Genomic DNA, 72,089 nt, shown 5'->3' with positions numbered 1-72,089 from the left:
AATGTTTACTTCACAATATAATGTGATGAATTCTCCAACGGGCAGGATGTCTACCTAGCATTGTATTATACTTCGTCAGTTCATGAAGTTGTTATGGATCCTAATCCATACTTGTTTATCATTGTTTTGAATTGATTTTTTAACTTCATTTTAATTCCCTGAAACGTTTCCTTTAGATACATTCCAAGATATAGTCCACATTTAGCATCTGTACCAGCAAAAACATGAACCACAGACTGACAGAAGTTCATTCCACATTTAATAAACACAAGAACAAACAATATTCTGTTGCCTACCATCCCGTTGACCAAAATGTTGAGCTCAAAAAACAGCACAAAAGCTGATAACTTGGTTATTATTGGATTGACCTTTGCGGGGATTTACTATACACAAACTAGCCACTGTGTCTCGTACACTGCAGCAGTGACTGCACTTCAGAAAGATTTCATTGGCTATAAAATGCTCTGGGAAGTTCTCTGGTCAGAGAAGATGCTGGGAAAATGTATATTTATTCTCTTCTGTGCATTACATTCCAGACTCCCAGGCTACACCTGAAACTAATTCCGGTCCAAAACTTCATTGTCTGGATACAACAAATGTTGTGTTCTCATAGGTACCTTCACGCTAAGTTCCTGTCCTACACTCAATGCAAAACATTTGTCCTTCATTACGAACCTCTTCATAACCTAATCGTGACCATGACATCTCACCCTACATTGCAGCCTACAATTAAATCTCTTGAATCTGGTGACTTCTGTCTGCTCTTTGCACTGGTGGCAGAACCCTATGATATTATAGTTACCTGCTGTGGAACATCCTCCCGACTTCTTATTTTAATACTTCACCCTTTCCTTTTCAAAGCCTCTGCAAAATCTATCATGCCTCAATCATGCTTGCTGTCATCTCCATTAACTTGCTGCTTACCCCTCCATGTCTTCTCCCTGTTTCACAAAGCGCCTTGACAGGTTTATGATGCTAAAAGAGATGCACAACAGCAACTGGTTACAGCACCCAAAAGTTAGACCTAAATTGTCCCCTAAGTCTCAAGTCTGGCTGTTTGGAACCACACATCTACCGATTGCCATCTTGACACAGCCCAGAAAATAATACAAAATCACTTTTTGTCTGTACAAACAAAGGTCTAATTCTTTGTTGAGGCCTTACAATGCAAGATTTGCTTGTAGATTTTAAGGAAATATGTTAAAAATAGTTGCCTATAAACTGCAACAAACAGGCTTTTAAAACATATACGGAACCATAAGATGTCGGAAAGCAAGTCCGAGGGCCTGCTTTCTTCAAAACAAAATCTAGCTGCTGCCAGATATAATTGACAGCATCAATCCACTCAGCCATCCTGATTTCTGACATGCACCTCTCCTTTCTTATCACAACAGGTCTCTTTTTCAAGGACACCAATCCCTCCCCATCCCAAACCTGCCGAGAATAAAATGATGAAAAATTTAATCTAATTTGTACAGTTTCCAGTGTATATACAGATCTTGCAAGGAGCTACATCTCACCTCAGTACCGGTGGCAGCTCAGTCAAAATGCATGACTTACCAATAAATCAATGATATCAATATGACACTTTGCAGGAACAATGTGCAGTAAACTGACTCACAGATCAAAGTCACGGGTAATTACCAGTGCTAAGTCCCAAACATTGACCTTGTTTAGGGATCTGATTTGATTATATCAGTGACACATTAGTTCTTGCTTCAAGGGTGAGTATTTTTTCAAATGCGATTGTAAGTCTGGTCCCCCGTCGGGGTGCCTCTCGATCCCGCAATCGATCAAGGAACACTCGCCGTCTGGCTGGGCCCTTGAAACTTTATTTTCTTCAATTGGCTGGGTACAGATCATCCAGAATCACAGAAGTTGAGCACTTCTGTGCTTCTTGGAGGAGCTGCACATCATAGGTTAATACAAAGACATTTTATACTTTTCTTAAAGCAGAATACATGGCGTGATCGCATTGTGTTTTCAATTAATTTCCAATCAATACATGATGTTGCCTCATTGACAGTTCCCTAAACCAGTAATATTAACTGGGAAACAATTTGTGTCACAATGCTTAGGTTACTGAATTGTCCCACCATATAGCGCCATAACGTTTGCTACCCAAGGTCAGCTAGAATGGTTAGTGCTGCATTAAATTATCATTACAACATTATTTATGCTGCAGCCCGAGCAGAATGTGAAGTTCCCAGGCTAAATGAACAGATCTCGCAGAATTCTCAGTTCCCAGGCTAGAAGCCATTTTGTTGCCAACTTGCACAGCAGCCATCTTATGCCTGCACCCAAATTACAGACTCACAAGGTCAGACCAGAGCCAAAAGTAGATAAATCATTCTTGAAGCTTGAAATTGCAGAAACAATATCTGTTCTTGTTAATTCAAAGTTAGATAATGCAGTCAAAAGCAGAAAAAAAAGTTCTGGTTTATCACAGTTCAATTTCTGATTCAACAGTTTCGTGAGGGTGAAAAACAGCATGGATTTTTTTCACAGAATTCCTACAGTGTGGAAGCAAGCCATATGGCCCTTCCAGTTCAGACTGTCCCCTGATTAGGACCCAACCAGATCAAACCCCCTACCTTATCCCTGTCACCCTGCATTTCCCTTGACCAGTCCACCTAACCTGAACATCTTTGGGATGTGGGAGGAAACCAAAGCACCCAGAGAAAATCTGGAAATCAATTGTTAGTTTTGTGTTTGACCGTTCTTCAAAAGTACTTTATTAACTGTGAAGCACTTTGAAACAGCAATTGTGAAAAGGACTATATAAGCACGAGTCTTTATTTTTTCCAAGGAGGAATAGTACATTGAAAAGTATGTCATGTAAAAAGAATGTACGCACAAGTGCAGTTTCAGATATTTTGCAGAAAATTTCTTCGCTAATAATCCAACAACAATATTTTGAATGGACGTTGGATATGCCACAATGTTTGAGTGGTGGATTGGGTCCGACTGTGTTGACCCTCATGGATCCAACATGGACTCATGGTGGATGGCCTCATCCTGTGCCATAAACAGCTCTACAATTCCCATAAACTGATTTTGTCCCATACAAACGGTGTACTTTAGCTTATGTGGGGATGCATATCTGAAGTTACAACAGCAGAACGGGATATTAGACTCTCTGTACAAGCAAATTATTTTAACCATCTGACCCAAATCCTGTCAACCTTCTGTTTCTTCATCCAGCTTTCCAAACTCATCTTAAATTCTAACTCAGTTTCTGCCTCAACTCTTAAATGCTGCTAGTGAGTTCCACATTCTTACAACCCTCTGAGTGAAACAGATCCCTCTGCCTTCTGCTCGAAATCTTGTATTTGTGGCCCCATGTCCTTGACTCATTTACTGTCATCCACATCTGTCTCATTTTATCATGTTTTTAAACACTACCATATTATCAGCATGGAAATATGCAGCTTTCCAGGAACTTTTTTTAAAAATTCTTTCTCCGTTATTTCCATTTCCTAATATCAGTCAGTATCCTGATGAATCTGTTGTACTCTTTCTAAAATTTCAATATTCTTTTATGGAATTTATGGAATTTTGCACTTAGAACTAAACCAGATTAAACGTTGTTTATAATTAGAGATTACACAGTGTTTGTGTGGACAATGGGCACTGTGCCTTCACACAGTGTTTGTTTAACTAGAGTGCACTATTTTCCTGAAGTGCTTGTGCAGTGGTATCCAGTTCATACTTGATTCCTGCTAATCCGTCCCATAATTTGTCTTTTACTCGTTTGAACCTGTGTACATGGAATGACACAATAAAGAAACTGCCTGGTGTCTCATAGATTACACTACCTACTTTGTGGAAGCAGGCTACTTGGCCCATCGAGTCCACACTGACCCGCCAAGGAGGATCCCAGCCAGAGCCACCCCTGCACACTGTGGGCAATTTATCTTGACCAATCCATCTCACCTGCATATCTTTGGAGTGTGGGAGGAAACTGAAGCACCCGGAGAAATCCCACACAATCACACAGAAAATGTACAAACTCCCCTGACAGGCAGTCTCCTGAGGCTGGACTTGACCCTGTGACCCTGGAACAGTGAGGCAACAGTGCCACCCACTGAGCCACTGTGCCACCTCCTCCATTGTAAGTTCCCACATCCCGTGACGAGTGGCATAATTGGAAGTGCTTATGGACATGTGAGTTTTTAAGAAAGTTTGTACAAGGACAGCAGTGTAGCTTCAAACGAGAATGCCTGTACTGCTGAGAAACCACAGACAAGCAAGTGTGTACTCATATCGACAGAAACAACAGGACTTATTAATGGTGAGCTATGTGTAAGGAATTGACAGGAATATTGTCAGCAGCAAAGAGGAGACAGTAAACACTAACTTCAGTCATGCCTCATGGCTTATGGAATAAGCAGCTGTGCAGAAAGATTGCCAGGCATAATAATGATTATGGAATAATAAATATATTTTTCACTCTGAATTGGAGTTTAACTTTGATAAATGTGAGATGCTGCATTTTGTAAAAGCACATCAGGACAGGACTTATATGCTGCATGGTAAAGTCCTGTTGCTGACCAAAGGGACCTTTGAACGCAGGTTCAAATTTCCTTGAAAGTGGAGACACAGGTAGACAGGTTAGCGAAGAATGCATTTGGTGTACTTGCCATTGTTGGCCAGTGCATTGAGTACAGTAGTTGGGAGGTCATGTTGCAGGACATTGGTTCAGCCACTATTGGAATATTGTGTGCAATTCTGGTGTCTTTGCTGCAGTAAAGATGCTGTTAAACTTGAAAGGGTTCAGAAAAGATTTACAGGGATGTTGCCAGTTTGTTGGAAGGTTTGAGCGAAAGGGAGAGGCCGAATAGACTGGGACAATTTTCTCTGGCGTGTCAGACCCTTAAGGTGACATTGTAGAGGTTTATGAAATCATGAGGGGCATGATAGGGAAAATAGGCAGCATCTTTTCCCAGGGTTGGGAGAGGCCAAAACTGGGGGGCAGAGTTTTAAAGTGAGAGGGCCAAGATTTAAAAGTGATCAAGGGGCAAAATTTTCATCCAGAGGGTGCTGCATGCATGGAATGAGAGGGATATGGGCCAAATTATGGAAAATGGGACTGGATTTATTCAGGAAATCTGGTGGGCATGGATCGGTTGGACTGAATGGTCTGTTTCTGTGCTGTATTTCTCTAGGACTCTGTCATAGATCTGTGAGTCTAATGATGGTACAACATATTTAGCAGGAAGAAAGAAGAATTTTGATGAGAAATACTTGCCACTGGCTGTAACATTCTCGCCTCCTCTCTCTTTTTTAGTGGTTGTGGATACATTCCGAGCAATTCAGCTCATATTCTCAAACACTTGTTCTTCCAAATTATAATCATCTTTCTCCACCACAATTGTTCTTTCTTTCTTTCTCTCTCCCTCACTCACTCACTCTGTCTCTCTATTTCTCTCTCAAACTGTGGGATATTTGCTAGTTCCTAATATATTCTGAGTGAAAAAAAAGCTCTTATGGAAATGCATATCTGCTGAGAGATATCAGCTCATCGAGTCTGTGCCAGTCAAAGCCAAGCACCTAACCATACGAAACACATTTTTCAGTACTTGACCCTTCTTCTTAGAGTCATATAGTCAGACAGTCACAGAGCAATACAGCAAGGAAACGTGCTCAACAGCCCAACTTATCCATGCTAACCATGGTGCCCAGTCAGCTCGTTCCAATTGCCCGCACTTGGTCCATATCCCTCCAAACCCTTCCCATACATGTACCTTTCATTTCCTAAATGTTGCTATTGTACCTGTCTCAACTAATTTCGCTGGCAGCTCATTCCATATACACACCACTCTCAGTGTGAAAAAGCTGCCCCTCAAGCATTTCTTAAATCTTCTCCCTCTCACCTTAAGCCTGTGCCCTCGAGTTTTCAGTTCCCCATTCCCAAGATAAAGACTATATGCATTCATCCCATCTATGCCCCTCATGATTTTATATACCTCAATAAATTTACCCCTTATTCTCCTACATTCCAAGAAGTATGTTGTCTAACTTCCCCCAATATCTCAGCCTTACTAATCCTGGGAACCTCCTCATAAATCTTCTATGCACACTTTCCAGTTTAACTTTGTTCTTCCTCTAACAGGGTGACATAATATTCCAAATCGAGGTCTCACCAATGACTTATACAATTGGAACATAACATCCCAACTCCAATGTTCAATGCCCCGACCGATGAAGGCCAGCATGCTACATGCCTTTTTCACCACCCTGTGCACCGTAACACTGCGTTCAATGAACTATGTACTTGTATTCCTAGTTCCCTCTATTCCACAATACTCCTCAGGATCTTACCATTCACTGTAATGGTGCGACCTCGATTTGACATTTCAAAGTGCAGGACCTCACCCTTATCTGTATTTTAATTGATTTTGCCAGACCTCACACACTCTGGCATTGCAAGTATACATTTAATACATTGCAATGATTTTGGGGCAACATGCCCAGCGACCGAGACTGTCACAACACATCCTGCAAAAGAACTCATTGATGCAACATCTCTTTGATGATGTGGTCAACCAGACCAAACAAATGTACAACTTGTCGGGAATACTCCAAGTCTTCTGTCTCACAAAAGGCAGAGATGAGAGCTACTTTTTCCTTTGCCACAGGAAGGTTATTGATCATGAAATAGTAAGGACAAGTAGCTTCATGGATGCAAAGTGGTTGCATAATGAGGAGCAGAGAATAATGACACAGAACCAGGAGTCCTAGCCCAAGCATATGGGGTAGGCCATTTCGGACTGAGATGAGGAGAAATGTGTTTGCGCAGAGAGTGGTGACTCAGTGGAATTCTCTGCCAAAGAAAACAGCTAAATACAAATCATGGGAATAATTCAGGAAAGATTTTGATATTGTTCTTGGAGTTAAAATGTTGTAATGGTATCAGCGAGAAAGTAGGACCAGTGACTGAGTCAGATGATGAGCAGTATTGAATGGCAGAGAATGTTCCATTGACCTACTACTGATCATATTTTTAACTTTCTGTATTTCAATGCTCAATGGCTGTTTCTGGGACTGGGGTGGAGGTGAGAGGTGGTGGCGGGGGTGCAGAAAGGCTTGGAGTAGATTTCGCCAGAGGTCAGTATTGGGACCCTTGCTTTTACTGATATTGTTAATCTGGGTTTTGATATGCACTGGGCAATTTCCAAGTTGACACAAACGTTGGAAGCGTGAGAAACTGTGGGGAGGTCAGTATGTAACTCCAAAATTACTTGGAGAATTCAGTGGAGAGGGCAGAGAATTGGCAGAAGAGGTTCAATATCAAGAGGAGTGAGGAGGTGCACTTTGACAGTTGGAACTTTGAACAGCAATATAAAATAGTGGATCCAATTGGAAAGGGGAAACAGGAGTAGAGGGACCGAGGTGGACATGTACATAGTTCAGTGACAGCTGCAGAACAGGTGGAGGGAACAATTGATAGAATTGTTAGAATTTTGAGGAACTGTCAGGAGGTCAGGATGGAATTTCAAAATTACTTGGAGAATTCAGTGGAGAGGACAGAGAATTGGCAGAAGAGGTTCAATGTCGAGAGGAGTGAGGTGATGCACTTTGGCCGATGGAAGTTTGAACAGCAATATCAAACAGGGCGTCCAATTGGAAAGGGGAAGCAGGTGGAGAGGGACCAAGGTGTCCAAGTACAGAGGCCAGTGATGGCTGCAGAACAGGTGGAGAGAGCCATTGATGCAACATTGAGTGCTCTCGGCTTCATTGACAGGATGTGGATGACAAGAACAAGGTGATAATGCAGTATTTGTTCATGGCCTGTGAAAGCTCATTTGGGGTATTGTGTGCAGATCTGGTCACCACCCTATCGTAAAGATATGAATACATTAGAGAGAGCGCAGGAGAGGAGAATGGTTATAGGAACAAGAAATGTCATTTATGAGAGAAGATTAAAGATGTTGGGGCAGATCTCCTTGGAGAGAAGATTGCTGAGAGTACAACAGATCGAGGTTTTTACAATTATGAGTGGGCTGGAGCAAGTGAATAGAGAAAGGAGCGAGAATGAGTGGGAGTAGATTTCGAGTGATTGTTGGGTTTATTTGTGGTATCTGTGTGTCACTGACTGGCCAGCATTTATTACCTGTCCCTGACTGCCATTGAGAATGTGGTGGTAAGCTGCTTCTTGAACCGTTGCAGTCAGTTTGATGTGGCTTGACCCACCATGCCATCAGGGAGCGAATTTCAGGATTTTGACACAGCAACAGCGAAGGAACGGCGATATATTTCAAAATGAGAACGGTGAGTGGCTTGGAGAGGACATTGGAGGTGATAGTGTTCCCACGCTTCTGCTGTCCATGTCATTCCACATGGGAGTGGTTGTGGATATGGAAGGTGCGCTCTGAGGATCTTTGGTGAATTTCTGCAGTGCATCTTGCAGATCGTACAAACTGCCGTGATGGAGGGAGTGGATGTGTTTTGTTGGGCTGACAATCAAGTAGGCTGCTTTGTTCTGAGTGGTGCCAAGCTTCCTGAGCATTGTTGGAGCTGCAGTCATCCAGGCAAGTGGGCAATATTCCATCACACTCTTCACTTGTGTCTTGTAGATGATGGACAGGTTCTGGGGAGTCAGGAGGAGAGTTCATCACTGCAGCACTCCAATCCTCTGATCTGATCTTGTAGCCATTCTGTGTACGTAGTGAGTCCCGTTTCACTTGTGACTAATGGTAACCCCGAGGATGTCGATTTTTGGAGACTCAGTGATAGCAAAACTGTTGAATGTTCAGGGTTGTGGTGAGATTTCCTGTTCTTGTTGATGATCAGAACTTGGAATCTGTGTGGCACAAATATTACTTGCCATTTGCCAGCGCAGACCGTGGATATTGTCCCGATCTTGTTGCATTTGAACATGGACTACTTCAGTCTGTGAGGAGCCATGAATGGTGCTGAACGTTGTGTTGTAATCAGTGAGCATTACCACTTCTGACATTGAGATGGAGGGAAAGTCATTGATGAAGCCGTTTAAGATGGTTGTGCCTTGGACACTACCCTAAGGAACTGCTACAGATGTCCTGGAGCGAAGTTGTCTGATCTCCATTAACCGTAACCATCTTTCCCACATCTAGCCTGTCAAGCCTCACCAGGATTTTAGATGTTTCTCTGAGATTCCCCCCTCATTCTTCTAAATTCCAGCGAGTACCAGCCCAGTCGATCCTACCTTTCTTCATTTGACAGTCCTTCCAATAGGTGAATCAGCCTGGTGAATCTTTGCTGGACTCTCTCATTAGCAAAAATGACCTTCTGAGACTAAGAGACCAACACTTCACACAATACTCAAGGTGTAGCCTCACCAAGGCCCTATATATCTGTAGCACAACATCGCTACTCCTATATAACTCTACCCAGAGGATATTTTGCCCCTGATATCAATCGGTACCCATTTTGCCGAAGCTTCTTAATGCCATGCTTGGTCAGATGCAGCTTTGATGACAGGGGCTGTCACTGTCACCTCCTTTCTGGCATTCAGGCCTTTCTTCCATGTTTGAATGGAGACTTGAATGAGATCAGGAGATGAGTCGCCTTGGCGGAACCGAAACTGGGCATCAGTGAGCAGCTTATTGCTGAGGAAGTGCTGTTTCATAACACACTGATGGTACCATCCATTTGCGTTACTGATGATCGCGAGTCGATTCGATAAGGCAGGTAATCTGCAGTGTTGGATTTATCCTGCTTTTATGCACAGGAATTACCTGTGCAATTTTCCACATTGTCAGGTACATGCCAGGGTTGTAACTGCAATGGAGCAGCTTGGCTAGGGGAGCAGCAAGCCGTGGAGGACAATTCTTCAGTACTGAACAAAAACAAAGTTGCTGGAAAAGCTGAGAAGGTCTGGCAGCAACAGTGAAGGAGAAAACAGAGTTAATGTTTTGGGTCTAGTGGCCCATCAGTCCTGTTGCTGGACTGTTGTCAAGGGCTGTAAACTTTGCAGCATTTATTATCTCCAACTGTTTACTGATATCACGTGGTATGAATAGAATTGTCTGAAATCCAGTGCCTGTAATGCTAAGGAATGTGCAGGAAAAGCCTGGGTAAAACTGTTCGGTAGAAGTAACCTGAAGTCAACATCGCAGTGAAGCAAAGTGGGAAGACTGCCTGTGGTGACCATCGCACTGAAGCAACCTGGGAAAAGAGGCCGAGAGTGAACATCACAATGGAATTGTCTGGAAAAGGTGAAATGCAGTCAGTGTCTCAGTACGGCCCATTGGAAAGTGTGACCTGCAGTCTGCAGTGAAACTACCTGGAAAGTGTTGCTTGCAATCAGTGTTGCAGTGTAACAGACTGGGAAGAGGGGCTGCAGTGAGCATCACAAAGCAGCAATCTGGGAAGTGTGTTCTGCAGCGAGCAACTGAGGGAAACAGTGTATGAAGAGTTACCTGAATTCAGCATCGAAAAAAGTCCAGGAAGACTCTTCTGAAGTTGTCGTCTCATTGAAACAGTTTGGGAAGTGTAGTGTGCTGGGAGCATCTAGTGAAACAACCTGGGAAAAGTGGCCTGAAGTCAGCATCACTGTGTAAATGTGTCCAAGGAGTGGCCTACATTCAGAATGCCTGTGAAGCTGCCTGGGAAGAGTGGTCTGCGATCAGTATCGAAGTGGGAGAGAACTGAGAAGACTGCCCTGCAGTGAGCATCACAGCGATGCAGTTGATAAAGAGCAGTCTGAATTCAGCATCACAGTGCAGCCGACTGAGAAAAGTGGTCTGCAGTGAGCAACTCAGGAAAAGGTTCCTGAAGAATGATTTGAAGTTTGCATTACAGTAAATGAAGGCCTGTCTAAAGTAAGCATCTCAACGAAGCAGTCCAGCAAACATCATCACGATTAACCAAACTGGGGGTGAGTGGCATCGAGTCTAATCGCTGCGGAAAATGTTTGGGAAGAGTGACCTGCAGTTTCCATCATCAGGAATCTAATGGGATGAGTGGTGGCTAAGGAGTGGCCTGAATCAATATCATAGTGACACAGGCAAGTCATAGAACATAGAACATGACAGCACAGTACAGGCCCTTCGGCCCTCGATTGTCTGCCGACCCATCATACCAATCTCAAGCCCATCTAACCTACACTATTCCATGTACGTCCATATGCTTATCCAATGATGACTTAAATGTAGCAAAAGTTGGCGAATCTACTACCGTTGCAGGCAAAGTGTTCCATTCCCTTCCTACTCTCTGAGTAAAGAAACTACCTCTGAAATCCGTCCTATATCTTTCACCCCTCAACTTAAAGCTGTGCCCCCTCGTGCTCGCCGTCACCATCCTAGGAAAAAGGCTCTCCCTATCCACCCTATCTAACCCTCTGATTAATTTATATGTTTCAATTAAGTCACCTCTCAACCTTCTTCTCCCTAATGAAAACAGCCTCAAGTCCCTCAGCCTTTCCTCGTAAGACCTTCCCTCCATATCAGGCAACATCCTAGTAAATCTCCTCTGCACCCTTTCCAAAGCTTCCCTATCCTTCTTATAATGCGGTGACCAGAACTGTACACAACACTCCAAGTGCGGCCACACCAGAGTTTTGTACAGCTGCCGCATACTCGATCCCTCTATTAATAAAAGCTAAAACGCTGTACGCCTTCTTAACCGCCCTGTCAACCTGGGTGGCAACTTTCAAGGATCTGTGTAGATGGACACCGAGATCTCCCTGCTCATCTACACAACTAAGAATCTTACGACTGTTCTGAGGAATGGTCACTGGACCCGAGACATTAACTCTGTTTTTGCTTTCATCAATGCTGCCAGACCTGCTGAACTTTTCCAACCACTTTGTTTTTGTTCCTTGCAACTTCAATCACTGACAATACTGTTTTTGGCTTCTAATCTGTAAGGGTCGTAAACGGACCAGGTAGGAAAGGTCACACATAGCTGGATTTGTTTTAATCTAATATAAAGTATTCTCCAAAGAGGTCACCCACAGCAGGAGAGCTCAGGTCTTGGTTTGCTCCTCTTTGCTCCATGTGGCAGACCGGAGACAGTTCCACTCCCCTGGGTCAGCATGTGTGCAGGATGTGTCTCCAGCTACAGCTCCTGGAAGCTCGAGTTTCAGAGCTGGAGCGGCGACTGGGGACACTGTGGGGCATTCGCGAGCCACAGAGTAACATGGATAGTGTGTATAGAGAGGTGATCACACCACAGGCTCAGACTCTCAGGTAGGAAGGGAATGGGTAACCAACAGACAAAGCAGGAGAGACAGGCAGTGAGTGCAGGAATCTCCTGTGACGATTTCCCTGCAAAACAGACATTCCATTTTGGATACTGTTGAGGTGAATGACCTCTCAGGAGAGAGCAGCAGCAGCCAAACTCCTAGCACTGCGGTTGGCTCTGCTGCAGAGGGGAGGGATTAAAGGTGTACCACGGCGGCAGCTATAGGGGACTCCAATGTAATGGAAATAGACAGGCATTTCTGTGTCCGTGAACAAAATGCCAGAATAGTATGTTGCCTCCCTGGTGCGAGGGTCAAGGATGGCACGGAGCGGGTACAGGACGTTCTGGAGGGGGAGGGTGAACAGCCTGTGGTTGTGGCACACATCAGTTCAAATGGCATCAGTGAGAAAAAAGGATGAGATCCCAAAAGCAGAATACAGAGAGCTAGGAAGAAAGTTTAGAAAACAGACCTGAGAGGTTGTGGTCTCAGGTTTACGACCAGTGCAACGTACAGGTCAGAGTAGAAATTGCAGGCTATATTGGATGCATACATGGCTGAAAAGATGGTGTCAGGAAGAGAGTTTCAGATTCCTGGGGCATTGGGACAGGTTCTGAGGGAGGTGGGACCAGTACAAATTGGATGGGTTACAGCTGGGCAGGACTGGAATTGACTTCCGAGGGGAGAGTTTGCTGGAGCAGTTGGGTAGGGTTTACACTAATATGCCAGGGGGATGAGAACTGATGGAATGCGCCAGTGAAGGAGGGAGCAAAAGGTAGAAAAGGAAATAAGGAAGGTGATAGTCAGAGAAACCAAGTACAAAATTCAAATAGATTTATTGAGAAAAATAAGAGCAAGCCAAACAATGTGAAAAAGACAAGCTTAACGGCTTTGTGTCTTAATGTGCAGAGCATTTGTGATAATGTGGATGAACCAGTCATTCAGATAGATGTAAATGGGTTCTGATGAAGGCTCTAGGCCAAAAACATCAGCTTCCTGATCCAGTGATGCTGCTTAGTCTGCTGTGTTCATCCAGCTCTACACCTTGTTACCACGATATAATTGGGATTACTGAGACATGGCTGCATGGTGACTCGGGATGGGAACTGAATGTCCCAGGGCATTTAATATTAAGGAAGGACAGGCAAAAAGGAAAAGGTGTTGGAGCGACATTACTGCTTAAGGAGGACATTAACACATCAGTGAGAAAGGATATTAGCTCTGACAATGCGGAGTCTGTATGGGTAGATTTGAGAAATACCAAGGGGCAAAAAACATCAGTGAGTCTCATATATGGACCCCCAAACTGCAGTGGTGATGTTGGGAATGGCATGAACAAGGAAATTAGAGATGCATGTGATAAGATTGGTGATCATGTGTGATTTTATTCTGCACATATATTTGATCAATCAATTTTGCCACAATACCGTGGAGGAGCAATTCCTGGAGTGTATACAGGATGGTTTTCCTCACCAATATGTGCAGGAACTGCCTGGAGAGCAGGCCACCTTCACTTGGGTACGATGTAATGAGAAGGGAATGATTGCCAATCTAGCTGTGCGAGGCCCCTTGTGGATGAGCGACCATGATAAAAGTTTTTATCAAGATGGAGTGTTACGTAGTCGGTTGGGAGACTGTGGTGCTGAACCTTAATAAAGGAAACTACGAAGACATGAGGTGTGAGTTGGCCTTGATAGACTGAGGGAGTTAGTTAAAGGAATGACAGTGGATAGGTAATGGCAAACATTCAAGGAATGCATGTGGGAACTGCAACAACTGTTTATTCCTGGCTGTGGCAAAAGCAAAACAGGCCAGAGGGCCAAAGGCAGAAGCATACAGATTGTCTAAGAAAAATAATATGTCTGAAGATTGGGAGCAGTTTAGAATTCAGCAAAGAAGGACTGAGGGAGTGAATAGGAATTGGGAAATTACAGCGCAAAAGTAAGCTTGCAAGGAACAAAAAGACTGACCACTACAAGTTTCTCCATGAAAGTGAAGAGAAAGAGACTGGTAAAGACAAATGTCGGCCCCTACAGACAGAAACAGGGGCAGGTATAGCAGGGGACAAAGAAATGGCTGAGCAGCTGAATAGATACTTTGTCTGTGTCTTTGCAAATCAGAAACCAGAATTGTTGGAGAATGCAAGATTTAGTGAGAGGGAAGAATTGAGGGAGATCAGTATTAGTAGAGACATGGTGCTGGGAAAATTGATGGGATTGAAGGGAAATCCCAAGGGCCTAATAATCTACATCCCAGAATACTCAAGGAAATGACACTAGAAATAATGGATATATTGGCGGTCATCTTCCAGGATTCAATATACTCTGGAACAGTCCCTGCAGATTGGAGGGTGGCTAATGTCACTCCAATATTCAAACAGGGAGGTTGAGAGAAAACAGGGAATTATAGACCAGGAAATCTGACATCTGTAGTGGGGAATATTCCGGAATCTATTTTCAAGGATTTTATAGCGAATCATTGAGAAAGCAGCGGCAGGATCAGACACAGTCAGCATGGATTTATGAAGAGAAAACCATGCTACAAAAATCCATTGGAATTCTATGAAGATATAATGAGGAGCGTTGACATAAGCGAGCAGTCACGTAGTGTATTTGGACTTTCAGAAAGTGTTTGACAAAGTCCCGCATTGGTGATTATTGTGTAAGGTTACAGTGCATGAGATTGGTGCAGGTGTATTGAGATGGATAGAAGACTGGTTGTCAGACAGGAAACAAAGAGAAGGAATTAATGGGTCCTTTTCAAATTAGCAGGCAGTGACTAGCAGAGTGCTGCAGGCATCTGTGCCATGACCGACTATTCACATCATGTGTTAATGTTTTGGATGAGGGAACAATATGTGACATCTTAAAGATTGCACAATATACCAAGTTGGGTGGGAGGGTGAACCGTGACGAGGATGCATCGATCGTTCAGCATGATCTGGACAGATTGTGGGAGTGGGAGAATCAATGACAGATGTGGCGAAATTTGCATGACTGAGGTTACTCACTTTGGAAGGAAAACATGAAGGCAGATTACTGTGCAAATGGCTGGAGAGTGGGAGAGGGGAGTGTGCAGTGGGATCTGGGTGTCCTTGGTCACCCACTGAAGGTAAACATGCAGGTGCAGCAGGCAGTAAAGAAGGTAAATGGTACGTTCATTGTGAGAGGTTTCGAGTCCAGGAGCAGGTACGTGTTGTTTTACTTTCCAGGACCTTGGTGAGGCCACATGTAGAATATTGTGTCCAGTTTTGGTCTCCTTTTCTGTGGAAGGACGCTCTTGCTCGCAAGGGAGTACAATGAAGGTTTACCAGGCTGATTCTGGGGCTGGCAGGGCTGCCACATGAGGAGTGACTGAGTGTGTTAGTATTGTTTTCAATGGAGTTCAGATGAAGGAGGGCAGGGTTTCATTGTGACTTCAATAATTCTAACAGTATGAGATAGGGTACATACCGGGAAGATGTTCGTGATGGTGGGTGTGTCCAGAACCAGGAGTTGCAGTGTGAGGATATGGGGTAGACCATTTAGAAAGGAGATGAGGAGACATTTCTGCACCCAAAGAGTGGTGAGCCTGTGGAATTCATGAGGACAGGCAATAATTGATGCCAAAATACTGAATGTATTGAAGAGGCTGAATACAGCACTTGGGGTGAATGGGGTAAAAGGTTACGGGGAGAAAGCAGGATTATACAATTGATTTAGACAATCAGCCATGACTGTGATGAATGGGGGAGAAGGGACAAAGGGATGAATGGCCTCTTCCTGCTCCCATCTTCGATGCTTCTGTGATGGCTAACAGGGAGTCTGAGTGTGGGCATGAGCAGATGGCAAAGGTTGATGATTGGGAGTTGATGTGAGTTCGGGAACAAGCAGCCGAGATTTTGATCATGCCTAGTTTATACTGTGTGGAATGTGTGATGCTGAGCTGTGCAATAATCAAGGCTGGGGAAAGCAATGGAATGGATGAAGGTTTCAGTGATGAGAGTGACATGAAGTCAAGAAAATGTAAACGATAACTCTGACTGATCACCAGAGATTCACCTTCACTTAAAATAAGAGCCATCTGCAAATGATACATTCTGAACACATTTACAAGAATAAACACAGCAGCAGGAATGGAAGGAATTCGGATTGAAGCCTTATTTCTCAATGTGAATGTCATTAGATTTAATAGTGAATCAATACATCTGGAATTGCATCGTCCACAGAATTTACCTTTGTAAAAGTGATTTTCTTTCCCTGAGTGGATGGAACAAACTCAGAACCAGTGTATGTGTCGGAGAAGCTGTCAATCCAGCTCTTCCTCCTGTCCTGCAGGAGGTGCTTCGACTTTCTTCCTGCCATCTTTATCGTTGGTCTCCCAAAGGTCAGTTCCTGAGCTTTGCTGACTTTTCTCTGCTTTCTTGGTCTCATCTTGTGAAATTCAACACTCAATAGTTTCAGTACAAAACTGGGATTGTTCATTTTCACAGCTTAACATCAACTGATTTAGATTCGGTGCAGAAAAGCCAGAGATCAGCCAAGATCTCTTTGATTGGTGCATCAGCTGCAAAGGGCTGAATGGCCTCCTGCCGCTCCTAATTCTTATCTATTTATTTCCATTGGGGTCTCTGTGAAACACTTCTTGCCCTTGTTCTGCTGCTCCATAACGTTATTGATTCCTCCTTTTCACTGACCTTATTTTGTCCAACAGCCATCTCTTCTCTTTGACCCTGAATTACTTGGCATCCGACAACTGCTGCCAATGTTCTTCTGATTCTCCAAATTTCTGTCGCCTCTTGCCAATTGATAACATCCGTTGGCATTTATTTCCTGCACCAGGATAATATTTTTGTGACTATCCACTCTCAGTAGCTTTGAGTTGTAGATGGTTCAGTTATTTATGTAAATATAGCTTCCAGCGGGTTCCTGAGCTTCTCTCTGAACTTGGAAAGGGAAGCCAAATAGACAATGGTATTCGTACAGCAATTCAAATTCCGCAGCATATATGCAACTTTTTCAAATCTATATTCACCATGACTGTCTAAAGGATCATCAACATCAAAATAATACAAAATATACCAAAACCACAGAAAAACAAACCAGCCAGATATGGCAAAGAGTAAAATCACAGACTGCCTTCTGCTCTCCATCTCTGGGTCCCTGGAACTTTCTCCCTCACTTTGACCCTTCAGACTTTTACGGACTCGACTGGCCACTAAAATATGTCTGACTGTCAGGGCATTGAGGAACAGAATTAAACCAAATGGGAAAATGGGTGTGAGAATCTTTTCAAAGTTCTTAAATCCTTTCCAGACAGGGTCATCATAATATGCATCTGAATTCGAGCAGCCCCATGGTATGCCGTCAATAATCTTCCGAGGTTCAAATCTAAAGTAGATGGGAATGTTTTTTAAACAGAGCAGAATGCCGGTTGTTGCAAGAACCACAGTTGCAGTTTTTTCAGTGCAGTATTTGGTTTTCAGTTTCTCACAACAAATGGCGACATATCGATCGAAGGTGAACATGATGGTGAACCACACAGAGCAGTCTATGGCTACACGGCACAGGGCATAGTGAACACTACACACAGGGGTGATGTCCAAGAATGATGGTGGGAAAAAATCATCTTTGATTCGGCTGAGTATGATTTCAATGATAACGACCAATAGATCCACCACTGCCATGGCCTGAAGGTAACGAGAGCTGCAGGCTGAGAGTCCACATTTTCCTCGAAACAGGATCGCAACAGTCACTAAATTGACTGAAAGAGAGAGAGAGACGAGATAAAGAAATGAAAAACATTCTCCATCACTGAGGCTTTGTGCTCCGGATTCGACTTTATCAATACAAATGTGTGAAAGGAACTGGTTGGAGGAACAATAATCAAAAACTACACAGCACAGAACCTCACACACAGTGTGGAGATGGAGCAACACAGCAGTTCCGGCAACCTCAGATGAACACGAATGTCGACATTTTGGATTGGGACACTTCCCACACTTCAAATTCTGCTTTCCCTCGCATCTTACTTTGAAATCTGAAACCAACGACTGATCATGTGAAATACTTTCCTTCACTGTGTGCACAAAATAGCTTTGTCGTGTGTCTCGAACATTTTCACAAACTTCTGTTTCTGTCTTTCTTCAAATCAAAGTCGTCCCTGCCACCACCATCCTCCCCCAGCTGACTCCGCAGTTTACCCTTCAACAGCACCTCTGTTGTTAAGGACATCTTCTCCCTGTTAAATTTGCTACTATCTAAATGTACCTGCTTCTCTCACTCTCTTGACTTCAGGCAGCCAATGCTCTGCTGGAACATGCTCAGTTGGCCAACTTGTTTTTCAATCCACACGATTTTTTGGAAATGATTAGTTTTCAAAGCTCCTCCTCACAAAGATTTTCAAACCCTTAAATAATTGAAACACAAAATCCCATTTCATTCAGCTTAATCATTGTTTAATTCCAGACATTTTTTGACATAATATCAATTAGAAATTCTGTTCTCTTCATGGATCAGTCATACACTGCGTGTAATAAAAAAGTGATGAGAGCTTGAAACACCAGGAGCAGCAGAATGAAACTACAGAGATATGTGCGGGATATTTGCCCTGTTATGCTGTTGCAGGTAACATTATTGCTCACTGGGTAACAGCAGAAATTGGGTCAGACACTCAGTAGTTATATACACTCACCAGGAAAGCCAATGATGCCGAGAACTAGGTAGAATATTTTCCTCACCGTTCGAATCAAACTGTGCATTTTCAGTTTGCTTTGTGTTGTTCCTTGCTTCTGCAGATCATCCCTTTCAGTTTGACTCTGTGATGCCTGATTTGCAGGGTCTAAATTTTATGCTCATCAATATCTCTGCTGGGATATTTGTATTGCACAATATTTGAAAGTGTTTTTCTTGAAGATTTAGAACAAACAGATGACGACAGCTAAATGAAACCTCTGATGCTGAAAGATGTTCACATGGGGAAAGGATTGGATAAACACACACTCACTCACCAAACAACTTTCCTGACCACATGAAGAAACTAAACAGAACTGGAAGCCTTGTTCATGGAAATGGTCCTGGAAATGCTTCTCGTTTCACCCTGAGATCTCATGTATATGAACTCCCCAAATGACCATTCAATGATTGAATTCCTACCAACAGACAACACATCTTGGCCTGTTTGATGGAGTTCAGGAGCATCACTGCTCTCTTTAGTTTTGGAGAGCCAGCTGAGTGCTTCACAGAATCAAAGTCAGCAACACAGAATTCGCCCAATTTCACGGTCTTGTTCAGATCTGTGCCAGACTAGATCAGCCACTCTCACTCCTTATCATCTCTCCATCACGACCTCACCCTCTTCTCTTTACTTTTCTTCTTCATTTCCACCCTGTTGTACATAGGTTCGCCGCACTGTCAGGAGCTTCATTTCAGATCCATAACCTGTTGTGTGATGTTGTGCCACTTATGAGTTTCAGTTGGATGTTAGCGTTAGTGCCTGAACACTCAACATTGGATTCAGTTTTAACAGAACTGCAATGAAATTGCTTAATGTCCTATTTGGATGTATCGTCAGTATCAGGCTGGGATTTGAGTTAGGTCTCATGTTCACAATGTGGTTACAGTGAATATTGGACATGGTTTAGAAATGTGTCAATGTTTGATTAACTGTTGGGTTAATGAAAGGATCAGTGGCATGTTCGGGTTAGTCTTAGATATGGGGCAACCCTGGGAGTTGGTGTGGTCAAGTCTCGAATGGCTGGGTCATGGTTAATGAAAACTGTTCGGCAATGGATCCTGCCACGGCAGGTGGTGGAATTTCAGTTCAATAAATGTCTGGAAATAAGAATCTAATGATGATCATAAATCCATTGCCGACTGTCGGGGAGGAAAGCAAACTGATTCATTAATTTCCTTTAGGGAAGGAAACCGCCATCCTTACCTGGTGTGGCCTGCATGTGACTCCAGACCCACAGTCATGTAGTTAACTCTTAACTGCCCTCTGATCAGTTAGAGATGAGCAATAAATGCTGCCAATCGATTCCCCTAAGCCATGACTGAATTAAGGAGTGAATAAATCCAGCACCCATTTATACAAAAGAAAGACAGTTCAGTAAACACATTTAAGGGATTAATTTAACAAAACAGTTTGCCAAATCATGGACACAGACCCTTTGGTCCAACTCGTCCACGTCGGCTGTGCTCCCAACCTAAACACATCCCACTTGCTTGCGTTTGGCCCATAAATCACCAAATATTTCCTGTTTAGATACTTACCCAGAAGTCTTTTATATATTGCGACTGTACCCACTTCCAGTACTTACTCTGGCCGTTCCTTCAACACGCTGTCTTAAAAAGTTTCCCCTCATGGCCTCTTTAAACCTTTCTCCTCTCACCCTAAAAATATGCCTACTCATTTTGAACTCCACCATCGAAGGGAAAAGACCTTTACTTGTCACCTTTCATATGTCCCATATGATTTTATAATCCTTTATCCAGTCACCTTTCAACCTACTACTCTCCATTGAGAAAAGTTTCATCCTTTCCAGCCCATTATTACAACCGAAACATTCCATTCCCAGCAACAACCTGGTAAATATTTTCTGAATCCTCTCCAAATTAATAGTATCCTTCCAAAAGCAGGGCGAACGGAACTGCCCACAGAATAGGCCTCACCAATGTCCGGTACAAACTCGACATGAATTCCTAATTCGCCCACTCAATGGTCTGAGTACTAAAGGCAAGCATGCTGAATGCCTTCTCAGTCATCCTACTGAGGCATAATGCTAGTTTCAAAGAATTATGTCCCTGAACCCATCAGTATTTCTCTTCTACAACACCATCCAGGGTCTCCACTAAATTCTGCCTGTGTTTCTTTTACCAGAATACAGTACCTCACTCTTATCCAAATTAAAATCCATCTGCTGCTTCTGAGATCCTTGAATTAATTGATCCAGGTCTCGTTGTAATCTTAGATGACCTTCTTCACTGCCCAATGTACCATCAATTTTGGAATTATCTGCAAATGTATTTCCCATAGCTTATATATTCCCATCCTAATTCAATCTTTTTGAGAAGATTTGTAGCTCGGGTAGTGGATTGGGTTGTAGACATGCTCAGTGAGCCAAACGGTGAAACGTCGGTGTCCTGTGCCACTGGTTATTGAAATGCCTCTGTTTACTGGGCTGGTAGGTAATCCATCCAGTTTTGATTCTCAGTGGTTTGTACGCAGGACCTGATTCAATGTGTTTGTTGAAGGAGTTCCAGTAAGAAAACAAGGCCTCCAGGAATTCCCTGCAGTGTCTCTGTTTGACCTCTGTGATTAGTGATGTGTTGTCCCAGTTGATTTTGTGCCTCTCATTGTCTCTGTACAGTGAACAAGTGAGAATTGGTTGTATTGTATTTTAAAAAGCATATTGACAGTAAATCATTGCATTGTGCATTCAAAATCTCAGCTCCAATCGACTCAATAATGTTTTCCTGCGTTATCCAAATATTTAAATGTTTCCTCAACGACTATCATTTCTTGTTTTCTGTTTGCTTCATTTTTGCATCGGGCTGTGAGGTTGGAGATTATCCCAATAAATTGCAGAACTGTTAAAGTTTGTGGAAAGGTGAAATAGTTTATAGGAGAGCCATAATGAGTCAGCAGACATACCAACTGAACTGCAAATGTGAACTGCAACGTGAATTTGGATGTGAACATAGGAGATCTGGTCAGGAAATTTGCAGATGCCACCAAAATTGGAGCTGCAGTGGACAGTGAAGAAGGTTTCCTCAGAGTACAACGGGACCTTGCTCAGATGAGCTTAACGGCCGAGGAGTGGCAGGTGGAGTTTAGTTTAGATAAATGCGAGGCGCGGCATTTTGAAAAGACAAATCAGGGCAGGACTTTTACACTTCAAGTTAAGGTCTTGGAGAGTGTTTCTGAATAGAGACACCTTTGTGTACAGGTTCATCGTTCTTGGAAAGTGGAGTCACAGGTGAACAGGGTAGTCAAGAAGATGTTTCCTATGCTTGTCTTTATTGGTCAGTGCATTGACCACAGGAGTTGGGAGGCCATGTTCCATCTGTACAGGATATTGGTTCAGCCAACTTTGGAATACTGTGTGCAATCTGGTCTACCTGTTGTGAAACTTGGAAGAATTTGGTGATGATTTACAAGAATGTTTCCAGGGTTAGAGGGGTTGAGCTGGAGGGAGAGGCTGAACAGAATGGTGCATTTTTTCCCCCTGGAACGTCAGAGGCTGAGGGGTGACATTGAAGAGGTTTAAAAAATTATGAGGGGTATGGATTGGGTAAATGGACAAGGTATTGATCCAAGGCTGGGGGAATCCAATACTAGAGGGCATAGGTTTAAAGTGAGAGGGGAACGATCTAAAAGGGACCGAAGGGGCAACTTTTTTCAATCAGAGCGTGATGTGTGCATGGATGAGCTGCCAGAGGAAGTGGTGGGGGCTGGTATAATTCCAACATTTAAAAGGCAATTGGCTGTGTATATGATTGAAAAGAGGGACAAGCCAATTGCTTACCAATGGGACTAGATTAAATTAGGATATCTAGTCGGAGTGAATGGGTGGAACTGAAGGGTCAGTTTCCGTGCTGTGTATCTCTATGACACTCTGACTCTAACTCCAACCTAACTGCTAACTGCCCTTTAGTCCTCTATCATTCATCAAAGGAAGTAAGAATAAATTTTATTCCATTTACAATCAGTTGGTGAGAGTGAATATAATGAACTGCAACATCTTATTGGGACTCGTATGCTCGTAATATTATTGGAGTATTTCGAGTTTTTTTTTCATGTTAAAGCACTCAGATATCATTTTTCAATTCGAGTAGTAAGGCCTACATACTATACTGAGGGGAGTATTCATATCATCAGAACAAATTACATAATCCATGATCCCATGAATTCTACAAGCCAGTGATGAATTCGATGTTTCATGATATTGCCCATCCTAGAGTCAATTTCAGTTCTGCATTCTACACCGTCTCCCTCTTGCATCTTGAAGAAGCTGCGTGACCTGTTCATTGTTTTCCCATTTGACACCTTGCCAGGCCTTGTGAAAACATCAATAATTTATTGTCCCGTTATTGGAGAAATCAGAATCACTGACAAGGTATGATATTCCATTTCAAACGGTGTGAAAGTTGGCATGACGGTCTCTCTGCTAAGTTGTAAATTTCCCGAGCTCAGTTGGATATTTGTGAAGACAAATCAAAATAGAAATTAAGTCTCCTTTTGGTTTTTGCAATGTTCTAATTGAATCCTAGATGATATCGTTTCACAGAAAATTTGCCTCAGTATTATATTTCAGGGGTGCAGTCATAACAGTGCGGTGCATGAGAATAGATTATTTAAATTTAAGGTGATTTGAACAACTAACTGATACATGCTCAGTCATTACCTTGTTGTTGTGACGCTTTGTACACTCCGGGAAAGATACTTTCCTGAAACATTCAGCTTATTACATTTCCTGCTGTTCTTGCAGATAGAGAACCACTGATAAGCCCAGTCACGCTTATTCATTTTGTAATTGCCCTGACGCATGCTGCTGTGAGCTTCCAGCTTTAATATAAATTGTTAGAGAGGACAGCATTTGAGTTAGACCCAGGAGGCGAAAGAGAGTTGCTGATGGAGTTACAGGGCGGAGCACTCAACCTGTTGGAATTTGACATGTGGGTAATTCTGTTATCTTCCAGGTGCTCAGCTTTTCCCATGAAGGTCGTGAAGTTTAAGGTGCTTCAACAAATTACAGAAACCCAACCAACAGATTGTCACCATCCCACCTACCTTCTCCAGCCCCACCCCTCCTCTCTTTGTTTATTTCAGAGCTCCCTTCCCTGTCCCCCATTTATGAAGAAGAGTCCCGAATCAAAACGTCAACTTTCCTGCTCCTTTGATGCTGCCTGGCCTGCTGTGTTCCTCAGGCTCCACACCATGTTATCTCTGACTCCAGCATCGGCAGTTCTTGCTATCTCTGAAAGGTGATCAAACTGTGCATCACTGTTGGAGAGGGTCAACGTTTAAAATGTAGTCGAGCTCTCAATCAGGCCAGACTTCTTTTTGCATTGGAATTTGTCATCTTATTGAGTCTGTTGTTGTCTGGGGAAGAGGAGATTTTGAATCATGCTCCTGCTGCGGAACTTGAAAGAGGTGAATCTCTCATGATGTGGAAACATGTTCTCCATACTGTGGCAACCACATTAATACTTGTTGCTCAGATATATCAAAGGCATATCTTGTGCAATCAAGCGGAGAGAGTGTGGTGTGATGTTGAAGTTAATTGGCTGCTCATGAAAAAAATCCCAGGGTGACGCTCTATTGAAATCGATCCAGATATCGTCAATGCACCTCAGGGGGTTTCATTGACACATTAATCTGGGATTGGAGACTTGACTCAACATTGGTCACTGTCAGTCCTTATGAGGAAAAGAAATGTTTGCTTCGCAATGTGCTCGAGTAAAGGAAAAATGATCACCACTTAATTTGGCCTTCCTGTCGTTTCTGAGCCAAGTCAATGTGGTTGTGTTTGGACTCACCGATAAACCAGTGTTAAACCAGTGTTAAACCAGCGTCAGTCGCACAGTGGGAAGCGATAGCCTCGTGGCATTATCACGGGATTGTTGATCAGGAGGCTTAGATAATGTTCTGGGGACCTTGATTTAAATCCTGCCATGGCAAATGGTGGAATTTGTGTTCAATAAAATTTCAGAAATTAGTAATCTCATGATGACCGTAAATCCATTCTCAAGTATCAATGATTTACTAATGCCCTTAAGGGAAGGAAACTGGTCTGGCCTACATGTGACCCGAGACCCACAGTAAAGTGGTTGACTCTGAACCTTCCTCGGGGCAAGGAGGGATGGGGCAATAAATGATGCCTGGTCAGTGATGGTGTCATCGCATGGAAGAATATGAAAGAAACATGCTGGTCTTGCCAGTGAAAACCAGAAGCCATGAAAGAATCGAGGAAAACCTCTCTCCAGCATGAAGAACTTTGCTTCCTGGGTTGAATATGCCTTCGATTCTCCCCTGTTGCTGTGGTCATGCTGTGGTATCAGATCCAGAGCCATCAGCTGCATTCGGCACAAACAACATTAGAATTTGCTCGTTGTTGTATCTTGAGCTATCATGGAATTGAGCAGAATTTGCTCAGAATTGAGTTGAGTGTATTGGTTCCTTGTCCCACTCGGTTCATGCAGTCACGTGTCTGGTATTTTGCCCAAGTGATATTGATGAGTCCAAGATGCACATGACTGTTGCATACTGTTCCAGAAAGTTGTCGACATCTGTCCATATAAATTGTTCTATCATTTGTAGAGTCAATGGCAAATTTCAAACAAAAGGAATCTCTGGGTGAGATGAAATTCACGAATTTATGAATGTCATTATTCCTGAAGCCTGTGAATACTTATTGTCTGCGCATGTACATCATTATCATTGAAGAAATATGGGGAAGTAAAAGAATACTCTGATAGATGGGACATAACGATAAAGATGATGTAAATTTTCATTAAGTCAGCCACAACCCAGTTAAATGTGAGGTGGAGTACTTGATGGGGTCAAAAAAGGGTATGTGAGAAGATGATGAATGTTAGAACCCTTCAAAGGAGTGAAGATCAGAGGAATTTTGGCTTGCATGTTTATCAGCCCCTTCAAGTAAGAAAGCAGGTAGATACAGTGGTTAAGAAGCCATTTGGGATAATTTTCTCTGTTAGCAGAGTTCAGCATTTAAAAGCGAGATGTTTGAGAAGTATAACATCATGACAGGCATATGTAGGGTAGGTAGGAAGGACCTTCCCTCTGGTAGAGGGACCAGCCATCAGGCAATCGATTTACGCTAAGTGCCACGAGGTTGAAAATGGATGTGAGGAAAAGTGTGTTTTCTTTTCCCCCGAGGTGGTGGGCATTTGCTGCCCATAACAGCGACAGAGACAGAGATCTTCAGCCCAGTGAAGAGGTATTTATTAGTGCAGTCGTGATGCCGAGGCATACGAGGCTCTGGGCCAAGTGATGAATAGTTAGGTTTAGGCTCGATTAGACAGAAGGCTTTCTTTCTCTGTGCTATAGAAGTCTATGACCTGTTACCAAATTGAATGACATCGCATCCTTTTTAGACAGCGTGTCCACCCCTGTTCTTATTTGTTTTATTTTCATGTCATCAGCTTCATGGAAACACAATCTGAACTGCTAACTTGGTTCAGATGAAAGTATGATGTCTATTCCAGTGTCTTGGTTTAATATTCCAATTCCACATATTAAATACCTTGTTGATGGTGCCAAATCATTCATTAGTCCTCATTTGTATCCTGTTCCTTGGCACATCTCCTCACTGCTACAGTGTGTTGTAATTGATGGGCGGGTTAGTAAATTTGCAGGCAACATGAAGATCGGTAAAGTTGCAGACTCTGCAGATTGTTGTCGAAAGATTCAGTAGGATACAGATCGGTTGCAGACATGGGAAAGGAAATGACAGATGAAGTTTAATCCTGTAAGTGTGAGATGCTGCAGTGGATGAGTTGGAATGTTCAGGAAAAATATACAGTTAATGGCAAGACCCTGGACAGTGGTGACGTACAGAGGGACCTTGACGTTCAAGTCTGCATCTCTCTGAAAGCGGCCACGCAAGCAGATAAGTTGGTAACGGAGACATTTGGTGTACTTGCCTTTATTGGTCGGGGATTTGAGTGCAAAAGACAGGATCTCATGTTGCAGCTTTTTAGATTTCGGTCAGGCTACACTCAGAGCATTGCATTCAATTCTGGTTGCCACATTGCAGAAAGGATGTGGAGGCTTGAGAAAGGATGCAGTAGAGGTTTATAAAGAACTAGAGATCACATGGTGTGAAGCGGGATGAACACAACAGGCCACGTAGCAACGGAGGAGCAGGAAAGTTTGACGTTTCGGGTCGAGACTCTTCTTCAGATCAGGATACTGCCTGTTTTAGAGATATGAGCCAAAAGAGGAGGCTGGAAAAAAACTCAGATTGTTTTCTGTGCAGTAGCAGAGGCTGATGGGAGACTTGACAGAATTTTACGAAATCTTGAGATCTACACATAGGGTTGACAGTCAGAATCCTTCCCTCTAGAGTTGCAATTCTAAGACCGGTGGTGAGTGCGAGAGCATTCATTTCAGATGAGAGGGGGAAAGTTCAAAGGAGATGTGAGGGGCAAGTTTGTAACAGAGATTGGAATGCATTTGGAATGCACTTCCAGGGGGTGGTGAGGGCAGATACATGAGGGTGTTTCAGAGACTATTAACTTTGTACATGAATATGTATGGAATTTTGGGATATCGATGTTGGCATGCAGAAGGGATCAGTTTAATTTGGTGTCATGTTTAGCACAACATTGTGTACCAACGGGTCTGTTACTGTGCTGTACAGTGCTATGTTCTCTGATTCGAGGTCATTCATTTCATCTTCAACTACAGAGTAACAGTATTGTTTCTGTGACAAACGTTCTTTCCAACCGATACCAAATTTCGCTTGACACTGTACAATTATATTTCAAATCCTGAATATTAAGTGTTGCAGATGACAGGGTAAATATGGATTGTACAGTTTTAAGAAGTTTTGTCTGACCTGGTGTTCTATTGATTATCCTGGAAAGAGTGGTATGCTGCCTCAGTGCTGCCTCACCTCGCCATGGAGCCATGTTTGCTTCCACCCGCAGGCAAGTTTGTGTATTCTCACTGCCTCTGCATGCGTTTCCTTCATGTGCTCTGCTTTCCTCCCACAGTCCAAAGGTGTGCAGGTGAAATGGGTTATCCATGGGAAATGTGGGATTACAGTCACAGGATAATGATGAAGCTGTGACAGATACTCTCTGGGCGTTTGGTGTAGAGTCGATGTGCCTTCATAGCTGGTTTAAACACTGCAGACCTTGTGTCATAAGATATATTTCTGCATGATCTTCCTTGATATACAATATCACCACTGCCTTTACATTTGAACAATATGTAACTTTATTCATTTGTTTGTCTGTTTGTAACTCACATTGTGAGGTAGAAAGTAGAGAGCCTGAGCATTCAGAGGGATTGACTTCAGTTCTAAAGACCATTTCCCCTCATTCCTGGAGTACGTAATGGACAATACAGTTGGAGGAATTCTGCTATTTCCAATATTGTTGCAGTTCATACCAAAACCAGAACCAGCTTCACAGTTCGTTCATCTACTTGTTTCAGCCAAACAATAACTGACAGTAAATCACTTTTCATTTTGCCACATTGGAAACACACAGATTCTTTGTCACAATGAATTTCTTGTAATCATGGCCTTACAGGGGCAAAGAGATACCAAATTAGTTAATAACCCCCAGAGATTGACATCCACGACCCAAATACTTTCCACCCCCAACCCTTTTCAGAATCTCATTCTAATCGGTGCATGTTTCAATATATTTTTAACAGATTACAACAAGGGCACAGACTTTGTTTGCCCTTGCCACCTCTCAATCTGGCTATTGCATTGTAGACAGGGACATCAAGAGAGTGTTTCATTCTGAAATCCTGGAGGCATTAGAAACTCAGAAATCCTGCTCAAAACTACTGTGTTCAACATGGATACTCCCTAGCTTTGCTCCGGCCAATTGAAGCAACCCCCTGTCTGTCTTCGCTCTTTCATTCATTGTACTCACAGTTCCAGTAATCCTGGGTTAACATCTCCATCCTTTGTACCAATTGCTACATTGTTCACATGGGTGGCAGAAAGATGAAATGTTGAGGCTCCTCAAAAAAGCCCAAGGATAGCCTTCACAGCAAAAGCAGAGTCAGCCCCATCGTCACGATCACTGCATGATTCCACGCCCAGACTGAATGAATTAAAATAACCTTTTTTCATTCATTATTGGGTTGAGGGCATCACTGCCGAGGAAGCATCCCTAATTACCCAGAGGGAAGGTAAAATTCAGACACATTGCTGCGGGTCTGGAGCTTTGAGTCAGCCAGACCACATCAGGATGGGAATTCCTTTTCCTCAAGCTCATGAGTGAACCAGATGGGTTTCCCCAACAATCAGCAATGAATTCACAGTCAACATTTGACTCTTAATTCCAGTTATTTATTGAATTCAATTTCCACCATCTGCCATGGCAGGATTCAAACACATGTCCCCAGAACATTATCTGGGTCTAGTCCAGTGTTAATGCCACAAAGCCATTGCCTCCAAATGCCAATGCAGCTCAGGTTCACAACCTCTTCCCACCGCTGCCTCACGGATTACTGATCAGTGTTTGCTCCAACTTGCTCTGACTCCACTTGGGACTCACAGCTATTCCCCACAGTACCCCTCATGCTTTGCACACTCTATCCACCAGCATTTCTATTTGCTGATCATAAATTTCATGTACAGATGGCAATCTTAGAACACAGCTCTTTGTATTGCTTGCATTTGAGTTTTTTTTTGTCTCTGAATGATTCTACAGCCATACAGTGAGTACTTGACGATCACTTTTATTCTCACGTTCAGGAGACCAGATGCCAATCTCTCCCTTGATGCTGATGTTGTACACCCAGATCAACATGACAATCGAAAAACATTTATCCCAGTGTCCACCGAATTTCAGATAAGATGGGAGCTAGCTAAGACGTAAAGCTCTCCCTGCTTTCCCTACTCATATCACATTTCAAAATATAACCTTTGCATTTTTTGAGGACTTGCCTTGACAGTGTAGGAACAGGGAGCTGAATTTTCAGTTCTGCGAGTATGACATTTGTTTTATTTTCTTCATGCTTGGATATCATTTGAACGTTGAGTTGAAAACAGCATTGGAAGGAAACTATGAGATTTCAGGATAATGCCGAGCAGGCAACTGTTTTGGTATCTGGTTTGATACCTGCGGGTTTTTTGAGAACAACAGAGGGAAGGAGCCAGAAGAAATGTTTTCATGCAAGGGACTAGAGTATATGGCAGTTGAATGCCATTGTCTAAAAACAGGAGCGCTGAGATGCTTAAAATCCACTGAGGAGAAAACTTCAAATTGTATTGTTGAAGATGAAGACAACTTAGTGTCAACAAATTGTTCCTTACGGCCCTTGTTAAGTAAGATTCAGTTGAGTTTGAAATAGTTTTCATGATCAGGGAAAGACACTTCGTGAATAAAATTGCAACCAGTGGTAGGACAGGAATTTCTTGAAAGGAAATGAATTGCACACGTGCCGGATACCAAGAATATTGAACACGGTGATAGAGGGAACACTTCACTGACTTCAGAGAGTCTGTAACACTGTTAATTTTGACAAATGGTTTCTGATATTCATAATACAATCGGTCCAGTAAACCTTAACTAACAATATATGCCTCGGGTTTTGTTTTATATTCGTAACAAACATCTTTGTTCTTTCATGAAAGGTACATGAGCAATCTCTTTCTGATATATTCAAAGAGTGGCCAAAATACAAAACAAGTAGCAAAAATAAACTATATAGCCCACCAAAAGGAATTCACTCCAGTGCCTGAATTGGGGACAGCAGTGCTATCATGTCAGATCATTAAACCTGCACACAGTGCCAGGAGGGCAGAGTATGAGAGTGAAACTGTCACAGGGTTATACAGCAGGGAAACAGACCCTTTGTAATCACTTGCCCCTGCTGACCAGATATCCAAAACTGATCTAGTCCGATTTGCCAGCATCGGCCCATGTCACCTAAACACTTTCTATTCCTCTACCTATTCAGGTAACCCCTATAACCACAGAAGGTGCAAGACCTGCCCCTTCATCTCCTCCCTGCTCACCACTCCAAAGGCCTAAGCCATCTTTCCAGGTAAAGCAGTCTGGAGATCCTGGAAATCTTGTGGAAAGGATTTGCTGCACACAAAGTGCTCCATTCTGCATTGGAGAAAGCAAATGCAGACTGGGTGACTGCTTTCGAAAAACACCTCTAGTCTGTGCACAAGCATGGTCCTGACCTTCCTATAGCCGGTTATTTAAACATAACATCCCACTCGCATGCCAAAATGTCGTTCCTCAGCATGCTGCAGTATTCCCGTGAATCACTGTGCAAACTGGAGGAACAACATCACAATTCAGACGAGACACTTTCCAGCCTTCTGGACGTAATGTTGAGTTCAACACCTTTAAATTGTGAACCATTTCTTCCTTTACTTTCAGCTTGTTATCATGTCCTCTCCACCCCACTCCCATCCCAGTTACTGTCCTTTCAAGTCTGGCAGGAGACACACCATTGTACTGCCATTCTCACATTTTGATCACTTCATCTGAGCAATTAACATATTTTCTCGACCAGCACCCTCCACCCACAACCCTCACCCCCCTGCAAACTATATCATAAATGCTGCCCTCTCCACACTTCACTTCAGCTCAGATGAGTCATCTAGACTCAAAACTTTAGCTCGCTCTGTCTACATGAATGTTGTCAAACCTGCTGTGATCTCCAGAATTTGTTGTATTCAGTATCTATCCCAATAACTTTTAAATGTTGTAACTGTAACTGCCTCTACTATTTCCTCGGATAGCTGGTTCCCTACATGTTCCACCTTCTGTGTGAAAATGTTGTCACCCCAATGACTTTTAGATCTTACACCTCTTAACTTAAACCAATGCCCTCTTGACTTGGAATAGCCTACCACAGGGAAAAAATACCTTTGTTATTCACCCTGTCTTTCATGATTTGAAAACTTCCATCATGTCACCCCTCAGCATCCTACTCTCAAGGGAAAGAAGTTTTGGATTATTCAGTCCCTCCTTACAGCTCAATCCCTCCAAACCTGACAACATCCATGTGAATATTTTGTGAACCCTTCCAAGTCCAAACAAAGTCTCACACTCTGTTTCATTTCATTTCCTTGTTGCCTCTTCAAACAAACTCAATCCCATGAGTGACACATGATTTTCCGTGCACAAACTCAAATTTACGACATCTAATCAGTCTGTGGCTTTCCAACTGCATGCAACTGCTTTCTATCAGAAACACCTCCGACAATCTCCCCACCATTGGATTCAGGATCACATGTCCATAGTTCTCTGGCTTTTCCCTTGCAGTCTTTCCAAAACAATGACACAACATTAGCCATCTCCAGTCTTCTGAAACCTCACCCATGGTTGTTGGTGATGCAAATATCTCAGCAAGATTGAAATGATTGCTTTGGGGATGTTCATCCAGGAGTCCTGTTTCCCCTTCTCTCGCATTGTTATAATTACTGCACCCGCATTGCAAGTCTTAAACCATTTCTCCCCTCACTTCCCACAGACTACTGGAATAAACCTCATTGCTTTCCAGGACTTATCCACACTTATGCGTTTTAACACTCCCAGCAGTTCCACCTCTACGATACAGACACCTTTCGAGACATTACTATTAATTTCTCATTGTTCCCTAGCTTAGAACATAGAACAGAGAACAGTACTGCACAGTACAGGCCCTTCGGCCCACGATGTTGTGCTGATCTTTTACCTTAATCCTAAGGTCTATCTAACGTCCACCCCTGCCTTTTCCTATCATACATATACCTGTCTAATTGCAGCTTAAATGCCCCAAATGCGGCTGACTTCACTACCCTCTCTGGCAATGCATTCCATGCCTCACCATCTGATGTCTCCCCGATATCTACCTCCACTCACTTTAAAACTATGTTCCCTCGTAATAGCAAGCTGCATCCTTCAGTGCTCTGTCTACAGTAAATACTGAAGGGAATGTTCAGTGAACAACACACCCATCTCCCATGTCTCAACACATAGACGGGTTCTTTGATCTTAAAGAGGGACCATTTACTTTTGTGTCATTAATGTATTTTAGAATCTGTTTAGAACCCCGGAAACCTATTTACGAAAGGCATTTCATGTCTGGTTTTAGCCCTGCTGATTTCCCTCTTAAGTGTCGCCATACAGCCCTTGCTCTCCTCCTGCAATTCACTTGATCCCAGCAACTCGTAACTGACATATGCATCTTTCTTCCTGAGACAGACCCTCAGTTTCTCTACACGTTGTTATCTCGGATTCTCCAGCATCTGCAGTTCCTATTATCTTTGATATAGTTTTAACCTGACTGCGAAGCCACTTCTAGGGATGCCGAACCTGAAGAAGTTACCTTCCTCTGTCTGGACAAACCTCAGGGGATCTCTCTCCCACTGCAAGTTTCTTGTAATCTCTTCGGCTTTGAAACTGCTTGGCCATGTCCTGAAGCCAACTCGGTACTACAGCCACATCACCTTTCTTAGTACTTACCTATGGAACCAGGCATTTCTGATGAAGGAGCTAGCTTTCTGGTGGCTAGCTTTCTGCCAGTTTGTCCAATGTAGTGTTGGATAAAACACTATATTGGACAAACTGGCAGAAAAGCTAGCCACCAGAATACATGAACATCAACTAGCCTCAAAACGACATGACCCACTATCGTTCATATCCTTACATACAGATGAGGAAGGACACCACTTTGATTGGGACAACACATCCATCCCAGGAGAAGCCAAACAGAGACACGCACAAAAATTCCTAGAAGCATGGCGTTCCAACCGGAACTGCATCAACAAGCACATTGATTTGGAGCAAATCTACCATCCCCTGAGAAAACGAACCGGAAATGACATCACCACCGCAGGAAATGACATCACCAACGCAACAAAACCTAACCAGACAAATAGAAAGTGGGACATAACACCAGCGCTTCGTCGGAGGCTCACTGATGATGTTACCTAGAATGGTGACGAAACGTCTGAAAACTATCGATCCCCCTGCTCATGAAAGCCAAAACACCATATGCTTTCTTAACAACCTCATCCACTTGGGTGGCAACTTTGAGGGATAACTTTGTTATCTCAGAATCTCTAGCATCTACTGTTCCTACTACCTCAGTTTCTCCAGTCATCCAGCATTCCCTGTTTGTACCAACCTTGCCATTCACATTAACAGGAACATGCCATCTTTGAACTCCTCTTGCCTCTTAATCTACGAATCGCCTCCCACAGTCAACTCTTGAAAGTTCCTGTCTAATTTTGTCAAAATTGGCCTTATTTCAAACCTCCACTTCAAACCTTAACTTTAAGATCAGGATATCCTGTTCAATAACCATTTTAAAACGAATAAAATTATGATCACTTGCTCCAAAATGCTTCCCCATTGGCAGCTCAATCACCTGCTTGACCTGTTTCCCAAGAAAATCAAATTTTGCACCTTCTCTCAGAGATACATCCTCGTATTGAGGAAGATCATTTCCCCTGTGCCTATCCAAGGAAATTTAACAAATTTAACAAGTTCCTCTCCATCCAAGCCCTAAACAACCACGGCAGTCTCAGTTAAACTGCAACTCTATTCTTCTTACAGATTTAGGAGATCTCCAAACATCTTTGCTTGTCAATTTCTTGCTGACAATTGAGCTACATTCTTTAGGCACAACTCTGCACAGGAGGCAGATCAGCCCTTTCGCCCAGGTATCACTCTATGGTGCAGAAAAAGTTCAACTTTAACTCAGACAAGGTGAGTGGCTGAAGTAAGAGGCAGATGGAGTACAATGAGGCAAACTGTGAAGTTATGCATTCAGTAGGAGAATGAGAAAGCCAACATGTTATTTAAATGTTGTGGAAGTAAGGGTTTCAGGGGTGACTGGAGTTCAGGAAGTAATCAGTGACCAACTTAATGTGAATTACAATAAAGTGTTATATTTGATAGCAGTAAAGAGTTAAATGGAGGAAGTGCAAGAGAAGTTTTCCAAATTCCGCAAATTGATTGGACTACTGTAGGTTCGTAGAGTTGTGGAGAGACACAGTAAAGAAACAGACCCTTCAGTCTAATTCGTCCATGCCGACCAGATATCCAAAATGAGTCTCGTCCCATTTCCCAACACTTGGCCCATATCCCTCTGAACCCTTCCAGTTCATATCCCCATCCAGATGCCTATCAGATGCTGGAATTGTAGCAGCCACCATCACTTCCTCTGGCAGACCACTCCATACGTACGCCATCCTCTGATGACAATGTTGTCCCCTTTCCCCTCTCACCTTAAACTATACCCTCCCGTTTCGGACCCCCCCACCCCTGGAGGAAAAACCTTGTCTGTTTACCCTATCCATTCCCCTCATGATTTTATAAACCTCTCTGAGATCCATCCCTCAGCCTCTGATAATCCAGGGAAAATAACCCCAGTCTATTCCGTCACTCCCTATCGATCAAACCTTCCAACCCCGGCAACATACCTGTAAATATTTTCAGAACCCTTTCAAGTTTCACAACATCCTACAGCAGGGAGCCCTCTGTAACCTGAATAAAGGGGCTGTCTTATGAGAAGAGGTTGTGTATGATGGGTTTTTAATTGTTGGAATACAGAAGACTGAGAGACAATCTTAATGATACCTATTTGATTCCGATGGGAATAAACAAACTCTATGGGCTGATTGGCCCATTTCTGCTCCCATGTCCCAGCGTCTAATGGTTCTTGCTCTGTCACAGGAGAATAAACTATTTAATTGGTGAAAGGCTGAGAAGTGATTTGGGGTTATTTTATGCCTGAGGTTCAAACAGTATGTTGTGAGCAAGAGTGAATGGCAGAGGACAGAAGACACAGAGGAAGAATCATAGAATCCCTACAGTGTGGAAACAGGTCCTTTGGTCCACACTGACCCTTGGAGCATCCCAGTTAGACTCACTCCCCTGAGCTACACACCCATGATCACTATGGGCAATCCACCCTGACCTGCACATCCATCAGCAATATGGGTAATTTAGCGCACACAATCCACCCCAACCTGCACATCTTCGCACTGTGGGAGGAAACCGGAGCACACTCCACACAAGTAGTCACCCCAGGGTGGAGTCAAACCCAGGTCCCTGGCACTGTGAGGCAGCAGTGCTAACCACTGAGCCACCGTGCTGCCCAACAAGGTCTCCTACAGTGAGAGTCAGGGCAGAGTGATATTAGGAGACACACGATTATATTACAGCAAGATAACAACTGAATTGTGTGTGGGATTTTTGACTGAACCTGTTGTTGAAAATAAATGTAAGGTCTCTAGTTTGCAGACAGGTCTTACATCTATTTTTCTCTCTCTGTTTGCGAGATATGGCTGAGACAATGTGTGATTCTGGGGGAAGTAAAAATGCAGTAAAGTTAAAGAGTGGGGAGATCTTCAAGTACAAAAACCAAGGATGAAAAAACACAACTAATACATTTAAACACAATTAAATGCGTTCTTGAGGTCAGTGCTATATTGTTAATCAGTACATGAGAACTGCTGGGCATCATGGTGATCAAGAACAAAGACATGCATACTATGTGTTTACACCTTGTGGATCTGAGTTGAGGAGCTGGAATCTGAGCTGCAGGCTTCTCACCACATCAGAGAGAGAGAAAAAATGTTACCCAGACATTTTGCTCCAGGAGACAGTCACACCCATCAGGTTAAGTCATTCGAATGCAGACTGTGATCAGGGAGAGGAGGGCGTGACACCAGGTGCGGCAGCTACGACGAAACAGCAAGTAGCATTTGAGGCGCCTCGGCCCTAGCTATTGACCAGTAGGTAGGAGCTTCTTGCAAACTTTGTGGACAAGCACATGGATCATGAATGAACATTTACAAAATGTGAACGAACAAACTGACCAGGGCACAATAGTTCAATTCAATTGAAGAAGTGGAGAGAGAAATATCAGCACACTCGTGGTAAGAGAGGGCATGATTATAAATACTGTTTCTGATAAAAACGCAGATCGTGCAAGACAATGATTTTCAGATTACTAACTTCATGATGGGTAAAGCGGCGCAGGATAAATTAAGTTTAAGATGATAAACATTCGACTGAAAAACTGGTGTGCAATGACAGGATTCCTGGAGACCTGATACCCAGGCTTCTGAAGGAAAGCATATGGCAGCATTGCACGACAGCTGCAGCTGGATCCTCAGCTTCCTGACCCATAGACTGCAAACAGTGAAGATCAGCACCAACTCCTCCTACACAAGCCTGTACTGCTCGCAAAACAAAGCTTTTCACTCTACAAAGGTACATGTGACTACAATAAATCAAATCAAATCAAATCAAATAATAATACGCAGAATGTGATTGAAAGGGGCAGAATGTGATTGAAAGGGGCGGAATGCATACAGAAACACACAAACCGGAAATTGGGTCAAAAAGCGGAATTTGTTTCCTGAAAATAACCCGTATTAATAGCTCCGTAGTTAAACATGCCTCACTTTGAAACAAAGTCAATGAATTAACAGCACAAATAGGTGTGAATCGTTGTGACATTCTGAAGACATATTGACAAGTAAATCAAAGCTGGGAACTAATTATTCAAGGATTCATGATGTTTCAAAAGGGCAGGAGGGAAGGAAAGGTTTGATGGTGTAGCTTTGTTAATGTGGAATTGCATAAGTAGGATGCCGAGATGTAATCTTGAATTGAAATAGCTGTCATGCATTTTGGCAGAGACAGTAAACAACCAGGGGAATATGACAGTGATGTGAAATGTGAATAGCCCTGTAACTGAGCTGTACCGTTGGATACAGAGTGCAACAAAAAATGATGGGTACAGGTAAACATCTTATTAATCATGGAAAAATGTTAATTTTTGTGCAGAGATAGCAGGAATAGTAAGGGAGTTGGCTGGTAGGATAGATAAAAATATAGTAGGATAGTCGCATTTCTGAAGCAAAGTCTCAGCCAGAAACATCAGCCCATTTCTGAAGAAGGTTCTCCGCCCAAAATGTCAGCCTTCCTGCTCCTCTGATGCTGCTTGGCCTGCTGCGTTCATCCACCTCTGCACCTTGTTATCTCTTAATTTGTGTGCAGTTTGGAATAGTCATATCGACAGGAAGGAAATGTCAAATAGGACATTTTAATGGATTTCCTAGAACTCTATGTCATTGAATCAATCACAAATCGGGCAATCTTGGTAATCAGTAGTGATGCAAGTTTAATAAGTGATCTCGGGGCAAATGATGGCGGAACATGGTAGAATTTAGTTTGACAGTGTGGATCTTAGATCAGAATGAACTGTGTAAAACTGAAACAGAATAATGACAAAGCAATGGGGAAGAGCTTGTTACGTAGACAGGCAAAGCGATTTAGTAGCAACATTTCAGCATTTGCACATGAATCACATAAGAAGAGAAAAGAAATTCTCAGTGAGGAAAATATGCACGAGGGATGGGAGAAGCCAACCTGCTTAGTCAGAGATTTGAAGGACAGTCACAAATGAAAAGAATAAAGTCAAGCACACAATGTGCTAAAATCTGATCAAAACCTGAATTTCCCTCCTCACATGGAATTGCCGATATATTCCAGCCCTGCCCTTCATCCTAACTGGAACATATTGTCTCTGGAATCTCGTTATCGCATTTTTGAGGGCTCACATTTTCCAGCCATCCCTTTACCTGTGAACATACTCTGCCAGTCAACTTTTGAATGTTCTTGTTTGAAACCGTCAAAATTGGCTTTCCTCCAATTTAGAGCCATAACTTTTAGATCTCACCTCTCCTTTTCCGTTACAATTTGAAATATCATGGAATTATGATCACTGGCCCCGAAATGCTCCCCAGTGAGATTGGAAGGGAGTAAAATCAGATTGTCCATTTAGATCAATTTCCTGGAACAATACGGAGTGGAATCAAACGGGATCAGGCTCTTCTGGTTCTGTTAATCAGTAATGAGGCAGGCTTTAAAATTATCTAAGACTAAAAAGGAGTGTGATATCATAGAATTTATGGGAGCAGAAGTGTTTGAAATGGCCGAGCAAATGGATTTAGCAGCAAATGTTTTGCATTTGTCTTCACGATCGAAGGCACTAGCATTCAAAATATATTAATTAACTGAGGGGGAAAATGATGAGAGGAAGGAAACACAACAGCGAACTCAAGAGAAAAAAAGTGCTGCAGAACCAAAAGTGGCTAAAGTCTAACGGCATTCCAGGGTTGCTAAATGGTGGAGTTTCAGAGATAGAGGATGCACTGGCTATAATAGTATAAGAAGCTTTAGAATCTGGAATAGTCCCAGATCATTGAAAATCTGTCAATGTAAGAGCTGTGTATATATAAAGAAGGAAGAGACAAAGTATTATAGGCCATGTTGCTTAAAGAAAAAGAACAAAGCACAACGAAAATTACAGCACAGGAACAAGCCCTTCGGCCCTCCAAACCTGTACTGATACAGATCCTATATCTAAACCTGTTGCCTATTTTCCAAGAATCCATATCCTTCTGCTCCTTGCCCATTCATGTATCTGTCTAGATTCATCTTAAATGATGCTATCGTCACACCCTCTACCACCCCCGCTGGCAATGCATTCCAGGCACCCACCCCCTCTGTGTAAAGAACTTTCCACACATATCTCCCTGAAACTTTTCCACTCTTACCATGAAATCCTGAGCCCTATTACTTGAGTTGATTATTGAGAAATTGTGTTTGTCTGCTCTGAAGAATGTAATAGTAGAATACTTAAAAATGAGCTGGCCGATTCAGTATGGTTTCATGATGGGCAAATCTTAGCTGACAAATATGTTAGAATTCTTGGCGTGGGGAGGATGGGTGTGGTGTACAAATAAAAGGTAACCAGTTGATTTCATTTTTCCATCAAAACTGTGTTCAATAATGTACTAAATAAGTCTGACTCCATGGTGTATGAGATAGTACGTTAGGTTTGATGGGGAATCAGAGAAATAACAGAAGATGGAAAGTCGGGAGAATTGGACATATTTTTGATGGTGGCCTATAACAACTGGTTTTCCTCAAGGATCCGTAATGGAGACAGAATATCACACTATGTATACTCATGATTCGGGTGAGGAAAGTGAGTACACGATGACCAACTTTGTTGGTAATGTAAAGATCGATGGAAGACAATGGTGAGGGTCTTTGTTAAAACATCAGAGCCTGAAGGGGCTAAACATAAACATTAACCATGTAAGCCCATGAAGGCCAAACTCCTAACCCATCCATGGATGTGGAGAGAGAACAGGTTTTGTGGTGTTGCAGTCCAAACCACTTTGTAATAATTTTGGGTATTTTGGGGAGTGTGGATTGCTTACTACTACTCCCAATTTCCTTGCTTTCTATAATTCTATGTTGTCAAATGTGAATTTGTCCAATCATAGATCGGATCGGACTAATGTAAATTGAAAAATCCTTTTTGAAGTGATGTGTAATGTGGCCAATTTAAGTGGCACAGACTGCTTATTTAAAAATATGTTTTCCCTGCAAAGATGAAATGATATTTTCGATGACAATTTAAAATGCCATTGACATTAAATTTAATTCATGCTGAGTAATTTCAGACACAGTTGTCAAGACAGTTTTCTCGTGGGAGATATGATGTTCTGATTCAACAACCAGAGAGACAAGCCCTGTACACAAAAGCTACTCCAATAGCCTTCTGACTGCATAAGTATTTGCAGTGCACTCCTCTGTCTCTGTGAGACTGCCAGGGAGAGGTCAGACTGACCCCACTATAACAGTGTCACTGAAACCTGAGAGAGCAGACTGAGCCCCCTGTGTCCATATCACTGACCCTGTAGGTAAGATATTAAGCCCATTGAACCTGCTTTACAGCTCCTGCACAGTGAGTCCTCTTGCCCAGTTATGACAGAACTCCAGGCAGTTCCAATTTGGCTTGTAAAGACTGAATCTTTTTTTATCCTCACATTTCTCTTTGATGTTTATGGACTGAAATAAGTAATAATTGTCCTGAAGCCAGTGTTTTAATGGATTTCCAAGTGTTTTTCCAAGCAGGTAAACTGTCTATTATGGGATGTATTGTTGGGCAGCAGTTTGGAACAAGCAGGAATTGAAGTGGCTGCAGATGAGCTGGAGCTGAATGGCTGTGTACAGATATTGCTGGGTGGCAACATCAAATGGATTGGTCTGTGCACGGCCTTTTATCAGGTACCAGCCGTGCGACTGTTTATCTTCCTCCACTCACGCTCTGTCGTTGCTTCGAACATCCTTGAACACATCCCACAGCATGTGACCCACCACAGCTTCAGCAACACCCCAGCTCTGCAGGAAATAGCGAAGGCCGTCCGACAGGTCAAGAACAACAAGTCTGCTGGAGGACATGGGATGGAATTGCAGAGGCAAAGAGCTCCTGCAGAAGCTACATTCTCTTGTCTGCCTTATCTGGAAGGGGGAGAGCATCCTGGGAGAGGTCAGAGGTGCCACATTTGTGAGCACTTTCAAAAGAGGGAACAAGTCCAATTGTGGTAACTACGGGGGAATCACTGGCACAAGGCCATTGAAAGTGGATGGGGAATAGCATCTGGGAAGGCGTTGAGCACCTTGAGACTTGTCACAGGACAAATGCAGATACCAGGCAAAACAGTGTAAGCTTTGTGCCACCAAACCAATGCCCCACCCACCTCTTCCCATGAACACCTTTGGCCTCAGATGTAACAGTGAGTGTGGAAGCCACATCTGACTGTACAGCCACCTATGGACTCACTGTGAGAGAGTGAAGGGAAGTCATCCTTGTCAGTGAGGCACTGCCAATGAATGAATGACTGCTCTTCAGGTAACTGAACTCCTCAGGACTATGAAGAAGACAGAGAATATTTCAAAGATGCGAGCACAGGAACTGTCTCTCTGGTCTCTGCAGTAAGTTTGAAACAACAAACAACAATAATTTCGTGACACAACACCTGGAGGACGGCTTGCAGTTTTAGTCTCTTTCCCTGAGGGAAGATATTATTGCCTTGGAGGCAGTGCAACAAATATTCACTCAAAGTGCCCCCCAGGATGAAAGAATTAGCACATTGAACATACAACATTACAGCACAGTACAGGCCCTTCGGCCCTCGATGTTGTGCCAACTTGTCATACCGATCTCAAGCCCATCTAACCGACACTATTCCATGTACGTCCATATGCTTATCCAATGACGACTTAAATGTACCGAAAGTTGGCGAATCTACTACCGTTGCAGGCAAAGTGTTCCATTCCCTTCCTACTCTCTGAGTAAAGAAACTACCTCTGACATCTGTCCTATATCTTTCACACCTCAATTTAAAGCAATGCCCCCTCGTGCTTGCCATCACCATCCTCGGAAAAAGGCTCTCCCTATCCACCCGATCTAACCCTCTGATTAGTTTATATGTTTCAATTAAGTCGCCTCTCAACCTTCTTCTCTCTCATGAAAACAGCCTCAAGTCCCTCAGACTTTCCTCGTAAGACCTTCCCTCCATATCAGGCAACATCCTAGTAAATCTCCTCTGCACCCTTTCCAAAGCTTCCACATCCTTATAATGCAGTGACCAGAACTGTACACAATACTCCAAGTGCGGCCAGACCAGAGTTTTGTACCGCTTCACCATAACCTCTTGGTTCTGGAACTCGATCCCTCTATTAATAAAAGCTAAAACACTGTATGCCTTCTTAACAGCCCTGTCAACCTGGGTGGCAACTTTCAAGGATCTGTGTACATGGACACCAAGATCTCTCTGCTCATCTACACTACTAAGAATCTTACCATTAGCCCTGTACTTTGCATTCTGGTTACTCCTACCAAAGTGCATCACTTCACACTTGTCTGCATTAAAGTCCATTTGCCACCTCTCAGCCCAGGTCTGCAGCTTATCTATGTCTCTTGCAACCTACAGCATCCGACGTCACTATCCACAACTCCACCGACCTTAGTGTCGTCTGCAAATTTGCTAACCCATCCTTCTACGCCCTCATCCAGGTCATTTATAAAAATGACAAACAGCAGTGGACCCAACACTGACCCTTGTGGTACACCACCAGTAACTGGTCTCCAGGATGAACTTTTCCCATCAAGTAGCCACCCTCTGTCTTCTTTCAGCAAGCCAATTTCTGATCCAAACTGCTATATCTCCCACAATTCCATTCCTCCGCATTTTGTACAATAGCCTATTGTGGGGAACCTTATCGAACGCGTTGCTGAAATCCATACACACCACATCAACTGGTTTACCTGCATCTACCTGTTTGGTCACCTTCTCAAAGAACTCAATAAGGTTTGTGAGGCACGACCTTCCCTTCACAAAACCGTGCTGACTATCCCGAATCAATTTATTCTTTTCTAGATGATTATAAATCCTATACCTTATAACCTTTTCCAACACTTTATCAACAACTGAGGTAAGGCTCACTGGTCTATAATTACCAGGGTTGCCTCTACTCCCCTTCTTGAACAGGGCAACCAAATTTGCTATCCTCCAGTCATCTGGCACTATTCCTGTAGACAATGACGAGTTAAAGATCAATGCCAAAGGCTCAGCAATCTCCTCCCCGGCTTCCCAGAGGATCCGAGGATAAATCCCATCCGGCCGAGGGGACTTATCTATCTTCACCCTCTGAAGGATTACTAATACCTCTTCCTTATGAACCTCAATCCCACCTAGTCTCGTAGCCTGTATCTCAGTATTCTCCTCGACAACATTGTCATTTTCTGGAGTGAATACTGTTGAAAAATATTCATTTCGCGCCTCCCCTATCTCATATGACTCCACACACAACTTACCACTACTATCCTTGATTGGGCCTAATCTTACTTTCGTCATTCTTTTATTCCTTAAATACCTAAAGAAAGCCTGAGGGTTTACCCTGATCCGATCCGCCATCAACTTCTCATGTCTCCTCCTGGCTCTTCTGAGCTCTCTCTTTGGGTCATTCCTGGCTACCTCGTAGCCCTCAAGTGCCCTAACTGAGCCTTCACATCTCATCCTAACAGAAGCCTTGTTCTTTGTCTTGACCAGAGATTCCACCTCCTTCATAACCACGGCTCCTGCACTCTACAGCTTCCTCCCTGCCTGACAGTTACATACTTATCTAGGACACACAGTAGCTTTTCCTTGAATAAGCTCCACATTTCTAATGAGCCCATCCTTTGTAGTTTCCTTTCCCATCCTATGCTCCCTAAATCTTGCCTAATCTCATCATAATTGCCTTTCTCCCAGCTATAACTCTTGCCCAGTGGTCTACACCTATCCCTTTCCATCACTAAACATAACAGAATTGTGATCGCTATCACCAAAGTGCTCACCTACTTCCAAATCTAACACCTGGCCAGGCTCATTACCCAGTACCAAATCTAATGTGGCTTCTCCCCTCGTTGGCCTATCTACATATTGTGTCAGGAAGCCCTCCTACACGCACTGGACAAACGCTGACCCATCTATCGTACTCGAATTATAGTGTTCCCAGTTCAGATATACAGGCATCGATATTTCCCACACACTGTCTGCAACTTAGTCCCTGTGAGGGAACAGACTGTTCAAATTATGTCTGTACCACAGATAGATTGGACAAGCTGGTAGATCAGAATCTAACTCAGGATTGATTTCTGTTCATGCATATCTTTTCCAGTGTCTCTTATCAGTTACCAATTACAATGGAGGGATGTGCTACAAAAATGTGCAACTGAACCAAATTCATGAACTGGCTTGCAGGCTGAATACCAGTGTTTGTGCAGGAACTCAGGAGTTGCAGCAAAAGACACATTTTTTGCACAAATTTGTGCAAATATACAGATATGAAGCCCGTGCCATGCTATATGGAAAACAACATTAACATTGCCCATGACAGGATGAAATTCCCAAAGATAATACAGTAAAATTACGGATTTCCTGTGGTTCTCAATCTCTGAGTCTCTGGGATTCTCTTCACTGCTGCGAGGCCACAGACTCCTGAGGGCTCTGCTGGCCACTAACGTATGCCTGACATTCAAAGCACTGAGCAGTAGAATAACAACAGATGTGATTCATGGGCACCGATTGTGGCAAATGGAGTGAAGGGATTCAATGACAATCTGTGTCTGTGATCGCAAAGAAATGAATATTGTAGCACAAAGCCAGGGGCTGTGCCCCTGCAAATATTGCTTGGTTGTCATAAACTTTTCCTCAGAAAGCTCATTGGAAATAGGAAGCAAAAGTGTAGCATGGGTAAAATAATGTAGCCAGGATATTTGTGGTAGGTATTATCGTCAAAATTAGTGGTATTCAGTTGTAATAATCAGTTTATGGTGTGCAGGAAACCCACATTGTGTTATATGAATGTGGGCATCACAGACAATTGGTGGGATTTCTCCGAGGACAGGTGCATCACAGCGGCATACTCAGCACACAGCCTGGGCAAGGGGTGACAGTGAGGACAGCGATCCACTAGGAACCCCAATTGGGGAGAAGCCCTCACATACCAAATTAAATTTGGCTCAGGTCGGGAGTGAAGTCTCCTCCTCCAGCTTGTCCCACTTATACCCAGCCCTCACAACGGACGAGTGATTAACCCGACAGGTAAAGCATTGTTTGATAATATTCACCATGAGCTAATCATGACCAATGTTTCAGTGATAAAATTACTGGAGTGGCGTCCTTCTCCATTAAAACAATTTCCACCTGCAGACCTGCAGAATAATGGGGCAAAGTATGGGGAAATATGATTGAAAACACAGACCAGCAGCAGACACCATTCGCATTGCCCATAATAAGATGAAATTCCCAGAGATAACACAGGAGTAACATTATGGATTTCCATCTGTTCTCAGTCTCTGGGATTGTCTTCAATGCTGTGAGCATGGAGTTTTCTGCGCGCTGTGCTGGCCACTAAAATATGTCCGACACAGTCGAAGCATTGAAGAACAGAAGAAGGACAAATGGGATTTGTGGGTTCAGAAATGTTGCAAATTGAGTCAAGGGATTTGACAGGAAAACAACGATCATAACAGCACAAAAGGAGGCACTGTGCCCCTACCGTTATATCTTGTTTTTCATAAGATGCCAAGAAATGTTCTTTAAAAAGCTCAGTGTCATCAGTGTTTGCAGAACAATAGTCTGAGTTATTTCATTGCGGTATTTGCATTTCAGTTTCTGACGACAAGTTGCTACAGATCAATCAAAGTAACAGCAAAGCAACCGAAAGATTCTGTCACTGTCTGAAGCAGGATGGCATGAATATTACACATGGGGATGATGCACAGGAAATGGAAACATTTCTGAAATAAATAAAAACAGAATTTTCCTAAATCTCAGGTCAACAATGACAACTATGATGATGAACGCAAAGGGACAGGTAGTCTTGAGAATCTGAAACTTGGATACAGGCACAACATGGCTTCTCGGTGCAAGTGAGCAACAAAACAGCTTCTAGCCTGGGAACTGTAAGCTTTGCCAGAGCTGCATACATAATACAGTAATGATAAGGCAATGCAGTGCTAACCGTTATAACCGGCCTTTGGTTGCAAATGTTGTGGCGCTGTGTGGTGAGGTAAAAAGTAACCGAAATGTTCTGATATAAGTTGTTTACCAGTTAATATTATTGGATTAAGTAACTATCAATGAAACAATATCACATATTGATTGGTAATTGTTTGAATACACTATGCGATCACGCCATGTACCCTGCTTCAAGAAAAATATAAAAATGTCTTTGTATTAAGTTGTGTGTGCAGCTCCTCTGAGGAATACGGGCATGCTTAACTTCTGTGTTTCCAGATAATCTGTCCCCGGCTGATTGAAGAAATAACGAGTAAAGCCTTCAACTGCCAGAGTGGTTGTGGGCATTCATTGACCGATCGCAGAATCGAGAGGTCCCACTGGGGGTCGAGATTTTCAGTCTGGGGTGCATTTGATTTCATGCAAGCAGTGTAGTAGGTAAGGCAGATGAACTTCGGGCTTGGATTAGTACTTGGGAGTATGATGTTGCTGCTATTCGTGAGGCTTGGTTGAGGGAAGGGCAAGATTGGCAACTAAATATCCCAGGATATAGATGCCTCAGGTGGGATAGAGAGGGAGGTGAAGGGGGTGGAGGATTTGCATTACTGGTCAAAGAGCATATCACAGCTGTGCTGAAGGAGGGCACGATGGATGACTCAATCAGTGAGGCAATGTGGGCAGAGCTCAGAAACAGGAAGGGTGCGGTAACAATGATGGGGCTGTACTACAGGCCTCCCAACAGTGAGCGTAAGATAGAGGTACAAATATGTCGGCAGATTATAGAAAGATGTAGGAGAAACAGGGTGGTGCTGATGGGAGATTTTAATTTTCCAAAACATTGACTGGGATTCACTTAGCGTTAGGGGTTTAGATGGTACAGAATTTGTAAGGAGCATCCAGGATGGTTTTCGTAAGCTGTCTGTAAATAGTGCAACTCGGGAAGGGCCCATACTGGACCTGGTGTTGGGGAATGAGTCCGGCCAGGTGGTTGATGTTTCAGTCGGAGATTATATTGGGAATGGTGATCACAATTCTGTAGTTTTGGAATGCTGATGGACAAAGACGAGAGTGGTCCTAAAGGAAGATTGCTGAATTGGGGGAAGGCCAACTACAGCAAAATTCGACAGGAGCTGGGGAGTGTGAATTGGGAGCAGCTGTTTGAAGGTAAATCCACTTTTGATATGTGGGAGGCTTTTAAACAGAGTTTGATTCGATAAAGGAACACACATGTCCCTGTGAAAATCAGGGATAGAAAGGGCAAGATTAGGGAACCATGGATGACAGGTGAAATTGTGAGACGAGCAAAGGTGAAATAGGAAGCATACACAAGGTTGAGGTGACTGAAAACAGGAAAAGCTTTGGAAGAATATCAGGAAAGTAGGACCAATCTGAAAGGAGGAATTAAAAAGATGAAAATGATTCATGAAATATCTTCAGCAAACAGGGTCAAGGAAAATCCCAAAGCCTTTTATTCAAAGATAAGGAGCAAGAAGGTAGCTAGAGAAAGGGTTGGCCCACTCAAGGACAAAGGAGGGAAGTTATATATGAGTCAGAGGAAATGAGTGAGATTCATAATGAGTACTTTGTGTCGGTATTCACTGAGTGGAGGGACGTGATGGATGTTTGATTACTGGAGTTCAAGTCAGCATAAGGAAGTGGGGAAGAGTTGGGTATTCTAAAAGGCATAAGGGTGAAATAGCGGGGGCCTTAACAGACACCTTTGCTGCATCCTTGCACAGAGGTGAGGTCCCAGATAACTGGAAAATTGCTGATGTTCTCCCCTTGTTTAAGAATGGCAAAATGGCGATCCAGGAAATTATAGACTGGTGAAGCTGTTTTCAGTGTTTGGGAAGCTGCTGGAGAAGGTATTGAGGGATAGGATCTATTCCTGTTTGGAAGAAAATGGGCTTATTAGTGATAGGCAGCTTGGTTTTGTGCAAGGAAGGTCATGGCTTATCAACTTCATAGATTTCTTTGAGGAAATGACAAAGTTGATAGATGAGGGACGGGCTGTAGGTGTCATATACATGGACTTCATTAAGGCGTTTGTTAAAGTTGCCCATGGTAGTCTGATGGAGAAAGTGAAGTCGCATGAGGTCCAGGGTGGACTAGCTGTGTGGATAGAGAACTGGCTGGGCACCAGGAGAGAGAGAGTTGTAGGGGAAGGGAGTTTCCCAAAACAGAGAACTGTGACAGAGTGTTCCACAGGGATCCATGTTGGGACCACTGTTGTTTGTGACATACATAAGTGATCTAAAGGAAGGTATAGATGGTCTGATTAACAAGTTTGCAGATTACGCTAAGATTGGTGGAGAAGCAGATAGTGAAGGGTACTGGTGGAGAATACAGCAGAGTACAAAGAGATTGGAGAGTTGGGCGGAGAAATGGCACATGGAGTTCAATCCAGGCAAATCCGAGTTGATGCATTTTGGAAGATCCAATTCAAGAGTGAACAATACGGTAAATGGAAAAGGCCTGGGGAAAATTGATGCACAGCGAGATCTGGGTCTTCAGGCCCATTGTACCCTGAAGGTGGAAACGCACGTGGATAGAGTGGTCAAGAAGGCATACGGCATGCTTTCACTCATCGGGCCGGGCATTGAGTACAAGAGTTGGCAGGTCATGTTGCAGTTGTATAGGACTTTGGTTCAACCAAATTTGGAGCACTACGTACAGTACTGGTAGCCACGTTACCAACAGGATGTGGATGATTCGGAGAGGGTGCAGAGGAGGTTCACCAGGATGCTACTTGCTATGGAGGGCACTAGCTATGAAGACAGCTTGAGTAGATTAGGATTATTTACAATAGAAAGATGGAGGTTGAGGGAGGACCAGATTGAGGTCTACAAAACCGTGAGAGGTATCGACAGGGTGGATAGCAAGAAGTTTTTTTTTCCCAGAGAGGGGGACTCAATTACTCAGAGTCACGATTTCAAGTTAAGAGGAGTAAAGTTTCAGGGAGATATACATGGAAAGTTCTTTATGCAGAGGGTGGTGGGTGCAAACGCATCGCTAGCAGAGGTGATAGAAGAAGGGCAAGATAGCATCATTTAAGATGTATCTAGACAGATTCATGAATGGGCAAGGAACAGAGGGATATAGATCCTTGGAAAATAGGCAACAGGTTTAGACAGAGGATCTGGATCGGTGCAGGCTTGGAGGGACAAAGGGCCTGTTCCTGTGCAGCAATTTTCTTTGTTCTTTGTTCTAACCAATTGACCTGCAGTTGCCACGGCAATTATGATGTTGTGGTGCTGGTATTGGGCTGGGCTTGACAAAGTCAGACGTGAGTCTCCAGTCCTACAGGTTTATTTGAAATCACAAGCCCTTGAATGTTGTACCTTCATCAGGTGAAATGACAACATAGCAATAGAGGTGTGTTATAGGGGGATGAGCCTGGGTGGGATGCTATGAGGTTCAGTGTGGACTTGTTGGGCTGAAGGGCCTCTTGCCACACTGCAGGGATTCTGTGATTCAATATCAACAAATTTCTTCCCACCGTCAGACTTACCATGGATTACTTTTCAGAATCAGTTTCATGCTTCGACGCACACATCTCCATCAAGAATGGACACCTCAGTATCTGACTCTACTGCAAACCCACAGATAACCTCACAATGCTGAACATCTCTAGTTTCCACCCTAAACCGTGTAAAGGAGCTACCCCCTTCCGGACAAGCCCTGTGCGTACATAGCATCTATTCACATGGGGAGGAATATGATGGACACCTAAAGATTTTGAAGAACGCCTTCTTAAGTTCAGGATGCGATTTTCAACTCATTTATAATCAGTACCCATGTGCCACAGCAAAATAAACAGCAACAACCTCCTCAGAAGACAGAGGGAAAACGCTCCAAAGGCTTGTGATTTCAAATAAACCTGTCGGACTGTAGCCTGATAGAATCTGACTTCTGGCCATGACAATTAAGCAGCTAGTGATACATTCAGAGAGACAACAATTCTTCTGAATTGTCAGTAACTTAACTGGCACCAAGAGGAAAATAAGAGGAATTATAGAACATCTGACTTCCAGAGATGGTACAGGTTTGCCTCAGTACTGAGGTCCCAAATGTGACATTCTTCTGTTGCAAGAGAGATATTAAAAGAGAATATGCTGAGATATTAAATAGTTAATACATTGCTTAGCTTCTGTGCTTGAGGAAGGAATTGCTATTTGATGAAATCAAATTGGAAATCAATATTAGGGTGACATGAGGAATTGGGCTCCATTTCACACTGTTTGTTCGCTCTTTGAGAATTGTGTGGATTTGTTTTTGGTCTTTGCATTTTTTGTTTTCCTTCTGAACCCAAAAGTAGGGTTCATTGTACTTTACATGGCAGTGATAAACAGAAAGGAAAGTTAAAAATAAGAAACACAAGATACAGTGTGGAGCTGGAGGGACACAGCAGGTCAGGCAGCATCAGAGGAGGAGGACAGTCTACGTGTCAGCCCTAGATCCTTCATCAGGAGTTTGTCCTGGACCTTTGAGGAGAGCTCACTCAGTGCAATTACAACACACCAATGCAAGGGAGATCAAAGGAAATTTACCACAAAATATTTTTATTTCAAAAATGCATTTTCGCTGAATATGAAAATATGCTCAAGTATGTAACACGGCATATTCAAATCTAAAACCAATAGCATTTTCAACAAGTTAAAAAATGTGAGCTTTGTGCAACTATTGTGGCCTGGCGTAGAAATTCTGGGCCATTGATCCTGAATTCTAAATTGGGTCCTTTGACAAAAAGATGATCTGAACTTTCCCCTCCAATGTAAAGATGATCTGCTTTGAATGGAAACACTTTGGACAGAGACAATTACTCATCTTAATCTTCTATCCGTTATGAACTGTCATGTGCAACCTCTATACTTCTGACACTGCAGCATAGATACAATATCCCAGAGCAATCATCTAACATTCTGTTTTCTTAATGAAGACAGTTGTTTTGTTGATTGTAATCATACAAGCATCAGCAAATTTAATGGTTCATTTGTTGCAGCTCAATTATTTTAATGTTTACTTCACAATATATTGTGATGAATTCTCTGAGGGGCACGATATCTACCAAACATTGTATTATACTTCTTCAGTTCATGAACTTCTTATGGATCCTACTCCATGCTTGTTTGTTATTGCTTTGAATTGATTTTTAACTTCATTTTAATTCCCTGAATAGTTTTCTTCAAATGCATTCAAGGTGTAGTCCGCATTTAGCATCTGTCCCAGCAAAAACATGAACCACAGACTGACAGAAGACCATTCCACATTTACAAACACAAGAACAAACAGTATTCTGTTGCCTACCATCCCTTTGACCAAAATGTATCACTCAAACAACAGCACAAAAACAGGTAACTTGGTTATTATTGGATTGATCTTTGCGGGGATTTGCTGAACAGAAACTAGCGACTGTGTCTCCTATATTGCAGCAATGACTGCACTTCAGAAATATTTCATTGGCTATAAAATGCTCTAGGAAGTTCTCAGGTCAGAGAAAATGTTAAGAAAATGGATATTTATTCTCGTCTGTGCCTTACTTTCGAGCCCCCAAGGCTGCACCTGAAACTCATTCTGGTCCAAAACTCCATTGCCTGGATACAATAAATGTTGTTTCCTCATTGGTACCTTCACGCTAAGTCCCTGTGCGACAGTCTGCACAAAATATTTGTCCTTCATTACAAACCTCTTAAGAACGTCACCTTGGCCATGTCGTGACCTCCAGCACTATATTGCAGCCTGCGACATTAAATCTCTTGAACCTGGGGTTCTTCTCTCTGCCCCTGACACTGGTGCAGAATTCTATGCTATTGAAGTTACCTGCTCTGGAACATCCTCCCAAATTGTTACTGTTTTAATGCTTCACCCTTTGCTTTTCAAAGCCTCTGCAAAATCTATCATGTCTCAATCATGCTTGCTGTCTTCTCCATTAACTTGCTGCTTACCTCTCCATGTCTTCTCCCTGTTTCACAAAGCACCTTGATAGGTTTATGATGCTAAAAGAGATGCACAACAGCAACTGGTTATAGCACCCAAAGGTTAGACCTAAATTGCCTCCAAAGTCTCAAGTCTGGCTGTTTGGAACCACACACAGATTGCCGTACTCACACAGCCCAGAAAATAATACAAGATCACTTTTTGTGTGTACAAACAAAGCTCTAATTCTTTGTTGAGGTCTTGCACTGCAAGATTTGCTTGTATATCTTCAGAAAATTTTTTTTTAAATGGATGCCTATAAATTGCAACAAACAGGTTTTTAAAATGTATGCGAAACCATAAGATGTGGGAATGCAAGTCTGAGGCCCTGATTTCGAAAAAAAACCCGCTAGCTGCTGCCAGATACAATTGAAAGGACCAATCCACTCAGTCATCCTGATTTCTGACATACACCTCTCCTTTCTTATCACAACAGGTCTCTTTTCAAGGACACCAATCGCCTCCCCTTCCCAAATCTGCCCAGTGAAAAGTTTAATCTAATCTGTCCTGTTTCCAGTGGAGATGCATATCTTGCAAGGAGCTATATCTCACCTCAGTACCATTGCCAGCTCAGTCAAAATGCATGACTTACCAATAAATCAGCAATATCAACATGACACTTTTTAGGAACAATGTGCAGTAAACTGACATACGGATCAAAGTTACGGGTAATTCCCAGCGCCAACTCCCAAACATTGACCTTGTTTAGGGATATGATTTGATTACATCAGTGACACATCAGTTCTTGCATCAAGGGTGACTAGTTTTTCAAATGAGATCAGAGCAGAACCAAAAGTAGAGAAATCATTCTCTAAGCTTGAAATTGCAGAAACAATATCTGTTCTTATTACTTCAAAGTTAAATAATGCAGTCAAAAACAGAAAAAAATAAAGTTCTGATTTTATCACAGGTCAATTTCTCGTTCAACAGTTTTGTGAGGGTGAAAAATAACATTGAATTTTACTTTACAGAATTCCTACAGTGTGGAAGCAGGCCATAAGGTCCATCTAGTTCACACTGTCTCCTGAAGTGCACCCAACCAGATCAAACCCCCTACCTTATCCCTGTCACCCTGCATTTGCCTTGGCCAGTCCCCCTCACCTGAACATCTTTGGAATATGGGAGGAAACCAAAACATCCAGAGAAAATATGGAAGTTAGTTGTTAGTTTTGTGTTTGACCGTTCTTCAAAAGTACTTTATTAACTGTGAAACACTTTGAAACAGCGTTTCTGAAAAGCACGAGTCTTTATTTCTTCAAAGATGGAACGGTACATTTAAAAGAATGTCATGTAAAAAGAATGCACACACAAGTACGTTTCAGATATTTTGCTGAAAATATCTTCCCTACTAATCCAGCAACAATATTTTGCAAGGACGTTGGATATGGCACAATGTTTGAGTGGTGGAGTGGGTCTGACTGTGTTGGCCCTCATGGATCCAACATGGATTCACTGTGGATGGCCTCATTCTGGGCCATAAACAGCTCAATAATTCCCATAAACTGATTTTGTCCCAAACAAACTGTATACTTTAGCTTACATGGGGATGCATATTTGAAGTTACAACACAAGAACAGGCTGTTAGACCCTCTGTACAAGCAAACTGTTCCAACCATCTGACCCAAATCCTCTCAACCCTCTATTTCTTCATCCAGCTTTCCAAACTGGTGTTAAATTCTAACATAGTTACTGCCTCAACTCTTAAATGCTGATAGAGAATTTCTCACAACGCGCTGTGTGAAACAGATCCCTCTGCCTTCTGCTCGAAATCTTGTATTTGTGACCCCATGTCCTTGACTCATCAACTATTATCCACGTCTCTCTCATTTTATCATCTTTTTTAAACATGACCATATTATCAGCAGAAAAATATTTAGCTTTCCAGTGATTTGTTTTCAATTCTTTCTCCGTTATTTCCATTTCCTAATATCAGTCAGTTTCCTTATGAATCTGTGTTGTACTCTTTCTAAAATTTCATTGTTCTTTGATGGGACCTAATATTGAACATAAAAATAAACTGGATTAAACACTGATTATAATTAGAGATTACACAGTGTTTGTGTGGACAATGGGCACTCTTCCTTCCCATAGTGTTTGTTTAACTAGAGTGCACCATTGTCCTGAAGTGTTTGTATAATGGCAGCTACTTCATACTTGATCACTGCTAAACAGTCCCATAATTTGTCTTTTACTGGGTTAAACCTGTGTATGTGGCATGACACATGAAAGAAGCTGCCTGGCATCTCATAGAATACACAAACTACACTGTGGAAGCAGGCCACTTGGCCCATCAAATCCACACTGAGCCTCCAAGGAGGATCCCAGCCAGACCCACCCCTGCAGACTGTGTGCAATTTAGCTTGGCCAATCCTTCTCACCTGCATATCTTTGGACTGTGAGAGGAAACTGAAGCACCCGGAGAAATCTCACACAAACATGCAGAGAATGTACAATTTCTGTGCAGACAGTCGTCCGAGGCTGAAATCGACCCTCGGACCCTGGTACAGTGAGGCAGCAGTGCCACCCACTGAACCCCTGTGCCACTTCCTCCATTGGAAGTTCCTGCATCCCGTGACGAATGACATAATTGGAAGTGCTTATGGACATGTGAGTTTTTAAGAAAGTTCGGATCAAACCAGCAGTATAATTTCAAATGAGAATGTCTGCATTGCTGAGAAACCAGAGACAAGCAAGTGTGTACACATATTGACAGAAACAACAGGACTTATTAATGGTGAGCTCTGTGTAAGGAATTGCCACGAACGTTGTAAGCAGTAAAGAGGAGAAAGTAAACAGTAACTTCAGTCATGCATCACAGTTGATGGAAGAAACAGCTGTGTGGAAAGATTGCCAGGCACCCCAACAATAGTGATCATGGAATAATAAATATATTTTGCATCCTGAAGTGGAGTTTAATTTTGATAAATGTGAGGTGCTGTATTTTGGAAAGGCACATCAGGACATGACTTAGATGCTTAGTGGTAAGGTCCTGGGGAGTGTTGCTGACCAAAGGGACCTTGGAACACAGGTTCATAATTCCTTGAAAGTGGAGTCACAGTTTGACAGGATGGTGAAGAAGGCATTTGGTGTACTTGCCTTTGTTGGCCAGGGCATTGAGTACAGGCGTTGGGAGGTCATGTTGCAGGACATTGGTTAAGCCACTATTGGGATATTGCGTGCAATTCTGGTGTCTTTGTTACAGTAAAGATGCTGTGAAAGTTGAAAATGTCCAGAAAAGATTTACAGGGATGTTGCCAGGGTTGGAAGGTTTGAGCAAAAGGAAGAGGCTGAATAGACTGGGACAAGTTTCTCTGGAGAGTCAGAGCCTTAGGCTGACTTTTTAAATGTTTATAAAATCGTGAGGGACATGGATAGGGTAAAAAGCCAAAATATTTTCCCAAATTTGGGAGAGGTCAAAACTGGAGGACATCAGTTTAAAGTGAGAGGGCGAAGATTTAAAAGGGATCAAGGGACAACATTTTCATGCTGAGGGTACTGCATGTCTGGAATGAGAGGGATATGGGCCACATTATGACTAACGGGACTAGATTTATTCAGGATATCTGTTGGGCATGGACCAGTTGGGCTGAAGGGTCTGTTTCTGTGCTGTTTGTCTCTATGACTCTGTGATAGATCTTTGAGTCTAATGATGCTACAACATATTTTGCAGGAAGCTGGTAGAAGATTGATGAGAAAAACTTGCCACCGGCTGTCACATTCCAGCCTCCTGCTCTCTTTTTTTAGCGCTTGTGGATACATTCCAAACAATTCGGCTCATATTCTCAAACAGTTGTTTTTCCAAGTTATAATCCTCTTTCTCCACCACAATCGCTCTTTCTCTCCCTCTCTTTCTCTCTCCCTCATTCACTCACTCTGTCTCTCTGTTCCTCTTGCAAACTGTGGGATATTTGTTAGCTCCTAAAATATTCTGAGCCGGAAGAAACCTCTCAGTAATCACATGGAAATATATATTCTGCAGAGAGATTTCATTTCTTCGAGTCTGTGCCAGTCAAAACCAAGCGCCAAGCCATACTGAACACATTTTTCAGTCCTTGACCCTTATCCTTAGAGCCATATAGTCAGAGAGTCACAGAGCAATACAGCCAGGAAACAGGCCCATCAGCCCAATCTTATCCATGCTGACCATGATGCGGCTCGTTCCAATTGCCCACACTTGTTCAATATGCCTCTAAACACGTCTCTTACATGTGCCTGTCCAAATGATTTTCCAAATATTCTGTGTAACGTCTCCTTTTCTCTCATCCTTACGAATCCTGGGAACATCCTCATAAATCTTCTTTGCACATTTTACACTTTAGCTATGTCTTTCCTCCAACAGGGTGACAAAAACTATCCACAATATTCCAAGTGTGGCCTCACCAATGACTTAGACAATTGTAACATAACATCCCAACTCCAATGCTCAATGCCTCGACTGATGAAGGCCAGCATGCAACATGCTTTCTTCACCACCCTGTCCTCCTGTAACGCTGCTTCCAATGAACTGTGTACTTGTTCTCGGAGCTCCCTCTGTTCCACAACACTCCTCAGGAGCTTACCATTTACTGTCCAGGTCCTACCTTGGTTTAACTTTCCAAAGTGCAGCACCTCACACTTTTCTGTATTGAATTGATTTTGCCAGGCCTTATACGGCCTGGCATCGCAAGTGCACATTTAATACCATTGCAATGTTTTTTGGGGGCTTCTGACTCCACCTTCCCACCAGACAATGATTTCCAGAATTCCACCACACGCTGGGTTAACACAATTTCTGCCCTGTCTCCTGTCAACATCCTACTCTGTACTTTATGTCCATGTCTTCCTGTCATTCATCGCTCATTCAAGGGCAAATATTCCTCCAGTCCATCCTATCTATGCCCCCCATCGTTTTTACATGCCTCAATCATGTCCCTGCTGAATCTCCGCAAGGAAAACAAACTCAATCTGTCCAATCTACCTTCCAAATAAAACTCTCCAGCATTAGCAACATCTCCTCTGCACCCTCTCCAGGGCTGTCACATCCCTCATATCATCTATGTTCCAGAATAGCTGTGACCTAACCAGCATTTCATGAAGTTCCAGCATGACCTCCCAGCGCTTAAAATCCACGCCTCGGCTCGTAAAGGCAAGTGTTCTGTATGTTTTTTTAGGGACCACTTCATTTAGTTAACCTGTTACCTCAAAGTACTGGGATGTGTGTGCCAATGCCCCTCTGATCACCTGAGCTTCTCAGGGTCGCATTGTTCATTGTGTATTCCATGCAGCTATTCAGACTGAATTGCATATGTTGGCCTTCATTGTGAAAATGAGTCAAGTACACATGAAGTGAAGTGTCGTACTACGAGTGTACAGGCCTAGGAGGGGCGACACTTGGTGGACTGTGTGTAGGTTTTGACATCATATTGCAGTTAGAAATTCTAGCTCTGGGAGAAGTGCAAACAATGTTTCTCAGACCAACTGCTGGAAGGGCAGCTTTGACATCAGAAGACAGCCTGGATTGCAGAGGGCTATCACAGAAAGAGGAAATGCTCAAGAAAGTCGAGTGGTGTGGAAGATTTGTAGAGAGTGAACAGAATTCACATTTTGACTCAAATGATCTATGTTCAGAACAAGGGTTCAGAACAAGACATGAAACCTTAACTCTATTCTCTCTCCACAGATATTCCAATAACTCTTGAGTTCCTTCAACAATTTCTGTTATTTATTTCAGATCTTCCACATCAGCAGTTCTTTGATTCATTCAGACAAGGACTACATTCACTGGAGATCAGGAAAATATGGTGTGGGAAGTCTCTAAAATTCTTCGAGGACACGGCAAAGAGAACAGCGAGGAGGATGTTCCTGGTGGCTGAGTGGTCCAGAACGAGGTATCGCAGTTTAAGGATAATTTGTGACTAAGGGAGGGTGTATAAGCTGAGATTGTGATGGAACTGAACTCACACATGATCAACTGAAGGTTTTTTTGTGTTTTATATTTCTTTGATGCTATGACCCTCTCCCATGAACATCCTTCCTTCCACAATCCTCGTCACATATTGACCCGGGAGAGTGAGAAAGCCAGGCTATAGAGCAGCATGTGCCTCATACATCATTCATGCACGAATTCAGTGAAGGTCAGCTCAGAGTGAGCATTACTGAGAAAGAACACCAACTTGCTGTTATTTCACCTCGATCCTTTGATTCTGTTTATTATTCAATCAACGATGCACATTCGACATCAAGTTGGAGGTGGAAGCAGCGATTGCAAGATGCCCAACGACCAAGACTCTGTCACAACACATCCTGCAAAAGAACTCAAAGATGCAAAATCTATTCTATGATGTTTTCGACCAGCCCACACAAGTGTATAACTTGTAGGGAATATTCCAAGACTTCTCTCACAAAAGGCAGAGATGATGCTACCTTTTCCTTTGCCACAGGAAGGTTATTGATCATGAAATAGTAAGGACAAGTAGCTTCATGGATGCAAAGTGGTTGCATAATGAGGAGCAGAGAATAATGACGCAGAACCAGGAGCCACAGCCCAAGCATATGGGGTAGGCCATTTCGGACTGAGATGAGGAGAAATGTGTTTGTGCAGAGAGTGGTGACTCAGTGGAATTCTCTGCCACAGAAAACAGCTAAGTACAAATCATGGGAATATTTCAGGAATGATTTTTACATTGTTCTTGGAATTAAAATGTTGTAATGTTATCAGTGAGAAAGTAGGACCAGTGACTGAGTTAGACGACTGGCAGATAATGCTCCAGGGACCTACTACTGCTCATGTATTTAACTTTCTATATTGTAATGCTAAATGGAGTTAGTGGGATAGGGGGGTGGGGGCAGGGGGAGTGGCGGGGGGTGCGGGGCAGGAATGCTTGGAATAGATTTCACCAGAGGACAGTATCGGGACAGTGATAATGGGAACTGCAGATGCTACAGAATCCAAGATAACAAAGTGTGGAGTTAGATGAACACAGCAGGCCAAGCAGCATCTCAGAAGCACAAAAGCTGATGTTTTGGGTCTAGATCCTTCATCAGAGAGGGGGATGGGGAGAGGGAACTGGAATAAATAGGGAGAGAGGGGATGGCAGACCGAAGATGGAGAGAAAACAAGATAGGTAGAGAGGAGAGTATAGGTGGGGAGGTAGGGAGGGGATAGGCCAGTCCAGGGAAGATGGACAGATCAAGGAGGCAGGATAAGGTGGTAGGTAGGAAATGGAGGTGCAGTTTGAGGTGGGAGGAAGGGATGGGAGAGAGGAAGAACAGGTTAGGGAAGCAGAGACAGGCTGGGCTGGGTCTGGGATGCAGTGGAGGGAGGTGAAGAACTGGGCTGGTTTTGGGATGCAGTCGGGGAAGGGGAGATTTTGAAGCTTGTGAAGTCCACATTGATACCATTGGGCTGCAGGGTTCCCAAGCGGAATATGAGTTGCTGTTCCTGCAACCTCCGGGTGGCATCATTGTGGCACTGCAGGAGGCCCATGATGGACATGTCGTCTGAGGAATGGGATGGGGAGCTGAAATGGTTCGCGACTGGGAGGTGCAGTTGTTTGTTGCAAATCGAGCGGAGGTGTTCTGCAAAGCGGTCCCCAAGCCTCCGCTTGGTTTCCCCAATGTAGAGGAAGCCACACCGGGTGCAATGGATACAGTATACCGCATTGGCAGATGTGCAGGTGAACATCTGCTTGATATGGAAGGTCATCCTGGGGCCTGGGATGGGGGTGAGGGAGGAGGTGTGGGGGCAAGTGTAGCACTTCCTGTGGTTGCAGAGGAAGGTGCCGGGTGTGGTGGGGTTGGAGGGGAGTGTGGAGTGGACAAGGGAGTCACGAAGAGAGTGTTCTCTCTGAAAGGCAGACAAGGGTGGGGATGGAAAAATGGCTTGGGTGATGGGGTCGGATTGTAGATGATGGAAGTGTCGGAGGATGATGCGTTGTATCCGGAGGTTTGTGGGATGGTATGTGAGGACGAGGGGGATCCTCTGGTGGAGGTTGTGGTGGGGGCGGGGTGTGAGGGATGTGTTGCAGGAAATGTGGGAGACATGGTCAAGGGCGTTCTTGACCACTGTGGGGGGAAACTTGCGGTCCTGAAAGAACTTGCACATCTGGGATGTGCGGGAGTGGAATGTCTTATCGTGGGAGCAGATGCGGCGGAGGCGGAGGAATTAGGAATAGGGGATTGAATTTTTGCGGGAGGGTGGGTGGGAGGAGGTGTATTCTAGGTAACTGTGGGAGTCAGTGGGCTTGAAATGGATATCAGTTTCTAGCTGGTTATCTGAGATGGAGACTGAGAGGTCCAGGAAGGTGAGGGATGTGTTGGAGATGGCCCAGGTCTACTTGAGGTTGGGGTGGAAGGTGTTGGTAAAGTGGATGAACTGTTTGAGCTCCTCTGGGGAGCAAGAGGCAGCGCCGATACAGTCATCCATGTAACGGGACACGTCTTTACTGATATTATTAACTTGGTTTTGCATATGCATTGGACAATTTCCAAGTTGACACAAATGTTAGAAGTTTGAGGAAGTGTGAGGAGGTCAGGATGGAAGTTCAAAATTACTTGGAGAATTCAGTGAAGAGGTCTGAGATTTGGCAGAAGAGGTTCAATGCCGAGAGGAGTGAGATGATACACTTTGGCTGGTGGAACTTTGAACAGCAATATCAAACAGGGGATACAATTTGAAAGGGGAAAGAGGTCTAGAGGGACCGAGGTGGACATGTACATCGGTGAGTGTTGGCTGCAGAACAGGTGGAGAGTTCCATTGATGAACCATTGTGAGTTCTTGGCTTCATTGACAGGATGTGGATGACAAAAGCAAGGTGATAATGCAGTATTTGTTCATGGCACCTGTGAAAGCTCATTTGGGGGCTTGTGTACAGCTTTGGTCACAACCGTGTTGCAAGGATGTGAATGCATTGGAGAGAGTGCAGGAGAGGTCATAAGAATGGTTATAAGAACGAGAAATATCATTTATGAGAGAAGATTAAAGATGTTGGGGCAGTTCTCCTTGGAGAGAAGATGGCTGAGAGTACAAGTGATAGAGGCTGTTATAATTACGCGTGGGTTGGAGAAAGTGATGAGAGAAAGAAGCAAGAATGAGTGGGAATAGATGTAAAGGTATTGTTGGATTCATTTGTGCATCGCTGATGGGCCGACATTTATTACCCGTCCCCGATGGCAGTTGAGAACGTGGTGGTGAGCTGCTTCTCGAACCGTTGCAGTCAACTTGATGTGGCTTGACCTCCCAGGCCACCAGGGAGGGAATTTCCAGATTTTCATTCAGCAGCAGTGAAGGAACGGCGATATATTTCAAAGTCAGGATGGTGAGCGGCTTGGAGAGGAACTTGCAGGTGATGGGGTCCCCACGTTTCTGCTGTGCATGTCATTCCAGATGGGAGTGGTCGTGGATAAGGAAGGTGTGCTCTGAGGATCTTTGGTGAATTTCTGCAGTGCATCTCACAGATCAGACAAACTGCTGTGATGGAGGGAGTGAATGTGTTTCGATGTGCTGACAGAAGCCTGAGTAAAACTGTCCAGGAGGAGTAACCTGAAGTCAGCATCGCAGTGAAGCAATCTGGGAAGACTGCACTTGTGTGACCATCACAGTGAAGCAACCTGGGAAAAAGACCGAGAGTGAACATCATGATGAAACTGTCTGGAAAAGGTGAAATGCAGTAAGCATCTCAGTAAAGCCCACTGGAAAGTGTGGCCTGCAGTCTGCAGTGAAACTACCTGGAAAGTGTTGCTTGCATCAGAGTCACAGTGTAAGAGACTGGGAAGAGGGGCTGCATTGAGCATCGTAGTGGAAGAGAACTGAGAAGAGTGTCCTGCAGTGAGCATAGCAGCGATTGAGTTGATAAAGCGCAGCCTGAATTCAGCATCACAGTGCAGCAGACCGGGAAAAGTGGTCTGCAGTGATCAACCCAGTGAAAAGGTTGCTGAAGAATGATTTGAAGTTTGCATTACAGTAAATGAAGACCTGTCTAAAGTCAGCATCTCCACGAAGCAGTCCAGCAATCATCATCACAATTACACAAACTGCGGTGAGTGGCCTCTGTTCAAATCACTGTGAAAAAGTTTGGGAAGAGTGATCTGCATTTTCCATCATCAGGAATCTAATGGGATGAGTGGTCTACAATGAGTGGCCTGAGTCAACATCATAGTGACACAGGCAGGTCTTTACGACTGTTCTGAGGAAGGGGCACCGAACCGAGACGTTAACACTGTTTATTTCCTTCATAAATGCTGCCAGACCTGCTGAGCTTTTCCAACAACTTTGTTTTTGTCCCTCATAACTTCTATCACTTACAATACTGTCTTTTGCTTCTAATCTGTAAGGGTAGCACACGGGCCAGACACGAAGGGTCACACATAGCTGGATTTGTTTTAATCTAATATAAAGTATTCTCCAAAGAGGTCACCCACAGCAGGAGAGCTCAGGTCTTGGTTTGCTTTCTTGCTCCATGTGTCAGGCCGGAGACAGTTCCACTCCCCTGGGTCAGCATGTGTGCAGGAAGTGTCTCCAGCTACAGCTCCTGGAAGCTCGAGTTTCAGAGCTGGAGCGGCAGCTGGGGATACTGTGGGGCATTCGCGAGACACAGAGTAGCATGGATCGCCTGTAGAGAGAGGTGGTCACACCACAGGCTCAGCCTCTGCAGGCAGGAAGGGAATGGGTAACCACCAGACACAGCAAGAGAGACCGGCAGTGAGTGCAGGAATCTCCTGTGAACATTTCCCTGCAAAACAGATGTTCCGTTTTGGATACTGTTGAGGTGAATGACTTCTTGGGGGAAAGCAGCAGCAGCCAACCTCCTTGCACCGCGGTTGGCTCTGCTGCAGAGGGGAGGGGTAATAGGTGTACCAGGGCAGTAGCTAAAGGGGACTCCAATGTAATGGAAATAGACAGGTCTTTCTGTGTCCGTGAACAAAATGCCAGAATAGTATGTTGCCTCCCTGGTGTGAGGGTCAAGGATGGTTCGGAGCGGGTACAGGCATTCTGGAGGGGGAGGGTGAACAGCCTGTCGTCGTGGCACACATTGGTACAAATGACATCAGTGAGAAAAAAGGATGAGGTCCCAAAAGAAGAATACAGAGAGAGAGGAAGAAAGTTAAGAAAACAGACCTGAGAGGTAATGATCTCAGGATGACTATTGGTGCAATGTACAGGTCAGAGTTGAAACGACAGGCTATATTGGATGAATACATGGCTGAAAATATGGTGTCAGGAAGAGAGTTTCAGATTTCTGGGTCTTTCGGACAGGTTCTGAGGGAGGTGGGACCTGTACAAATTGGATGGGTTACACCTGGGCAGGACTGGGATTGATGTCCGTGGGGGAGCGTTTGCTGGAGTAGTTGGGTAGGTTTTACACGACAATGCCAGGGGGATGAGAAACGATGTAAGGAGTCCGTGAAGGGGGAGCAAAAGGTAGAAAAGGGAATAAAGAAGTTGACAGTCATAGAAACCTACACAAAATTCAAATAGATTTATTGAGAAAAATCAGAGCGAGACAAACACTGTTAAAAAGACAAGCTTAACGGATTTGTGTCTTAATATGCAGAGCATTTGTGATAATGTGGATGAACTAACCATGCAGAGAGATGTAAACAGGCTCTGATTAAAGGTCTGGGCCAAAAACTTCAGCTTTTCTGATATTGTGATGCTGCTTGGTCCGCTGAGTTCATCCAGCTCTCCACCTTGCTACCACAATATAATACAAAGAACAAAGAAAATGACAGCACAGGAACAGGCCCTTCGGCACTCCAAGCCTGAGCCAATCAAGATCCTCTGTCTAAGCCTATCATCTATTTTCTAACGGTCTGTCCCCCTTTGCTCCCTGCCCATCCATGTACCTGTCCAGATACATCTTAAAAGACATGATCGTGTCTGTGTCTAACACCTCCGCTGGCAACACGTTCCAGGCACCCACCACCCTCGGGATTATCATTGGCATTACTGAGACGTGGCTGCAGGGTGACGAGGGATGGGAACTGAATGTCCCAGGGTATTCAATATTTTGGAAGGACAGGCAAAAAGGAAAAGGTGTTGGAACACCATTTCTGCTAATAGAGGAAATTAACACAACAGTGAGAAAGGATATTTGCTCTGACAATGCGGAGTCTGTGTGGGTAGAGTTGAGAAATACGAAGGGGCAAAAAAAAATCAGTGTGTTTCAGATATGCAACCCCAAACTGCAGTGGTGATGTTGGGAATGCCATGAACCAGGAAATTAGAGATGCATGTGATAAGATCGGTGATCATGGTTGATTTTATTCTGCATATATATTGGGCAAATCAAATTAGCCACAATACCATGGAGGAGGAATTCCTGGAGTGGAAACGGGATGGTTTTCTTTACCAATATGTGCAGGAACTAACGAGATGCCAGGCCATCTTTGACTGGGGACTGTGTAATGAGAAGGGAATCATTGCCAATCGAGCTGTGTGAGGCCGCTTGTGGATAAGCGTCCATGATAGAAAATTCTATCAAGATGGAGAGTGACGTAGATGATTGGGAGACTGTGGTGCTGAACCTTAATAAAGAAAACCACGAAGACATGAGGTGTGAGTTGGCCTTGATAGACTGGGGAGAGTTACTTAAAGGGATGACAGTGGATAGGTAATGGCAAACATTCAATGAACGCATGTGGGAACTGCAACAACTGTTTATTTCTGGCGAGTTTTGAGAAGATTTGTAGCTCAGGTTGAGGTTCTGGATGTGAGTTTGCTCGCTGAGCTGGAAGGTTCGTTTTCAGACGTTTCGTCACCATTCTAGGTAAATCAACAGTGAGCCTCTGACGAAGCGCTGGTGTTATGTCTCGCTTTCTATTTATCTGGTCAGGTTTCCTTGGGTTGGTGATGTCATCTCCTGCGTTGGTGATGTCATTTCCTGTTCTTTATCTCAGGGGATGGTAGATTGGCTCCACATCAATATGTTTGTAGATGGAATTCCGGTTGGAATGCCATGCTTCTAGGAATTCTCGTGCATGCCTCTGTTTGGCTTGTCCGAGGTATATTTCGGTCTGTGGCAAAAGCAAAACAGGTCAGAGGGCCAAAGGCAGAAGCATACAGATTGTCTAAGAAAAATAATATGTCTGAAGATTGGGAGCAGTTTAGGATTCAGCAAAGAAGGATGGCAGGATTGATTAGGAATTGGGAAATGACAGCGCAAAAGTAAGCTTGCAGGGAACAAAAAGACTGACCACGACAAGTTTCTCTCGGTACGTGAAGAGAAAGAGACTGGTAAAGACAAATGTCGGCCCCTACAGTCAGAAACAGGGACTGGGATAAAAGGGGACAAAGAAATGGCTGAGCAGCTGAATAGATACTTTGTCTGTGTCTTTGCAAAAGAGGGCACAATTCAGATCCCAGAATTGTTGGAGAATGCAAGGATTAGTGAGAGGGAAGAATTGAGGGAGATCCGTATTAGTAGAGACATGGTGCTGGGAAAATTGATGGGATTGAACGTAAATCCCAAGGCCTATAATCTACATCACAGAATACTCAAGGAAATGGCACTCAAAATACTGGATACATTGTTGGTCATCTTCCCAGATTCAATATACTGTGGAGCAGTCCCTGCAGATTGGAGGGTGGCTAATGTCACTCCAATATTCAAACAGGGAGGTTGAGAGAAAACAGGGAAGTATAGGCCAGTAAGCTTAACATCTGGAGTGGGGAATATTCTCGAATCTATTTTCAATGACTTTACGGTGAAACATTGAGAAAACAGCGGCAGGATCAGACACAGTCAGCATGGATTTATGAAGAGAAAACCATGCTGGAAAAATCTGTTGGAATTCTCTGAAGATATAATGAGGAGAGTTGACACAATGGTGCCAGTCAAGCCGTATATTTGGACTTTGAGAAAGTGTTTGACAAAGTCCCACTAAAGAGATTATTGTACAAGTTGACAGTGCATGAGATTGGTGCAGGTGTATTGAGATGGATAGAAAATTGGTTGTCAGACAGGAAACAGAGAAGGAACTAATGAGTACTTTTCAAATTAGCAGGCAGTAAGTGGCAGAGTGCCAAAGGGATCTGTGCCAGGACCCAACTATTCACATTATTTATTCATGTTTTGGATGAGGGAGCAATATGTGACATCTTAAAGATTGCACAAGATACCAAATTGGGTGGGAGGGTAAACTGTGGCAAGGATGCATCGATCCTTCAGCATGATCTGGACAGATTAGGGGAGTGGGAAATTCACTGACAGACGTGATAAAGTTTGCATGACTGAGGTTATTCACTTTGGAAGGAAAACAAGAAGGCGGATTACTATGCGAATAGCTGTAAAGTGGGAGAGGGGAGTGTGCAGTGAGATCTGGGTGTCCTTGGTCACCCACTGAAGGTAAACATGCAGGTGCAGCAGGCAGTAAAGAAGGTAAATGGTACGTTCATTGTGAGAGGTTTCGAGCCCAGGAGCAGGTATGTGTTGTTTTACTTTCCAGATCTTGGTGAGGCCGCATGAAGAATACTGTGTCCAGTTTTGGTCTCCTTTTCTGAGGAAGGATGCTCCTGCCCTCGAGGGAGTCCAGCGAAGGTACACCAGGCTGATTCCGGGGGTGGTGTGACTGATGCTTGAGGAGCAACTGAGTGGGTTAGTATTGTTTTTGCTGGAGTTCAGACGAAGGAGGGGGGATTTCATAGAGACTTTAAAACTTCTGACAGTAATAGATAGGGTACAGAAAGGGAAGGTGTTCCCAATGGTGGGTGTGTCCAGAACCAGGTATCACATTGTGAGGATATGGGGTAGACCATTGAGAAAGGAGATGAGGAGACACTTCTACACGCAAGGAGTGGTGAGCCTGTGGAATTCATTAGCACACAGAATAGTTAATGCCAAAGTAATGAACATGTTCAAGAGGTGGCTAAATACAGCACTTGGGGTGAATGGGGTAAAACGTTACGGGGTGAAAGCAGGATTAGACGATTGATTTAGACAATCAGCCATGACTGTGATGAATGGGTGAGCAGGCACAAAGGGCCAAATGGCCTCCTCCTGCTCCTGTCTTCTCTGTTTCTGTGATGGTTAACAGGGAGGCTGAGTGTGAGCATGAGCAGGTGGTAAAGGTTAGAACATAGAACAATACAGCGCAGAACAGGCCCTTCAGCCCTCGATGTTGCGCTGACCTGTGATCTAATCTAAGCCCATACCCCTACACTATCCCATCATCATCCATATGCTGATCCAAGGACTGTTTAAATGTCCCTAATGTGGCTGAGTTAACTCCATTGGCAGGTAGGGCATTCCATGACCTTACCACTCTCTGAGCAAAGAACCTGCCTCTGACATCTGTCTTAAATCTATCACCCCTCAATTTGTAGCTATGCCCCCTCGTACAAGCTGCTGTCATCATCCTCAGAAAAAGGCTCTCACTGACAACTCGATCCATTCCTCTGACCAGCTTGTATGTCTCTATTAAATCCCCTCTTAGCCTTCTTCTCTCCAATGAGAACAGACCCAAGTCCCTCAGCCTTTCTTCATCAGGCCTTTGCTTCAGACCAGGCAACATCCTGGTAAATCTCCTCTGCACCTTTTCCAATGCTTCCACATCCTTCCTGTAATGGGATGGCCAGAAATGCACGCAATATTCCAAGTGAGGCCACACTCGTGTTTTGTACAGTTACAGCCCCGGACCTCAATCCCTCTACCAATAAAACCTAACACTTCGCGAGCCTTCTTATCAGCACTATCAACCTGGGTGGCAACTTTCAGGGATCTATGTACATAGACACCAAGATCCATCTGCACACCCATACTACAAAGAATCTTTTCATTGACCCAGTATTCTGCCTTCCTATTATTTTTCCCAAAGTGAATCACCTCACATTTATCCGCATTGAACTCCATTTGCCACCTTTCATCCCAATTCTGCAGTTTATCCAAATCTCCCTGTAACCTGCAACAATCTCCCACACTGTCCACCACTCCACTGACTTCAGTGTCATCTGCCAACTTACTAACCCATCCACCTCTGCCTGCGTCCAAGTCCTTTATGAAAATGACAAACAGCAGTGGTCCCAAAACAGATCCTTGAGGCACACCACAAGTAACCGGACTCCAGGCTGAATATTTTCCATCAACTGCTGCTCATTGTCATCTTGCAGAAAGCCAGTTTCTCATCTAAACTGCTAAATCCCCCTCAATCCCATGCCTCCATATTTTCTCCCATAGCCTCCCAAGTGGAATCTTATCAAAGGCTTTACTGAAGTCCTTGTACACCACGTCAACTGCCTGACCCTCATTCCCTCATCAATGATTGGGAGCTGGTGTGAGTGAGGGAACAAGCAGCAGAGATTTTGATCATGCCCAGTTTATACTGTGTGGAATGTATGATGCTGAGCTGTGCAATAATCAAGGCTGGGAAAAGCAATGGAATGGATGAAGGTTTCAGCGATGAGAGTGACATGGGGATGCACTCATGAAGTCACAAAGATGAAAACGGCAACTCTGATTGATCACCACACATGCACCTTCAGCTCAAATAAGAACCATTTGCAAATGATACATTCTGAAACCATTTACGGGGATGAAAACGGAGTGGATGGAGAGTTCCCAGTTCAGCTCTCAGAGACTTTTAGCACGAACCTTAACTGGACCTGTACCATCCACCCTCTATTCAATGTCTCACAATCTCACCCCAGCTCAGCGATTGGCTTTCTTTAGATTGAAGCAAAAACCTAGGGCTTTGCAGAGATGGATGGGGAGAGGCAGCTATGACACAGCAGCAGGAATGGAAGGAATTCAGATTAAAGCCTTTTTTTGTGAATGTCATTCGATTTAATAGTGAATCAATGCATCTGGATTTGCATCGCCCCAGCATTTCCTTTTTGAAGTAATTTTCTTTCCCTGAATGGATGTAACAAACTCAGAACCAGTGCATGCGTCGGAGAACATGTCGGTACAGCTGTTCCTCCAGTCCTGCAGGAGGCACTTCGACTATCTTCCTGCCATCTTTCTGGTTGGACTCCCAAAGTTCAGTTCTGGTGCATTCCTGACGTTTCCCAGATATGTCTGTCTCCTCTTGGGAATTTCAACACTCAATAGTTTCAGTTCAACTCTGGGATTGTTCAATTTCCACAGCTTAACATCAACTGAATTGGAGTTGGTGCAGGAAAGCAAGAGATCAGCCAAGATCTATTTGATTGGTGCATCAGCTGCAAAGGGCTGAATGGACTCCTGCTGCTCCTAATTCTTATCTATTTATTTCCTTTGGGATATCTGTGGAACACTTCTTGCCCTTGTTCTGCTGCTCCATAATATTATTGATTCCTCCTTTTCATTGACCTCAGGTGATCCAACAGCCATCTCTTCTCTTTGACCCCAAATTATTTGGCATCCGACAACTGCTGCCAATGTTCTTCTGATTCTCCAAATTTTTGTCTCCTCTTGCCAATTGGTAACATCCTTCTGCATTTATTTCCTGCACCAGGCTAATATTTTTGTGACCATCCACTCTTAGTTGCTTTGAGTTGCAGTTGCTTCAGTTATTTATGTAAATATAGCTTCCAGTGGGTTCCTGAGCTTCTCTCTGAACTTGGGAAGGGAACCCACATCGACAATGGTATTTGTACAGCAATTCAAATTCCGCAGCATATATGCAACTTGCGAAAATATATATTCACCATGACTGTCTAAAGGATCATCAACATCAAAATAATTCAAAATATACCATAGCCACAGAAAAATGAAGGTGCCAGATATGGCAAAGAGTAAAATTACAGACTGCCTTCTACTCTCCATCTCTGGGTCCCTGGAATTCTCTCCCTCACTTTGACCCTTCAGACTTTTACGGATTCGACTGGCCACTAAAATATATCTGACCGTCAGGGCATTGAGGAACAGAATTAAACCAAATGGGAACATGGGTGTTAGAATCTTTACAAATCTTTTCCATCCTTTCCAGACAGGGTCATAATGATATGCATGTGAATTAGAGCAGTACCATGGTATGCCGTCAATAATCACCACAGGTTTAAATCTAAAGTATGTGGGAATGTTTTTTAAACAGAGCAGAATGCCGGTTGTTGTAAGAACCACGGTTGTAGTTTTTTCAATGCAGTATTTTGCTTTCAGTTTCTGACAACAAATGGTGACATATCGATCAAAGGTGAACATGATGGTGAACCACACAGAGCAGTCTATGGCTACACGGCACAGGGCATAGCGAACACGACACACAGGGGTGATGTCCAAGAATGATCGTGGGAAAAAATCATGTTTGATTCGGCTGAGTATGATCTCAATGATAACGACCAATAGATCCAGCACCGCCATGGCCTGAAGGTAGCGAGAGCTGCAGGCTGAGAGTCCACATTTGCCTCGAAACAGGATCGCAACAGTCACTAAATTTACTGAAAGAGAGAGACAGAAGTGAAAAAGAAATGAACAACATTCTCCATCACTGAGGCTAGGTGCTCTGGATTAGACTTTATCAATGCAACTATGGGAAAGGAACTAGTTAGAGGAACAATAATAAAAAAAAACAACACAGCATAGAACCTCACACAGTGTGGAGCCGGAGGAACACAGCAGGTCAGGCAGTCTCAGAGGAACAGGAAAGTCAACATTTCTGATTGTGACCCGTCCCAAACTTCAAATTCTGCTTTCCCTTGCATCTTTACTTTGAAATCTAAAACAAACTGCTGATCATTTGAGATAGATTTCTTCACTGTGTACGCAAAATAGCTTTGTTGCATGTCTCGTACATTTTCACAAACTTCTGTTTCTGTCTTTCTTCTAATCAAATGTAAGACGTCTTTGCCACCACCATCCTGCCCCAGCTGACTATGCAGTTTACCCTTCAACAGCAGCTCTGTTGGTAAAGACATCTTCTTCCTGTCAAAATTGCTTCTGTCTAAATGTACCTGGCTCTCTCAATCTCTTGTCTTATGGCAGCTAATGCTCTGCTATAACATGCTCAGTTGTCTGACTTGTTATTTTTCAATCCACATGATTTTTTAGAAATGACTCATTTTCAAAGCACCTCCTCAAAATGACCTTCTCACCCTTAAATAATTGAAACATAAAATTCCATTTCTTTCAGTCTTATCACTGTTGAATTCCCACTGTTTATTTTTTTCCCACCATCATTTTTCGACATCATGTCCATGAGAAATTCTTTTCTCATCATGGAACAGTCACACCCTGAGTGTAATAACAAAGTGGACAGAGCTTGAAACACTGGAAGCAGCAGACTGAAACTATAGAGATACGTACGGGATATTTGTCCTGTTATGTTGTTGCAGGTAACATTATTGCTCACTGGGTAACAGCAGAAACTGGGTCAGGTACTGATTGGAACAGCCTCAGTAATTATATCCACTCACCAGGAAAGCCAATGATGCCTAGAACCAGGTAGAATATTTTCCTCACCGTTCGAAACAAACCATGCATTTTCCGTTTGCTGTGAGTTGTTCCTTGCTTCTGCAGAAAATCCCCCTCCGTTTGATTCTGTGATGTTTGATTTGCAGGATCTTAATTTTATGGTCATCAATATCTCTGCTGGGATATTTGCATTGCACAATATTCAAAAAGTGTTTTTCTTGAAGATTTGGAACAAACAGATGACGACAGCTGAATGAAGCCTCTGATGCTGAAAGATGTTCACATGGGGAATGGATTGGATAAACACTCATTTCCCCAAGAAAGAACTTTGCTGGCCACATGAAAAAACTAACAAGAACTGGAAGCCGTGTTGATGCAAATGTACTTTCAAACGTTTCTAGTTTCAACTTGGGAACTTGTGTTGATGACCTTCCCTAATGACCATTCAGTGATTGATTCCCTCCCAAACGAAAACACATTCCGGCTTGATTGATGGAGTCCAGGAGTGTCACTGCTCTCTTTAGGTGTGGAAAGCCAGCTGAGTGCTTCACAG

At 43.4% G+C, this 72,089-nt stretch overlaps 1 protein-coding gene across 1 annotated transcript; it reads right to left on the bottom strand.

The window, feature by feature from the left end:
* Positions 1 to 16,399: 16,399 nt before the first annotated feature.
* LOC125461477 (probable G-protein coupled receptor 139) lies at positions 16,400 to 19,545 on the bottom strand. Its single transcript, XM_048550305.2, has 4 exons — positions 19,501 to 19,545; positions 19,303 to 19,383; positions 18,842 to 18,974; positions 16,400 to 17,911 (listed from the first exon to the last, which is right to left on the bottom strand). Exons 1-4 carry the CDS (start codon positions 19,543 to 19,545, stop codon positions 17,049 to 17,051), a joined length of 1,122 nt encoding a protein of 373 aa, XP_048406262.2. The 3' UTR covers positions 16,400 to 17,048.
* Between the last annotated feature and the right edge of the window lie 52,544 nt (positions 19,546 to 72,089).

This window comes from Stegostoma tigrinum, chromosome 40 (genome assembly GCF_030684315.1).
Source record: "Stegostoma tigrinum isolate sSteTig4 chromosome 40, sSteTig4.hap1, whole genome shotgun sequence".
Taxonomy (NCBI): domain Eukaryota; kingdom Metazoa; phylum Chordata; class Chondrichthyes; order Orectolobiformes; family Stegostomatidae; genus Stegostoma; species Stegostoma tigrinum.
The sequence above is the reverse complement of the archived record's forward strand: the minus strand, read 5'-3'. Positions and strand labels throughout refer to the sequence as shown.

What these genes read in the sequence shown, in the direction of transcription:
- LOC125461477 (XM_048550305.2), bottom strand. Translation starts at nt 19,545, where the DNA reads ATGTACAACAGGGTGGAAATGAAGAAGAAAAGTAAAGAGAAGAGG. An exon ending in AGAAAAGTAAAGAGAAGAGG is followed by an intron (nt 19,384 to 19,500) that starts GTGAGGTCGTGA and finishes GATTCTGTGAAG; the next exon opens with CACTCAGCTGGCTCTCCAAA. An exon ending in CGGCATCATTGGCTTTCCTG is followed by an intron (nt 17,912 to 18,841) that starts GTGAGTGTATAT and finishes TCTCTCTTTCAG; the next exon opens with TCAATTTAGTGACTGTTGCG.